The sequence below is a fragment of the Staurois parvus genome, unplaced genomic scaffold (genome assembly GCF_062004578.1).
Source record: "Staurois parvus isolate SC_StPar_1 unplaced genomic scaffold, SC_StPar_1.0 ptg000689l, whole genome shotgun sequence".
Taxonomy (NCBI): domain Eukaryota; kingdom Metazoa; phylum Chordata; class Amphibia; order Anura; family Ranidae; genus Staurois; species Staurois parvus.
Window position 1 is genome coordinate 2,551,656 of NW_028318485.1, and position 72,089 is coordinate 2,623,744.

The window sequence follows — 72,089 nt, forward strand, 5'->3', positions numbered from 1 at the left end:
AACGTGGCTGGGTCTTCCAACATGACAATGATCCCAAACATACCGCCCGGGCAACGAAGGAGTGGCTTCGTAAGAAGCATTTCAAGGTCCTGGAGTGGCCTAGCCAATCTCCAGATCTCAACCCCATAGAAAACCTTTGGAGGGAGTTGAAAGTCCGTGTTGCCCAGCGACAGCCCCAAAACATCACTGCTCTAGAGGAGATCTGAATGGAGGAATGGGCCAACATACCAGCAACAGTGTGTGCCAACCTTGTGAAGACTTACAGGAAACGTTTGACCTCTGTCATTGCCAACAAAGGATATATAACAAAGTATTGAGATGAACTTTTCATATTGACCAAATACTTATTTACCACCATAATTTGCAAATAAATTCTTTCCAAATCAGCCAATGTGATTGTCTGGATTTTTTTTCTCATTTTGTCTCTCATAGTTGAGGTCTACCTATGATGCCAATTACAGGCCTCTCTCATCTTTTTAAGTGGGAGAACTTGCACAATTGGTGGCTGACTAAATACTTTTTTGCCCCACTGTATGTGTAAATGCTTTCCAAAAATGTAGATTTGTATTTTTAAAGACATGAAGTATATTTGAAACGTATTTTCAAAAATATTTTTCAGATATTTTGTAATAAAAACGCATTTGAACACGCAGTGTATATATCTATATCTATATCTATATATATTTATTGAAATATATTTTTAAATATTTTGAATATGGCCAAATATATGGCAATATATTTGGGAAGAATATTTTTAAAATATATTTCAAATATATTTTTCTTCCATATGGGTATATACTGTATGTAAATGCATTTTTATTACAAAATATATGAAAATTTTTGAAAATACATTTCAAATACACTGTATGTCTTTAAAAATACATTTAATCTACATTTTTGTAATGCATTTAGTAATATATGTAAAAATATATGTTGAAATGACTTTGTGTGTTATTTGTGTAGAATGTTTGTGTAACATTTGTGTAGAATGTTAAAAAAAAATCTGAAGAATATATTTAAAAAATATATATTTGTAAAAATATTTTTTACGTGTGTGTGTGTAAAATCTGGTGCAGCTCTGTATAGAATCGGCTTCCATGTCAAAGTTTACCAGAACAAGTTGAAGTTAGAAGCTGATTGGTTACCATGCAAAGCTGCACCAGTTTTAGTAAACCTACCCCAACACATGACACATGAATAAACTGATTTATTTATTTCAGGTACTTATATAGCGCCATCAATTTATGCAGCACTTTACATATATATTGTACATTCAAATCCGTCCCTAACCCTCAAGGGGCGTACAGTCTAAGGTCCCTAACTCACATTCATACATACACATACTAGGGCCAATTTAGACAGGATCTAATTAACCTACCAGCATGTCTTTGGAGTGTGGGAGGAAACCAGAGTACCCGGAGGAAACCCACGCAGGCACAGGGAGAACATGCAGACTCCAGGCAGGTGGTGCTGTGGTTGGGATTTGAACCAATGACCCTAATACTGCCAGGTGGATGTGCTAACCATGGTCTATCACATAGAATCCCAATAAAATACATTGACGTTTTTGGTTGTAACATGACAAAGTGTGGAAAACGTCAAGGGGTATGAATACTTTTCCAAGGCACTGTACTCCCTGTATGTGATGTCATTTCTGCACAATCCAGGTGTTGCGTTACAGGCTGGTTGGATCAAGTTACTCGCCAATAAATCCAACGGAGCGTTCCAAAGCAAAACTCCGAATGCTATTTTGCCTACTTACCAGCTCTGCCCAGAGTGTCTCAATACAAACTGGTTTATGTAAAAGAGGTTTCATAACTTTCAGGTGAAACTTTCGAGGACATTAGCAGAACTGAAGATATTTAAAGAGAACCTGTCAGCATCGGGATTCTAAAAAAATATGGAATATTTTGTTTTAATGTGTTATAATGGTGGAGTCTTACTTATGAAAGATTTAGACTGGCCCACTTTTCAATTTTTGTGAGGTAGGCCTCATTCACACCGGTGTCTGGGTGTGAGAGATCCGTCCTCACCAGTACACTGGCGGCCTGTTGAAATCAATGATAGGTGGCCAGCTGCACAGATCTCCAAGCACAGCCCGTTTGGAGGAGGAAAACCTCCATCATCTACATTCCATATGTTCCAGGGGTACTTGCATATGATGCTGTATGCCAGCAGGAGCGCTGACCCTGGGGGAGACCGCAGGCAGGGCCACCGGTTATTGATTTGAACAGCCTGCTTACACACGGCTGCACAGAACACCTATGCACCCCACGCGGGTGAAGACAGCCCCTTGTATGGGTGTGCGGATTTGTACGCCTGTGTGAATGAGGCCTTGAGGCAGCACCCGGTTATTACAGAGTTCCCCTTTAAACTTTAACAATTGTAAGGCTCCATGTACACGGGATGCTTGGAAAACACTTCTGAACGATGGAAACTGACTGCTGGAAAACGTAGGTTAAAAAAGTCTGTTTAGCCGCGTTTGCATGCCGCGTTTAGAAGCTTTTTTTAACGATAACATCAGTAGACCTTCCCAAAATGCCCAGAATGCACTGAAAAACAGTAACAAATTAACTATTCAGACATTTTGAGAGAAATAGAGAGAGCAGAAGCAGAGAGAGCAGTATGTGTTGAGATGACCTGTCTTTTCTGGTTGTATTCACTATGGATCCCATCATGAGCATAATGCGGCACGTTCTACCATTTTTTATCCTTCACGCAAAACCTGGAACTGACTGCGCTGGTGTACCGGGAAACATGGAAAAAGATTTGCATGCATTTCTGATGATGAAAAAAGGCTCTGGACAGCATCTGGACATGGAACAGTTAAAAAACGCTTCTAAACGCAAATGCTTCTAAACGCGGTTAGCCGCATTTTCAAGCGTTTGGCGTTTGAAACGCTGATAAAATCTACTCCTGAACGCAAGTTTCGTGCATTCAAAAAAACGGCTGTAAACTCAACTGCCTGTAAACGACCCTGTGTACACGGACACATAGGAAACCATAAAGAAGAGTTCAGGGGCTGCTGAAAAAATGCAGAAAAGCTCCTAAACGTGAGTTTATCAGCTGCAGTGTACATTGACCCTAACAGTATCTGCTTGCAAAGCAAGGTTTTCAGCTCACTTTCCCCCTCCCTTATTTTCTGTAAACTAATGTGTACCAGCCTGTAGCTAGCACCCTTATCTGTAGCTGGAATTCAAAGCTATATTCTGCAGAGTTTAGAAAGTCTTTTGAATGTACAGAAAGTGAAAGAGACAAAATATGCATTGTGACGTAATCACAATGCATATTTTGGATACAACTTCCTCGGCTTTGCAGGCATGAGCCCAGCTGGGTCAAACAGAGCTGTTTTTAATAAATCACTTGTTTTCCTCAAGGTCCGTGTCCGGAGCGGTCACCAGAAGTCTGACATTCTCTGCTCTTTTAAAACAGAACTACACAACACCTAAGCACCATAAACCAAAAACACTATTTATTTATTTTTTAATATTCAAAGCAAACTCACCCATCCATCCATGCCTCTATGCTTTATTTTGCTGGGAAATCACTTTGAAAAACACTCCACTAGCACTTCTGGTTGTAACCATCTTGAGTGGGGGCAGATGATTCATGTAGAATTTACTTCCTGGAGTCCATCTGCCCTTAGCTTGGGCATGCAGACAGGAGGGTGAACACAGCTGAGAAAACCCCTCCTCCCCTCCAGAATACCACTGTTATGTATGACATCATTTTTCCTGGGCAAGAAATCAGGAAATAACTGAAGACATGTAAAAAAAAACAACTTTAAAACAAGGAAATATAATATTTCATCCGGTGTATTTACTAATTCTAGCAGCATAAGTATTACAAATTGTCAATGCTGATTGAGAAAGTGAAGTTCCACTTTAACTGACCTGACATAGTTGTCTTGCAGCCTCTCAGTGTGCACAATCATATAGATATAAAACAAAAAGCAGCGCTAGGATCAATAAGTGATATATAATAAGAAATTAACCACTTGGTGACCGGGCTAAAGCTGAATGACGGCTACAGTGCGGTCCAGTTCTGGGAGGGAGTCATATGACGTCCTCCAGAACTGCTCCTCCCACGTGCCCCCTGGGGCGTGCACCCAGCGAGCTCTGTGATCGCCTTGTCCAATGACACAACTGATCACAATGTAAATACAGTTGCCGGTTATCGGATGCACTTTCCTCGCTCTGTCACAGCATGAGGAAAGAGAAGAGCCGGCAATCGGCAAGTGTATTTACACATCTGGACCAGGGGTGGACTGACCATTTGGAAACTCGGGCACTGCCCGAGGGCCCGGGGTCAGTAGGGGGCGCCATGAGATGCCTCTGGTACCTTTTTCATAGGCTTTTTTGAGTTTGGGCAAGGACACAGGGGCCCCATGATCCCCTATTGCCTGGGGGCTCCATGAGTTGTCAGTCCGCCCCTGATCTGGACATCAGTGCAGTCCCAACAATGTCCATCAGTGCAGTCCCAGAAGTGTCCATCAGTGCAGTGCCAGCAGTGTCCATCAGTGCTGCCAGTCAGGGTTAATCAATGCTGCCAGTCAGGGTCCATCAGTGCCGCCAGTCAGTGCCCATTAGTGCTGCCAGTCAGTGCCATCTATCAGTGACCTTCAGTGCCACCTATCAGTGTCTCTTTATCAGTGCCCATTAGTGCAACCCATCAGTGCTGTCTATCAGTGCAGTCTCATCAGCGCCGTCTCATCAGTACCCATCAGTGCAGCCTACCAGTGCCCATCAATGCTGCCTATCAATGCCCATCAGTGCAGTCTCATCAGCGCCGTCTCATCAGTACCCATCAGTGCAGCCTACCAGTGCCCATCAATGCTGCCTATCAATACCGATCAGTGCCGCCTATCAATGCCCATCAGTGCAGCCTCATCAGCGCACTTCATTGAAGGAGAAAAATTACCTGTTTGCAAAATTTTATAACAGAAACTAAGGTAAAAAATGTTTTTTTTTCAAAATGTTTGGTATTTTTTTTGTTTGTTTAGCAAAAAATGAAAAAAACCAGTGATGATTACATACCACCAAAAGAAAGCTCAATATGTCTAAAAAAAAGATTAAAATGTCATTTGGGTACAATGTTGCATGACTGCGCAATAGTCATTCAAAGTGTGACAGCACTGAAAGCTGAAATTTGGCCTGGGCAGGAAGGGGGTATATACTCTGGGCAGAGCTGGTGTAGCAAGTGGTTAAAATGTGAAAAATATATATATATATACAATGAACAGAATTAAATTATGAAACATAAATATGTGATATCCCCAAAGTGTCCATACAGAAATTATAAAAAAAATACAAAATGTTTCTCAATTGAAACTTCGCCTTCCAATAAAGAGTCAATCCACTGGTGTAAAGTGACAAGCAGAACTTCTACCACTACCGCTACCAGTGCAATGCAATGTGCTGATGGCGGAGAAGGATCCACCACCTTCACCGCAATACAAAGGGGCCTCTTACCAGACCAGATGGACCATGAGATTATAAATGGTCATGTTCTCTGCATGCCTTAAAATGGGGTGTGGCTTGTGTGTGACGTCATCACGTAGTAACTTCGGTCTGTGTGGTTGCTGGCTGAATTTGGCATTCTATACGCCGGAGCCATCAGCTTGCCACATTGTTTTTATGTAAGCACTTTTTATTCTACTTGCAGATATATGTGGATGTGGTCCAACCGGTCTGGTATATCCATTTTTGAGGATATCACATATTTATGTTTCATGATTTAACCACTTGCCCTCCAGAGAATTTACCCCCCTTCCTGACCATATTTTGCGATACGGCGCTGCGTTACTGTAACTGAAAATTGCACGGTCATGCCACTCTCTTGGCCTCCGAGACTGCTCTCTCCTGGTTCTCCTCCTACCTATTGCAGCATTTCAGCATTACCTATAACTCTGTCTTCTCCTCTCCACTCCCTCTTTCTGTAGGGGTCCCTCAAGGATCTGTCCTTGGACCCCTTCTCTTCTCCATCTACACCTCCTCCCTTGGTCACTTGATAAACTCCCATGGCTTTAAGTACCATCTCTATGCTGATGACACACAAATCTATCCTTCTACCCTTCACATCACTCCTTCAGTCTCCTTTCGCATTACTAACCTATGAAGTGACATAACGGCATGGATGTCACTCCACTTCCTCAAACTCAATCTTTCCAAAACTGAGCTCTTAGTATTCCCCCCAGCCCGTGCCCCCTCCACTGACTTCTCCATCAAGATCAATAACACAATCATCAGTCCCTCCCCTCACGCCAGTGTACTAGGTGTAATCCTAGACTCCCATCTGTCCTTCCAGCCCCAAATCCAATCACTGTCCAAATCTTGTAGACTTCACCTCCGCAACATCTCCAAGATACGCCCGTTCCTAACCTCGGAAACCACTAAGCAACTTATTCCCTCCCTGGTTATATCTCGCCTTGACTATTGTAACTCCCTCCTCATTGGTCTACCTCATCGCAGGCTATCCCCTCTTCAGTCTATCATGAATGCTGCTGCCAGACTCATCCACCTTACTAACCGTTCTGTATCTGCCACCCCTCTCTGCCAATCCCTCCACTGGCCTCCACTCAGTGTCCTCCACCCCTCTCTGCCAATCCCTCCACTGGCCTCCACTCAGTGTCCTCCACCCCTCTCTGCCAATCCCTCCACTGGCCTCCACTCAGTGTCCTCAATCCAACTCTGCCAATCCCTCCACTGGCCTCCACTCAGTGTCCTCCATCCCTCTCTAACAATCCCTCCACTGGCCTCCACTCAGTGTCCTCCATCCCTCTCTGCCAATCCTTCCACTGGCCTCCACTCAGTGTCCTCCATCCCTCTCTGCCAATCCCTCCACTGGCCTCCACTCAATGTCCTCCATCCCTCTCTGCCAATCCCTCCACTGGCCTCCACTCAGTGTCCTCCACCCCTCTCTGCCAATCCCTCCACTGGCCTCCATCCCTCTCTGCCAATCCCTCCCCTGGCTTCCCATTGCCCAACGAATAAAATTCAAAACATTAACAATAACATATAAAGCCATTTATAACTCTGCCCCAAATTACATCACATTACATCACATGCAGAGCCATACAAAGCAGTGTGCTGGAGCTGACAGGGGAGAGAACTTTATTGTTTACATACAGTTCTCTCCCCCGTCTGTAAAACTCGGCGATCACCGGGTGCCGGCGAGTAATCACTGGCCAGGACCCAGTGATTGACAGCCGAGGCCGCGAATGGCAGCACAGGTAGGGCACGCGTGTGGCTCGCTCACATCCCCTACCCGGAACTGCAAAATCTCGTATATATACACGACTTTGCGCACCCGTGCCACCCTGTAGCAGTATTTCTGCTATAGGGCGGACGGGAAGCGGTTAATTCTGTTCATTGTATATATATTTTCACATGTTAATTGCTTTGTATTTATCCCTTATTGATCCTAGCGCTACTTTTTGTTTTCTATTTTTATTAATTGGTATCACAGTTCACAGCAGCTGCTTATTCACAGGTATTGGGGTTCTAGCGCGGCTCTGATTTTGGTTATTATAACCGTATAGATGTCTAATAATGGTAGTAATGGTCCTGACACCACATCCTACCTAGACTAACTCCTCGAATTGAACATATAAGGGACTTTTTAGATGTCTTCCTCTTTGAAATGTCCTCCGTGAGATCCTGGACCTCTCTTTTTCTCTTACTTTCATTTATTTGGAATGAGCATTGCGTGTAAGTTGGGGTCATGTGTAGTGAACTGCTCTATGCACACTGCAGATCCCATAGTCCATAGTCCTGGTCCATCTTGGGAGGGAGTAAGAGAGAGTTGCTACATTCCTAAATACAGTGGGACCACGGTTAATGAACCTAGCCACCCACTAACAGGAATTTACATTGCAGCAACCAAAAAATACAAAAAGGAATTTTGAGATTTGAAGGCGATTGAGAGCCATAGAAGGGACTTTTATGAGTTTTTTAACCACTTGCCTACAGGGCACTTTTACCCCCTTCCTGCCCAGGCCAATTTTCAGCTTTCAGTGCTCTTGCACTTTGAATGACAATTGCGCAGTCATGCAACATTGTACCCATATGAAATTTTTTTCATTTTTTCACACAAGTAGAGCTTTCTTTTGGTGGAATTTAATCATCACTGGGTGTTTTATTTTTTGCTAAACAAATGCAAAAAGACAAAATTGTGGGGAAAAAAACGTTTTTCATAGTTTCTATTATAAAATTTTGCAAAGAGTTGATTTCTCTCCTTCACTGATGTGCGTTGATGAGGCTGCACTGATAGGCACTGATAGGCTGCCCTGATGGGCACTGATAAGCTGCACTGAAGGGCACTAATAGGCTGCACTGGTGGGCACTGATAAGACAGCACTGATGGGCACTGATAGGCTGCACTGATGGGCAATGATAGGCTGTACTGGTGGATACTAATGAGGCAGCACTGATAGGCAGCACTGATGAGGCAGCACTGATGAGCACTGATGAGGCAGCACTGATGGGCACTGACGAGGCTGCACTGTTGAGGCGGCACTAATAGGCATTGATGAGGAGGCACTGCTGAGGCTGCACTGATATGCAGCACTAATGGGCTCTGATAGGCGGCAATGATGGGCACTGATAAGCGGCAATGATGGGCACTAATTATCTCTGATTATCAGTGTTGATGTCTCCTTTCACACTTGCTGGTTAGCAGAAGTACTGCAGATAACCGGCAAGTGTGTTTACATCGTGATCAACTCTGATTGGACACAGCTTATCACGTGGTACAGGGCCTCTGTGATTGGCCCTTTACCATGACATGTTCAGCTGATCAGCAGAAGGACAAAGCGATTACAGAGAGCATCCGGTGCAAGTCGCAGCGGGGAAGCGGGGGGTGCGCTTCTGGGAGGATATCATATGATATCCTCCCAGAACTAGAAAGTGGTTAAACCAGGCGCAGGTAACATCTTTATATACATTTTAAGTGATAATAAACCCAGGCTCTTTAATTTACATTATCCCTTCTCTTTCTGTATATGGATGATGGCACCTAATCGATATCCAGCTGTCACATGACCCAGCTCTTTCCCAGCCTGTCTGCAGGGGAACATAAGTAGGAGGAGCTTCTAGTCCTCTGCTAATGCTCACAGGTTCAAAAAAGAAAAAAAAACAGCCTTTGGAATACTGAGTAAAAATAAATAACTAATATCAATAAACTGTTTCAAATCGACATCCAAATATATATTTGAAATCAAATTTTGATTATTGTTTGGTAATAACATGGTGTGGACGGATTTCTGCCAGTCACAGTCTGTGTTTTAGAATAAGAGGGAGGTGAAACCTCCATCAATCAAGATGTAATAGCCCATCCCCATTGTGCTTATCTGGTTAGTGGGCATGGAGGGGGTAGGAAGGGAGTGGGCTGTCATTTACCACTGTGTATACGCCCACATGTGTCATATAGGTTGCTCAGATGTGATAGAAACTCTTAGTGTAGAAACTCATGGAAAACTGAGCATGTGCGGCATTGCCCACACTGCTCTGTTAAATGCCTAGCTGATTTGGGGACACAGACAGGAGGGAGAGATGGACAACAGCAGGAGCATGGACAGAATGGAAGACAGCATTTATTGATATTTTTATGATGTGGGTTTAGTGACACTTATAAGCAAAATATATAAAAGTTAAAATTGGTGACATCAGATCTGGAATCTGCCATCACAGGCACTGAGCTCCACAATACCTGTGTGATGCCATTTGATATAAACACAGATACCTTTGCTGACTTGCAGGCCCAGGGTTGCAAAGTAAATGAAACATCGGCATCTCTTGTTTTCATCATCTGTGGAAATATTTATTTATTTCAGGTACTTATATAGCGCTGTCAGTTTATGCCGCACTTTACATACATATTGTACATCACATCAGTCCCTAACCCTCAAGGGGCCTAACTCACATTCAGTCCCTAACTCACATTCATACATACACATACTAGGGACAATTTAGACAGGAGCCAACCAGTATGTCTTTAGAGTGTGGGAGGAAACCCACACAGGCACAGGGAGAGCATGCAAACTCCAGGCAGGTGGTACTGTGGTTGGGATTTGAACCAACAACCCTAGTACTGCCAAGCGGAAGTGTTGACCATTTAGCCACTGTGCTGCCCAAAATAGATCACTTTATGGTATATTTATACTTGCGAATGGAGCCGTTTGCGATCACCCACAGACTGTCTGCCTCCAGGGCCAATCATCCACAGATAATCGCTCCATAAGCAATTACATACAAATGGCTGCGAATAGCTGCAGGCACTAACAGGTACCCATTGTTTTATTGAACAGCATGGAATATCTCCTAAATATGCACCGTTTAGGATATATTCAGTGTCCCTGCAGCCGATGACGTCAGCGGCGCAAGCACTCTGAATGAACAGCATACCCGTGCCATTCCTTCAGAGCTCTGTGCGCAGCCGAGGCTCCAGCATGCATGCGCAGGAGTGACATCACTGGGGCTCAGCCATTCAAGTGGCCAGAGCCCGCGAACCTGGAAGGAAGACCAGGTAAAGCCCTGTCAGTGGTGGTTCTAAGTGTAGCACTACTCCCTTTGGAGTCGCTAGAGATTTGGGTTCCCTATAGTCCTGCACAGCCAGGTGACATGCATTTCCTTCACTCAGACTTGCACCAGTAACCAGTCCCTGATGGGATTTAGAACATGGATGGGGTAAGGGGTATATGGGATGCCCAAGGGGAATGGCAACCGAGGACAAAACATCTTAGCAACTATGTACAAGTCTTTACAGCAAAGTCACTCTTCTGGAGAGCTAGCCAGCATCTCCTAATGTACCTCTCCAACCCCAGATGCTCCTCAATCCGGCTGTATGGAGGAATCCCTGGACAGGGGATCCAGTAGTAACAACTAGAAGGGCAATAATCCCAGCTGTAGAGTGTTAGGTTTCCCACCCAACTGCTCTCTCCCCTTTGTGGACCAGGGGGTGTAGGTGTACTCACTGAGTCCTTCTACCATGCTGCTGTGGGGTCGGTGGCTGCTACCAGGCCTTTAAGCTGGGCCGCTCCTTCCTTGCTTCCAGGTGGTGTTCTCTGAGGGGGCCAGTGAAGTCCACAGCTTTGCTACTTTTAGACATCGCTCCTGGAGGTGAACCCCTTCCAGCCTGGGCTCCCTCCCAGGCTCCTGCACCTCAACCTCTCTTCTCTGTGTATTGCTAGAAAGGTTTTTTTTTTCCTTGGGAGAGTGCATGTGATCAGCACAGGGCCAATCAGCACTGTTCAGACAGAGGTCAGGGGTTCTGCATCCTCCTAGAGCAGAAAGAAAACTCCTCTTACAGGCTTTAACCACTGCTCAGCTGAAGTCACAAGACTGCTCTAACTGCTGAGGAGAAAAGGTATTTAACAGTTTAGATTTACTACAACAATTGCATTTCCATGTTCTGTGTACTATGAGAGACCAGATATAGTGAATGCAGGGTCCAGGGAGACCAGATATAGTGAATGCAGGGTCCGGGGAGACCAGATATAGTGAATGCAGGGTCCGGGGAGACCAGATATAGTGAATGCAGGGTCCTGGGGAGACCAGATATAGTGAATGCAGGGTCCTGGGGAGACCAGATATAGTGAATGCAGGGTCCGGGGAGACCAGATATAGAGAATGCAGGGTCCGGGGGAGACCAGATATAGTGAATGCAGGGTCCGGGGAGACCAGATATAGAGAATGCAGGGTCCGGGGGAGACCAGATATAGTGAATGCAGGGTCCTGGGGAGACCAGATATAGTGAATGCAGGGTCCGGGGAGACCAGATATAGTGAATGCAGGGTCCGAGGAGACCAGATATAGTGAATGCAGGGTCCTGGGGAGACCAGATATAGTGAATGCAGGGTCCTGGGGAGACCAGATATAGTGAATGCAGGGTCCGGGGAGACCAGATATAGTGAATGCAGGGTCCTGGGGAGACCAGATATAGTGAATGCAGGGTCTGGGGAGACCAGATATAGTGAATGCAGGGTCCTAGGGAGACCAGATATAGTGAATGCAGGGTCCGGGGGAGACCAGATATAGTGAATTCAGGGTCCCGGGGAGACCAGATATAGTGAATGCAGGGTCCGGGGGAGACCAGATATAGTGAATTCAGGGTCCCGGGGAGACCAGATATAGTGAATGCAGGGTCCGGGGAGACCAGATATAGTGAATGCAGGGTCCTGGGGAGACCAGATATAGTGAATGCAGGGTCTGGGGAGACCAGATATAGTGAATGCAGGGTCCTAGGGAGACCAGATATAGTGAATGCAGGGTTCGGGGACACCAGATATAGTGAATGCAGGGTCCGGGGAGAGCGGATATAGTGAATACAGGGTCCTGGGGAGACCAGATATAGTGAATGCAGGGTCTGGGGAGACCAGATATAGTGAATGCAGGGTCCAGGGAGACCGGATATAGTGAATGCAGGGTCCGGGGAGACCAGATATAGTGAAAGCAGGGTCCGTGGAGACCAGATATAGTGAATGCAGGGTCAAGGGAGACCAGATATAGTGAATGCAGGGTCCGGGGAGACCAGATATAATGAATGCAGGGTCCAGGGAGACCAGATATAGTGAATGCAGGGTCCGGGGAGACCAGATATAGTGAATGCAGGGTCCGGGGAGACCAGATATAGTGAATGCAGGGTCCGGGGAGACCAGATATAGTGAATGCAGGGTCCTGGGAGACCAGATATAGTGAATGCAGGGTCCTGGGGAGACCAGATATAGTGAATGCAGGGTCCTGGGGAGACCGGATATAGTGAATGCAGGGTCCGGGGAGACCGGATATGGTGAATGCAGGGTCCTGGGAGACTGGATATGGTGAATGCAGGGCCCTAGGAGACAGGATATAGTGAATGAAGGGTCCGGGGAGACCAGATATAGTGAATGCAGGGTCCTGGGGAGACCAGATATAGTGAATGCAGGGTCCGGGGAGACCAGATATAGTGAATGCAGGGTCCGGGGAGACCAGATATAGTGAATGCAGGGTCCGGGGAGACCAGATATAGTGAATGCAGGGTCCTGGGGAGACCAGATATAGTGAATGCAGGGTCCGGAGAGACCAGATATAGTGAATGCAGGGTCCGGGGAGAGCAGATATAGTGAATGCAGGGTCTGGGGAAACCAGATATAGTGAATGCAGGGTCCGGGGAGACCAGATATAGTGAATGCAGGGTCCGGGGAGACCAGATATGGTGAATGCAGGGTCCGGGGAGACCAGATATAGTGAATGCAGGGTCCGGGGAGACCAGATATGGTGAATGCAGGGTCCGGGGTTTAGTAACACTTTAAGCTGTTTGTGAATGGTGCCCAGTAAGCAGGTGACCATACTGTCCAGACAGACCGGGTCTAAGGAGCAATGTCCCTGAATAAAGCGGCATTTGCAACAGAACACCAATGACAAATAACACATTAAAATATGCTTCTATAAAACAGTGGCCATGATTCAGGTAAAACAGTCAGGTTATAGCGAGGTAGAACAAATGAAATGAGGAATTTCTCCCCTAGCTTTGCACCATAGAAGCAGGTGTCCCTGATGAAGCCTATTAAGCCTGAAACAGGACAAAAAGTGTTCTTCAAGCCTCGCACCATAAAAATCTTTTTAGAAAGATTAGGCTGTGTTTTTTTATGTTTTCTGCTCGAGTTTGTTAGAAAAAAAGAGTGTTAATGAATGACGTAAAGGTAAGTGATGGTCAAGGTAAGTACTATTGGTACATAATTACATGACTGTGTTTGGGTGGCATGCATTCCTGTGTCGCCCTTCTGTGTCCTCGGTACCAGGCAGTCACAACCAGTCACCTAATGACACAATCAGCTCATTGTGCCTCTGAGTGACACAGGACAAGTCAAGGTGAAAGAAGCAGAGAGTGAGAAGGAGAGAAGACAGGTAAGAGCACTGAGTTCTCTGGGTGTTGGTGGGCGAAGGGCTTCATATGGAGGGGCAGGGTGCTGAATACGGGGCAGATGGTGGGTCTTGTCATTAGAGAGACCGTTGTATAAGCGTCATCAGCTATGGCAAGTGTGGGGAAACACTGAGTGGTGAGAGAGTGGGGAGCAGTGATGGAGTGCTGAGAGAGTGGGGAGCAGTGATGGAGTGCTGAGAGAGTGGGGAGCAGTGATAGAGTAATGAGAGAGTGGGGAGCAGTGATGGAGTGCTGAGAGAGTGGGGAGCAGTGATAGAGTAATGAGAGAGTGGGGAGCAATGATAGAGTAATGAGAGAGTGGGGAGCAATGATAGAGTAATGAGAGAGTGGGGAGCAATGATAGAATACTGAGAGAGTGAAGAGCAGTGATCGAGTACTGGGGGTGTGGGGAGCAGTGATAGAGTAATGAGAGAGTGGGGAGCAGTGATAGAGTGCTGAGAAGGTGGGGAGCAGTGATAGAGTGCTGAGAGAGTGGGGAGCAGTGATAGAGTGCTGAGAAAGTGCGGAGCAGTGATAGAGTGCTGAGAGAGTGGGGAGCAGTGATAGAGTGCTGAGAGAGTGGGGAGAAGTGATAGAGTGCTGAGACAGTGGGGAGCAGTGATAGAGTACTGGGGGTGTGGGGAGCAGTGGTAGAGTACTGGGGGTGTGGGGAGCAATGATAGAGTAATGGGGGTGTGGGGAGCAGTGATAGAGTACTGGGGGTGTGGGAAGCAGTGATAGAGTACTGGGGAGGTAGGGAGCAGTGATAGAGTACTGGGGGTGTGGGGAGCAGTGGTAGAGTACTGGGGTTGTGGGGAGCAGTGGTAGAGTACTGGGGGTGTGGGGAGCAATGATAGAGTACTGGGGGTGTGGGGATCAGTGGTAGAGCACTGGGGGTGTGGGGATCAGTGGTAGAGTACTGGGTGTGTGGGGAGCAATGATAGAGTACTGGGGGTGTGGGAAGCAGTGATAAAGTACTGGGGAGGTGGGGAGTAGTGATAGAGTACTGGGGGTCTGGGGATCAGTGGTAGAGTACTGGGGGTGTGGGGATCAGTGATAGAGTACTGGGGATGTGGGGATCAGTGATAGAGTACTGGGGGTGTGGGAAGCAGTGATAGAGTACTGGGGAGGTGGGGAGCAGTGATAGAGTACAGGGGTGTGGGGAGCAGTGATAGAGTACTGGGGGTGTGGGGAGCAGGAGCAGTGATAGAGTACTGGGGGTGTGGGGAGCAGTGATAGAGTACTGGGGAGGTGGGAAGCAGTGATAGAGTACAGGGGTGTGGGGAGCAGTGATAGAGTACTGGGGGTGTGGGAAGCAGTGATAGAGTACTGGGGAGGTGGTGAGCAGTGATAGAGTACTGGGGAGGTGGTGAGCAGTGATAGAGTACTGGGGAGGTGGGGAGCAGTGATAGAGTACAGGGGTGTGGGGAGCAGTGATAGAGTACTGGGGGTGTGGGGAGCAGTGATAGAGTACAGGGGTGTGGGGAGCAGTGATAGAGTACTGGGGGTGTGGGAAGCAGTGATAGAGTACTGGGGAGGTGGTGAGCAGTGATAGAGTACTGGGGAGGTGGTGAGCAGTGATAGAGTACAGGGGTGTGGGGAGCAGTGATAGAGTACTGGGGGTGTGGGGAGCAGTGATAGAGTACTGGGGAGGTGGGGAGCAGTGATAGAGTACTGGGGGTGTGGGAAGCAGTGATAGAGTACTGGGGGTGTGGGGAGCAGTGATAGAGTACAGGGGTGTGGGGAGCAGTGATAGAGTACTGGGGATGTGGGGAGCAGTGATAGAGTACTGGGGAGGTGGGGAGCAGTGATAGAGTACTGGGGAGGTGGGGAGCAGTGATAGAGTACTGGGGAGGTGGGGAGCAGTGATAGAGTACTGGGGATGTGGGGAGCAGTGATGCAGTGCTGAGAGCATGGGGTGCAGTAATAGCAATCCCATTGTTAAGAGCTGAGATAGTGACAACAGTGTGATAACGTTTTGCGGGTGTAATGAGCCGTGACGGTAATAATAGGGTGAAGGAGCTAGACAGCGCAGAGCATGGAGAGCACTGACTGTAGTAATAGTATGGGGAGTAATAGTAGAGTAATAAGATAGTGGGGAGCATTGATGGGGTACTGAGACTATGATGTGTGATTGTGGGGGAGGGAATATTTGGTGCATTTAGCAGCACGGAAGATGAACACGTCAGTCAAGCTCAGAATGTGATGTTATGTAATGGCAGTTCAGTGATGTGATGTCCACTATATAGAGCTGAAAGACTTTATTGTATAGAAGAGTAGATACGTGGTTTAAGCCATTGCTATGGGTGCTGTTGGTAGGTACGTAAGGACACAACCAGGGGCGGACTGACCATTTGGAAACTCAGGCACTGCCCGAGGGCCCGGGGTCAGTAGGGGGCCCCTTGAGATGCCCCTGGTACCTTTTTCATAGGCTTTTTTGAGTTTAGGCAAGGACACAGGGGCCCCATGATCCCCTATTGCCCGGGGGCCCCATGAGTTGTCAGTCTATGGTTCATTCTTGGAGCAAGGTGATAGAATGTTACATGTCAGGGCTGCCAAGTTTTTGGTTAGACTCCAAGAATGGTATTTATTTAATATAAATATGTTTTCTCTTTATGTCCTGACTATGATGTGTGCTTATTACCATGTACTATAGAGAGGTCAGTATCGCTTGATGGGTGGCTTTGACAGCCCATTCCTTTACAATCTGCCATAGAGTCCCTAACAGAACCACTGGCTGTCGAGTGATTCTTGAACAGGCCAAAGGCTAGGCACGGGCAGGATTGCATAGTCCTTGGTAGAAGAAATAGCACAGCCCAAAACAGTCTATGTCCTCATTTCAAGATGGCTTCCTACACAATCCTACTCAAAGTCAATAACTGAAAAATGGCAGTTCCTGCCTCATCTTTCCAATACATACCACTCAATACAGTAGCTGTAGGGTCTCTGCACCCACGCCAATGTCACCAATCAACTTCAGTCTAGACTGTTACACAACACTAAACCCATCACAAGCTTTACATGCGTTCTTCACTCTTGGGAGCATCTTCCAACACTCAAGCATATGATGCAGCCAGCAGGATCATTAGGGGAGCCCCAGAAAACATGGATGTTCATCACTCATAGGTCCACCTAACTTCTTTAGGTTAAACTGTTTGCCAACAGTCAGTACTCTTGCAGGTTAGATAGAGCACCAAACCCTTCCTATACAACCCTCTCTAATAGAGCCAGCACACCCAACACATCCAGCAACATCACAGGGCTGAGGGCAGCAGGGGGAAATGTATGGTGTACAGGGAGGGTGAGGGGTGCACCGGGGTGGGGCAATTACTGGAACCGTTTCCCTGTATGACTTTCTTTGCAGCAGCTGAAAGCCAGCGGGAGGGAGAGGGAAAAAGCCAGCTTCCAGCTGCCGCAGAGAGAGCCACACAGGGGATCGGTTTCAGTAATTGCTCCCCACCATGACAATCACCCTCCCTGCCCAAATCTGATTCACCCAGCTGCCTGGGCCCCCCTGCTGGCCTGGGCCCCATACAGGAAGACTGGTGGTACCCCATTATCCATGGCCCTGGCTGGAAGTCTATTGTTGCTGAGGTGGTATTTTGCTGCGAGGGTCCATTGTTTCTGGGGGCATCTATTGTTGCTGGAGGGGGATCTATTGCTGCTGTCTGCATGGGATACAGTATATATTACTGCTTTTATTGTTATCATTAACAAATTCAATACAAATTAATTAGCACCACAAAATGATACTCGGTTCTGTATTCTCTAAAAGGAGCAGTACAGGGAGGTGGGTAGGGGTTTGAACCAAGGGCTGGATGGGGGGGCGGGGGAGGGGACATAGAAAGAAGTGACTCAAAAGGGGGGGGTTCCTGTGCCTATTTTTTTTTTTTAGAACAAAGCCCTGGTCATTCCTCTTGCTAACAGTTATTGTGCATATTGGCTGTTGTATGTCCATTACTGCACTCTCCTGACATCGCTCTAGCAACCCCTAGATAGCAGCTGTGAAAACTCTGAAACTCTGTCTAAAAGTTATCTTTTTCTTCAAAAGTCTGATTTGCAGTCTGTGTTTGCGTTCAATGTGCCTGAACACTGTCTGATACAATGGTTCCACTAAATACATGTACAGCAAAAGTGAACTAGCCACATAAATATTTAACATGCATTTTCATGCTGTAAACTCCATGTTTTACTGCATGAACATGGATGCGTCACTACGTTGGGCCCACACCTTAATCATATACTACATGAATCTGTTTCATTTGCCATAGTGGTGTCATATTTTACGGTTATACCTTATAGAGTCACCTTTGTAAAAGTACGCTTTCAATAAAGCTCTTTTGGTAACAGAAAATGGATGCGTGTGAATGGGTACACAGTAGAATCTATAGTGGTGGGCAGGGGCGGATTGACAACTCATGGGGCCCCCGGGCAATAGGGGATCATGGGGCCCCTGTGTCCTTGCCCAAACTGAAAAAAGTATAGTTTGAATTTATCAAGTTTGTGGCAGGTTTACTTAAACTGTAATCATGGTAAAACGTGTGTGTGTGTATATATATATATATATCGGGGCGGACTGACAACTCATGGAGCCCCCGGGTAATAGGACAATAGGAGCCCCCAGGCAATAAGGGATCATGGGGCCCCTGTGTCCTTGCCCAAACTGAAAAAAGTGTAGTTTCAATTTATCAAGTTTGTGGCAGGTTTACTGACTGACAACTCATGGGGCCCCCGGGCAACAGGCCTCTGTGTCCTTGCCCAAACTCAAAAAAGCCTATGAAAAAGCTACCAGGGGCATCTCATGGGGCCCCCTACTGACCCCGGGCCCTCGGGCAGTGCCCGAGTTTCCAAATGGTCAGTCCACCCCTGGTGGTGGGCTGTCCATGTTCATTGTGCTTTGTCATTGATCACGTGAAGACCTTGTACAGGCAGAGCAAAAACAGACAATAAAAAATGATGTCACCATGTACAGTATGTACGTGATAAAAAGAGTTTTCTACATTATTTATGCATGTTTTGTTTTGAAAATAAGTTCTAATTTTAGGGGTCCCAAATTTTGTTATCTTGAGTGTCTCCAAATCTAATCCCAAACCTTGTTTCTCACAGGGCAGTAGCAAATCTGTGTTGTTCTAGCTATTAGAACTGGCTTTTTTTTTGTAGAACCACTATTCCCAGCATACTTTGGCTGGGATCCCAGTCAACAAACAGTTCCACAATGGTTGGCAAGTCACTGATCATCAGGTCATTAGGCACCAGTGAAAGTTTGTTTGAGGGTTAGTTGGTTAATGAGTACTTCCATTCACTCTGTAACTTGGTCATTGTACCGAACTGTGTATTTAGTGTCTGCCTAGCTCATCTCTATGTGCATTGATCTCTTTCTTCTGCCAAGCTTTTCTTGATGATTGTTGGTTTTATCCTGTTTGACAGGCACCTGAAATCTAGAGAGGAATTGTAAGAGAAGAGGTAAGACATCCCTATATCTTATTGGTCACAATTATTTTGCTAGGACCATATAATACTCCACACAACCCACCGCATTCCACAAGGTAGCAATGACATTCTTCTACAATATGTTAAACGTTAACAGCACACCTAGGCTCCCACTTCTGTTTGCAGAAGGTTCCTTCTAAAAGAGGACAGGACCCCAATCCCATTCCACCCCACTACCTTGTGTACAGACTTCCTCCCAGTACACCCAGACCTCCATTTCTGTGTGCAGAAGCTTCCTGCCCAAGGCTAAAGGACTCCAATCCCTCTGCACCCCACCACTCTGTGTACAGACCTCCTCCCGGTAAACCCAGATGCCCATTCCTGGTGCAGAAAGGGTCCCCCCAAGAGTGAAGGACTCCAGTCCCTCTACATCCCACCATCCCGCATACAGACGTCCTCCCAGAATACCTAGACCTCCACTTCTGTGTGCAGAAGCTTCCTGCCCAAGGCTGAAGGACTCCAATCCCTCTGAACCCCACCACTCTGTGTACAGACCTCCTCCCGGTAAACCCAGATGCCCATTCCTGGTGCAGAAAGGGTCCCCCCTAGAGTGAAGGACTCCAGTCCCTCTACATCCCACCATCCCGCATACAGACGTCCTCCCAGAACACCTAGACCTCCACTTCTGTGTGCAGAAGCTTCCTGCCCAAGGCTGAAGGACCCCAATCCCTCTGAACCCCACCACTCTGTGTACAGACCTCCTCCCACCATATCCAGATGCTCATTTCTAGTGCAGAAAGGTTCCCCCCAAGAGTGAAGGACTCATACAGATGTCCTCCGAGAACACATAGACCTCCACTTCTGTGCGCAGAAGGTTTCTCCCCAAAGAGTGAAGGACTCCAATCTATCTGCACCCCATCACCCTGCATACTTACCTCATCCCAATATACCCAGTACTTCAGTGTGCAGAAAGGTTCTTCTCCAGGAGTAAAGGGCTTGAATCCCTTTGCACCCCACCACCCTGCATAAAGACCTTCTCTCAGTACAACCAGAGTTCCATTTTCGTGTGCAGGAGGTTCCTTCCCAGGACTACACATGTGCATTTTGTTTGGACAAAAATTTCATTTTCAAAATTCAGATGTATATGAATAATAATGAATGTCAATGTGGCCCACATTAACCAATCTAAAAAAATGTTCATCGGGCAATACGTAGTGTTGACGTCTTCCGTACAAGTGGAAGTGATGCGGTGTGCGTGTGACCTTGTAGCCACACCCTTCCGCCCAGAACGATCGATATACACAACAATTCCCAGCAATGAGTATAATATCGTTTATTCCATGACCTGTATACATAAATAGTGATACATAAAATATAATCTGCAGAATTCTGGTTTCATCATCTCATTAGGCCAATCTACTTTTAACATTTGGATTTTTCATTAGTGTTTACGAAGATTCCTTGGACATAAACATCCGGGTCATCTTCTGTTTCCGCTCATGTGTGATAGCGCTTGATAGATTTTTTTGTACGACCATCATACCACCGCATAGAAAATCGATCGTTCGTATGTAAAACGACAAACTTTTTCACTGTTGTTCAACCGGATTTTTTCGTTCACAATATCGTTATTGGTTAAAACCTCCTGCTCATCAACGAAGAGAAAATCGTTCCATCAGCGGTTCTGCAAAGTTTTTCTTACGATTTTCTTACCGTGTGTACGGGGCATAAGGGCTGTTTTCCAGCATTGCACTTTAATATAACTGCTTGCAGTTTCAGTGCGTTTTGCATCGGATTTGCATGTTCTACTATTAAAAACAATGAGTTGACCTTGCTGCTTCCGTACTATTTGGGTTTTCAACAAATGCAGACAAAAAGCAGAAGCGGAAGTGTGACCTTAAAGATAAATTGTTCCGAAGAAAGACTGTGGCAATGGTCATGTTTATGCTATTGGCAGGCAGTCCCTAAGCCCTGGTTCACACTGATGCGGTGCGGAATTTGCAGCATTTTCTGTGCAAATACCACATCAGAATCGCACCCGGTTCATGCGAACCGCTGCGGGTGTGTATGTTAAGTTACCAACACCCTGAAATCGGTCCGCAAAACGCAGTGCGATGTGCAGAATTGGATTGCATACAGTTGCAAGAAAAAGTATGTGAACCCCTTGGGATTACGTGGAGTTTTGCATGAATTGGGTATAAAATGTGCTCTAAACATCATCTACGTCAAAACAATAGAAGAACACAGTCTGCTGAACATAATACTACACAAACATTAGATGTTGCCATGGTTTAATTGCACATAACATGTAAACATTCACAGTGCAGGGAGGAAAAAGTATGTGAGGCCCTAGCTTAATGACTTCTCCCAGAGCTAATTGGAGCCAGGAGTGAGCCAACCTTGACTCCAATCAGTGTGATGATATTGGATGTGTTGCTGACAGCTGTCCTGCCCTTAAAAAACACACACCTGTTTTGGGTTTACTGGTTTCAAGAAGCACTGTCTGATGTGAACCATGCCTCGCAGAAAAGAGCTCTCAGAAGACCTACGATAAAGAATTGTTGACTTGCATGAAGCTGGAAAGGGTTACAAAAGTATCTCCAAAAGCCTTGATGTTCATGTGTCCACGGTAAGACAGACTGTCTACAAATGGAGAAAGTTTAGCACTGTTGCTACTCTCCCTAGGCGTGGTCGTCCTGTAAAAATGACTGCAAGAGCACAGCGCAGAATGCTGCATGAGGTAAAGAAGAATCCCAGAGTGTCAGCTAAAGACCTACAGAAATCTCTGGCACATGCTAACATTTTTGTTGACACATCTACAATAAGGAAAACATTAAACAAGAATGGAGTACATGGGAGGACACCACGGAGGAAGCCATTGCTGTCCAAAAAGAAGATTGCAGCACGTTTGAAGTTTGCAAAAGAGCACCTGGATGTTCCACAGTACTACTGGCAAAATATACTGTGGACAGATGAAACCAAGATTGAGTTGTCTGGGAAGAACACACAACACTATGTGTGGAGAAAAAAAGGCACAGCACACCAACATCAAAACCTCATCCCCACTGTAAAACATGGCGGAGGGAGCATCATGGTTTGGGGCTGCTTTGCTGCCTCAGGGCCTGGACGGATTGTTGTCATTGATGGGAAAATGAATTCCAGAGTTTATCAAGACATTTTGCAGGAAAACGTACGACCATCTGTCCGCCAACTGAAGCTCCGCAGAGGATGGGTGATGCAACAGGACAATGACCCAAAGCATACAAGTAATTCAACAAAACAATGGCTGCAACAGCACAGAATACGCCTTCTGGAGTGGCCCAGTCAGAGTCCTGACCTCAACCCGATTGAAATGCTGTGGCGTGACCTTAAGAGAGCGATTCACACCAGACATCCCAAGAATATTGCTACACTGAAACAGTTTTGTGAAGAGGAGTGGTCCAAAATGACTCCAGATCGTTGTGCAGGTCTGATCTGCAACTACAGGAAACGTTTGGTTGAGGGTATTGCTGCCAAAGGAGGGTCAACCAGTTATTAAGTCCAAAGGTTCACATACTTTTTCCTCCCTGCACTGTGAATGTTTACATGAATGTTATGTGCAATTAAACCATGGCAACATCTAATGTTTGTGTAGTATTATGTTCAGCAGACTGTGTTCTTCTATTGTTGTGACTTAGATGACGTTCAGAGCACATTTTATGCCCAATTCATGCAAAACTCCACGTAATCCCAAGGGGTTCACATACTTTTTCTTGCAACTGTAGGTGTGAATACACATGCGATCCTATTTTAGTGCGGATCCAAAAAAGGGTTCTGCACCTTTTTGGTGAGGATGCGGTGTGATTTGAGCCATACATAATGTATGGCTTCGATCGCACCACACACAAATCACATGTGATTTGCAAAGGAATGCGGTGTGGTCCCTGTGTGAATCACATGCGATGTACTGTACTTCATGAGTGTGAACCTAGCCTCAGTCTGCATATCTGAAGTGAACAATAGATGTGCCCCAGCAAATCTAACAACACTGATCGATTCTCTCTCTGAAATGTGTCAAACAGGGAGTATCTGGCAGTACGGGCAGCACAGTGGCTAAATGGTCAGCACTTCTGCCTGGCAGTACTAGGGTCGTTGGTTCAAATCCCAGCCACGGCACCACCTGCCTGAAGTTTGCATGTTGTCCCTGTGCCTGTGTGGGTTTCCTCCAGGTACTCTGGTTTTCTTCCACACTCCAAAGACATGTTGGTAGGTTAATTGGATCCTGTCTAAATTGGCCCTAATATATGTATGAATGTGAGTTAGGGACCTTAGATTGTACACCCCTTGAGGGTTAGGGACTGATGTGAATGTACAATATATATGTAAAGTGCTGCATAAATTGATGGCGCTATATAAGTACCTGAAATAAATAAATCTGCAGAGGTTGCAGACAACTTATCTATGTATGAACATTTTGGAATCCAACTCTAATCAACCAACTAGGCGAATGGTCTGGGCCTCTGTGTACCTTTGCTGTCACAACTCAATAAAGGTTTGTAGGGGCCCCTGATGACATGTGGATTTTGTAGAAGATCACTGACTTAAATGTCACTGACACCTACTGACAGCAATAGAAGGAGACAACAGGGGGAGCCCAAGTGCAGAAAATAGATATGTTACCTAAACAGAATCTCCAGCATACTCATAATCCCGAGCAGGGGCGGACCGACCATTGGAAACTTGGGCACTGCCCGAGGGCCCGGGGTCAGTAGGGGGCCCCATGAGATGCCCCTGGTACCTTTTTCATAGGCTTTTTTGAGTTTGGGCAAGGACACAGGGGCCCCATGATCCCCTATTGCCCGGGGGCCCCATGAGTTGTCAGTCCACCCCTGGACCCGAGTACTGCCAGGCGGAAGGTGCTAGCAACTTAACCACTAACAAACAATCAGGCAGTATGCTTCGGCATGGATACTACTGTTTGCAGTGTCAGCTATACAGAGGATTACCTGTGGGACGGCTGATTATGAAAATATGGAACAGCAAGCGAGTCAAATGTACAAATCAAAGCAAAAATAACTTTTACATTCAAATGCTCAAAACTATAACCCAGTGCAAATATTCTGTTGGTTCCTTTTGCAGAGAATCAATGAATCAAATTTACTACATACTAAAAAGAAACATTTAATAAAGGTTCTATTCTCTTTCTTACAGATATTTTTCCGAGACCTCTGATGGCTTCTGAGTGGAATCCCACAAGTGGTAGTGTAATACATGAGAATGAACACAAGGGGGAACTAGAGGCACATGCAGCCATATCAGAGGCTGCTGCAGAGGGTCAGGGACCAGAAAGGGGGGCAGTTGGGGCAGTTGTAGGGCAAACCAGGCAAGAAACAACTGGGAAAGGGCAGGAGAAGAGCGGAGAAGAAGAAGAGAATGAAAGGACTGACAGAGAGTTCTCAGAGACTATTGAGAAGCTGGATTCTGTGTTACTGGAGGCTGGAGGAAAAGAGGTGCAAATAGAGGGAGACGGGACTGGTATAGACAGAACAGAAGAGGTGAGCGCAGCAATAGAAAAGTGCACAGAGTCAGGAGGGGGGACCATTGAGCAGGCGCCAGCAGAAGAGACCCTGGTGCAGGTGTCAGGAGGAGAGACCCCCGTGCAGGTGTCAGGAGGCGAGACCCCTGTGCAGGTGCCAGGAGGAGAGACCCTTGTGCAGGTGTCAGGAGGAGAGACCCTTGTGCAGGTGTCAGGAGGAGAGACCCCTGTGCAGGTGCCAGGAGGAGAGACCCCTGTGCAGGTGTCAGGAGTAGAGACCCTTGTGCAGGTGTCAGGAGGAGAGACCCCTGTGCAGGTGTCAGGAGTAGAGACCCTTGTGCATGTGCCAGCAAAAACAACTACTGTGCAGGTGTCAGCAGAAGAGACCACTTTGCTGGTGTTGGCAGAAGAAACCATTGTGCAGGTGCCAGCAGAAGGTCCTGCTGTGCAGGTGTCAGGAGAGAAGGCCACTGTGCAGGTGCCAGCAGAAGAATCTACTGTGCAGGTGTCAGTAGAAGTGACCACTGTGCAGGTGCCAGCAGGGCACACTGCTGTGCAGGTGTCAGGAGGGGAGACCATTGTGCAGGTGTCAGGAGAGGAGACCACTGTGCTGGTGTCAGGAGAGGAGACCACTGTGCTGGTGTCAGGAGGGGAGACCACTGCGCAGGTGTCAGGAGGGGAGACCACTGCGCAGGTGTCAGAAGGGGAACCTGCTGTGCAGATGCCAGTGGCAGAGGGCACTGCACAGGTACCAGAAGAAAAGGCTGTACATGTATCAGTGGGGGAGACTACTTTCCAAGTATCAGAAGAAATAAGCCCTCCAGTAGCAAGTGAGGTGAGCAGCAAGTCAGGCAGCCAACAGGCAGGTCCACAGGTGACAACGGGAGAGGGTGTCAGCTCCCATCCTGCAGAGGGGACAGGTACTGGCATGCATGAGAGTGTAACCACACAGATGACTAAAGCAGGCGAGGCATGGATAGACGCCTTGGTAAAAGACATAGTGACAGAGGTGACAGCTGAAGGCACCGGTGCAGGTGAAGCCCCGACTGACCGTCAGGATTCCAGGACTGAGCAGACAGAGGAGGGGGGACATTCCTGTGCAGGCAGGACAACAATCCCCGACCATGAACAGGTGACATTAGAGGAGACAGGTGTAGCTGTGCCGGGGACAGGTGTACAGACTCAGGTGTCCAATGACATACCTGTGCAGGTGTGTGAGGAGGGGGAGGTGACAGGTTCTCCAGGACAGACAGGTAGACAACAGGTAGGACTAGAAGGGGCAACAGCCAGCCTCACAGAGCAAGAAACCGCTGCTGAAGTGCAAGCAGGTAGACAGGTAAAGGCCTCAGGCCAAGAAGCACATGGAGAAGTGACACCTGATCCGGTGACTGTCCCCAGCAGGGAGGGGACAGAAGATCCAGGACACCCAGTAGCATGCCGGGAGAAGGAGTGGCCACCTCTTATTTGCACTGGCAGTGAGGTAAGGGCAGACACAGCTGAGCAGGGAGACACACAGCAAGGGACAGTGCCTGAGAAGGAACCGTGTCCAGGAGCACCAGACATGAAGGACAGGGAGATGGTAGAAGATGGGGTCACCCTGACCCCTGAAACCCCCATAGAGAGAGAGATCCGCCTGGCCATGGAAAGAGAGATGACCCTGCGCCAGGAAAGGGGCATCAGCGTGCCCGTTGGGGAGCCAGAGCTGGTGGAGGTCCGCAGGAAGACGATGATGGTGGAGCCGGTGGCACTGATGGGTAAAGAACGCCAGTTGGCAGGGGCCCAGATGCAAAGAGAGATCCAGCTGGAGACCCAAAGGGAGCAAGACCTGGTGGAGCAAGGCAAAGTGATGGGCATGTACGACCGTGGACCCCAACAGGAGCTGCAGGAGAAGAAATTGATCTTTGAAAGCATGAAAACAGGTAGGTACTTTTATATATAGGTGGCCCCTATCCTGTCCACCTACTTGTGTCTGCTACATTCCATAGTGTAAGAGTAAAAAAAACCCTCTAATTTCCATTTCGGAAAATTGCACCCAGATCTAAATTACATCTGTAGATTTATGCAGGACATAGACGGTTCGTTTATCGGCCGATTTTTCATCCGAAAAAATAATCGTTAGTGGGGCAATGGCATTGGCCGATTTTCATGGTTCCTCCTCATTTCTTTTGTCTGTCGTGCTGGAAAATTTGCGAAAAACGTCCGATTTTCACAATTATTGGTGGCAACAGAACGACCGATCTTTCGTTTTTCGGCTGAAAAATCGTCCGATAAACTAACCCTCTATGGCCTGCATTAGCAATCCTGAATCCTTCACATCAGTCCCAACCTAAAGAGCTAGCGATCTAATGGTCTTTCCTCGATCATACCGACACCAAAACAGTTTATGGAGAAGCTACTGGTGTGTTTTTTGTCTGTCAGAAAAAAAAAACACCAATACTCCATACAGCTGGCATTCCTGTTGGGAATTAAACCCATGATCCCAGCTCTGCAAGACAAGAATTTTAACCACTGAGCCACTCTGGTACCTATCAGTTTGGAAGAACATTTACTGCCACTACAATGAAGATAGGGGGCACTTTATTGTGGCTGATGGCAGATCATCACCTAATTGTGACTAGTTTATACTCATAAACCTCACAGTAGCTGAGCCGGTGATCCCTTGTCTCAGTGGAGTCACATGGACAAATGACACGACTTCTTTGAATGCAGTCTTTTCCATTCCTTACCTGTAATTCATTGTATCCACCCACCATTCTTTGTACCTGACCGGCATGTCCTGTACTGAGCTCAGCTGAACACCCATTTTTCTCTCCTGACCAGTTTGATATCCGTCATTAATTACTATGTGATAGAGTCTGAGGTGTGTCCGCTGGCACCCACACCTTCCCCCACCTACCTGAGGATACCTGCGTATACCTGTGCTGGTCGTCTGCTTTAGTGTAGCTGAGGGCACCTACCTGACATGCTTTATATCTGTTGGCTCCCTTGACTATTTATTCCACAGTATCTGGAAACACCAACCTCTCCTGTGCTTTATAACTGTCACCTACCTTCTCTGATTATTTGGAAACACCAACCTCTCCTGTGCTTTATAACTGTCACCTACCTTCTCTGATTACCTGGGGACACCAACCTCACCTGTGCTTTATAACTGTCACCTACCTCCTATGTTCACCTGTGGACACCAACTTTACCATTGGTTTATAACTGTCATCTATCTTCTCTGTCTACTTAAGGACACCAACCTCACCCATGCTTTTTGTCCCCTAACTTGCTTGTTTACCTGGGGACACCAACCTTACCTGTGCTTTATATATGTCACTTACCTTGACTGTCTACCTGATGACACCAACCTCACCTGTGTTTCTAGGGGACACCAACCTTACATATGCTTTATAACTGTCCCCTTCCTTGCCTGTCTACTAGGGGTCATTTCACCAGTGTTTTATGTTTGTCACTTACCTCCCCTGTCTACATAGGGGACACAAGCCTCACCTGTGCTTTAGAACTGTCACCTAGATCCTCAGTGTACCTGGGGACACCAACTTCACCTGTGCTTTATATCTGTCACCTACCTTGCCTGTCTACCTGGGAATGCAAACCTCACCTGTGCTTTATAACTGTCACCTACCTTGCCTGTCTACCTGGGGACACCAACCTCACCTATGCTTTATATCTGTCACCTACCTTGCCTGTCTACCTGGGAACGCAAACTTCACCTGTGCTTTATATCTGTCACCTACCTTGCCTGTCTACCTGGGAATGCAAACCTCACCTGCGCTTTATAACTGTCACCTACCTTGCCTGTCTACCTGGGAATGCAAACCTCACCTGCGCTTTATAACTGTTACCTACATCATCTATCTACCTGGGGACACCAACCTCACCTATGCTTTATATCTGTCACCTACCTTGCCTGTCTACCTGGGAACGCAAACCTTGCCTATGCTTTATAACTGCCACCCATGTTCTTTGTCTACTTGGGGACACCAACCTCACCTGTGCTTTATAACTGTCACCTATGTTCTTTGTCTACCTGGGGACACCAACCTCACCTGTGCTTTATAAATGTCACCTATGTTCTCTGTCTACCTGGGGACACCAACCTCACCTGTGCTTTATAACTGTCACCTATGTTCTTTGTCTACTTGGGGACACCAACCTCACCTGTGCTTTATAACTGTCACCTATGTTCTCTGTCTACCTGGGGACACCAACCTCACCTGTGTGCTTTATAACTGTCACCTATGTTCTCTGTCTGCCTGGGGACACCAACCTCACCTGTGTGCTTTATAACTGTCACCTATGTTCTCTGTCTACCTGGGGACACCAACCTCACCTGTGCTTTATAACTGTCACCTATGTTCTCTGTCTAACTGGGGACACCAACCTCATCTGTGCTTTATAACTGTCACCTATGTTCTCTGTCTGCCTGGGGACACCAACCTCACCTGTGTGCTTTATAACTGTCACCCATGTTCTCTGTTTACCCAAGGACACCAACCTCACCTGTGCTTTATAACTGTCACCCATGTTCTCTGTCTACCTGGGGACACCAACCTCACCTGTGCTTTATTACTGTCACCTATGTTCTCTGTCTACCTGGGGACACCAACCTCACCTGTGTGCTTTATAACTGTCACCTATGTTCCTGTCTACCTGGGGACACCAACCTCACCTGTGCTTTATAACTGTCACCTATGTTCTCTGTCTATCCGAGGACACCAACCTCACCTGTGCTTTATAACTGTCACCCATGTTCTCTGTCTACCTGGGGACACCAACCTCACCTATGCTTTATAACTGTCACCTATGTTCTCTGTCTACCTGGGGACACCAACCTCACCTGTGTGCTTTATAACTGTCACCTATGTTCTTTGTCTACCTGGGGACACCAACCTCACCTGTGTGCTTTATAACTGTCACCTATGTTCCTGTCTACCTGGGGACACCAACCTCACCTGTGCTTTATAAATGTCAACTATGTTCTGTCTACCTGGGGACACCAACCTCACCTATGTTTTATAACTGTCACCTATGTTCTCTGTCTACCCGGGGACACCAACATCACCTGTGCTTTATTACTGTCACCTATGTTCTCTGTCTACCTGGGGACACCAACCTCACCTGTGCTTTATAAATGTCACCTATGTTCTCTGTCTACCTGGGGACACCAACCTAACCTGGGCTTTATAACTGTCACCTATGTTCTCTGTCTACCTGGGGACACCAACCTAACCTGGGCTTTATAACTGTCACCTATGTTCTCTGTCTACCTGGGGACACCAACCTCACCTATGTTTTATAAATGTCACCTATGTTCTCTACCTGGGGACACCAACCTCACCTGTGCTTTATAACTGTCACCTATGTTCTCTGTCTACCTGGGGACACCAACCTCACCTGTGCTTTATAAATGTCAACTATGTTCTGTCTACCTAGGGACACCAACCTCACCTATGTTTTATAAATGTCACCTATGTTCTCTACCTGGGGACACCAACCTCACCTGTGCTTTATAACTGTCACCTATGTTCTCTGTCTACCTGGGGACACCAACCTTACCTATGCTTTATAACTGTCACCCATGTTCTCTGTCTACCTGGGAGCACCAACCTCACCTGTGCTTTATAAATGTCAACTATGTTCTGTCTATCCGAGGACACCAACCTCACCTATGTTTTATAAATGTCACCTATGTTCTCTACCTGGGGACACCAACCTCACCTGTGCTTTATAACTGTCACCTATGTTCTCTGTCTACCTGGGGACACCAACCTCACCTGTGCTTTATAACTGTCACCCATGTTCTCTGTCTACCTGGGGACACCAACCTCACCTGTGCTTTATAACTGTCAGCCATGTTCTGTCTACCTGGGCACACCAACCTCCCCTGTGCTTTATAACTGTCACCTATGTTCTCTGTCTACCTGGGAGCACCAACCTCACCTGTGCTTTATAAATGTCACCTATGTTCTCTGTCTACCTGGGGACACCAACCTCCCTTGTGCTTTATAAATGTTACCTACCTCCCCTGTCTACCTAGGGGACACCAAAATCACCTGTGTTTTATATCTGCCTTTCTGCCTGGGAATACCTACCTACCTTATCTGTTTTAAACACCTGTCACCTACCTCATAGCTCCCAAATATTCCTGATTTCGAGGGGCTGTCCCTGATTGGAACAAAGTCCCCCTCTCTGTCTTTACTCCTTATTTGTCCCTCATTTTGGTCTGATCTATGTGGTTGTATATAAAATGCACAATTTATCTATCAATCCTTTCATCCAATTTCTAATTTGCTGCAATTGTAAGTTTCAAAATCCAATACAAAGAAATAGTAGTGGTAACAAAAGCACTTGTGGGTTTAACTAATCATTTTTTGTATAATTCTCCTTTAAGGGGGGCGTGGCAGGGGGTGTGTCCTATGCCTATGCGTGTTTGCTATTAGGTGCCCCTCGCTCCCATCTCAGAACATTGGGAGGTATGCAACCTATCTTTACTAGGGGCTTGTTCACACTTGACTTCTAACTCTTATCAAACGCTCCTAATGAGCTTTAGTATGGGCGTTAGACTGGCATTTTACAAGCATTAAAAATGCTCCCCAAGTGCCCTATGTGCAGTTTTGAAGCTTTTTATAAGTGTTTGACAAGCATTAAAACCACACCACAAATAAATAAACTGTATTGTTATTAACGCCCCGCAAATGCCCGCAAACGCTTGCCAGTGCATTTTAGGAGCATCACCATAGAATCAAATGGAAGGCGTTGAAAGGCTTCAAACACTTTCTGACTCGATATGAGGCTTCAGTTTTGAAACAATGCGACGATAATGTGAACAGCACTGTGTGCAGCCCATAGTATCATTTGCAAAGGTGTCCATCCCCGGCGTGTTCTCCTACGTGTCCATCCCCGGCGTGTTATCCTATGTGTCCATCCCCGGCATGTTATCCTATGTGTCCATCCCCGGCGTGTTATCCTATGTGTCCAACCCCGGCATGTTATCCTATGTGTCCATCCCCGGCATGTTATCCTATGTGTCCAACCCCGGCATGTTATCCTATGTGTCCATCCCCGGCATGTTATCCTGTGTGTCCATCCCCGGCATGTTATCCTACGTGTCCATCCCCGGCGTGTTATCCTACGTGTCCATCCCCGGCGTGTTATCCTACGTGTCCATCCCCGGCATGTTATCCTACGTGTCCATCCCCGGCGTGTTATCCTACGTGTCCATCCCCGGCGTGTTATCCTATGTGTCCATCCCCGGCGTGTTCTCCTACGTGTCCATCCCCGGCGTGTTATCCTACGTGTCCATCCCCAGCGTGTTATCCTACGTGTCCATCCCTGGCGTGTTATCCTACGTGTCCATCCCCGGCATGTTATCCTATGTGTCCATCCCCGACATGTTATCCTATGTGTCCATCCCCGGTGTGTTATCCTATGTGTCCATCCCCGGGATGTTATCCTACGTGTCCATCCCCGGCATGTTATCCTACGTGTCCATCCCCGGCGTGTTATCCTACGTGTCCATCCCCGGCGTGTTATCCTACGTGTCCATCCCTGGCATGTTATCCTACGTGTCCATCCCCGGCGTGTTATCCTATGTGTCCATCCCCGGCGTGTTATCCTATGTGTCCATCCCCGGCGTGTTATCCTACGTGTCCATCCCCGGCGTGTTATCCTACGTGTCCATCCCCGGCGTGTTATCCTACGTGTCCATCCCCGGCGTGTTATCCTACGTGTCCATCCCCGGCATGTTATCCTACGTGTCCATCCCCGGTATGTTATCCTACGTGTCCATCCCCGGCATGTTATCCTATGTGTCCATCCCCGGCGTGTTATCCTATGTGTCCATCCCCGGCATGTTATCCTATGTGTCCATCCCCGGCGTGTTATCCTACGTGTCCATCCCCGGCATGTTATCCTACGTGTCCATCCCCGGCATGTTATCCTATGTGTCCATCCCCAGCATGTTATCCTATGTGTCCATCCCCGACATGTTATCCTATGTGTCCATCCCCGGGATGTTATCCTACGTGTCCATCCCCGGCGTGTTATCCTACGTGTCCATCCCTGGCATGTTATCCTACGTGTCCATCCCCGGCATGTTATCCTATGTGTCCATCCCCGACATGTTATCCTACGTGTCCATCCCTGGCATGTTATCCTACGTGTCCATCCCCGGCATGTTATCCTACGTGTCCATCCCCGGCATGTTATCCTATGTGTCCATCCCCAGCATGTTATCCTATGTGTCCATCCCCGGCGTGTTATCCTATGTGTCCATCCCTGGGATGTTATCCTACGTGTCCATCCCTGGCATGTTATCCTACGTGTCCATCCCCGGCGTGTTATCCTACGTGTCCATCCCCGGCGTGTTATCCTACGTGTCCATCCCTGGCATGTTATCCTACGTGTCCATCCCCGGCGTGTTATCCTATGTGTCCATACACACATAGACTGGAATCAACTTTTTTAGCAGGGACAGTTTTTGGCTGGAAGAAAACCCCAAGACTAGTGGGTTTCTAGAGGAGTTTTTTAGCTGTAAAAACGCTGTAAAACACCAAAAACCAGCGTTTTTGGACATTTTTTGACCGAAAACAAAATTTTTGTTTTTATTAAAAAAAACTCTAAAAAACACAAATGTGGAAAACGCCTCTAAACGCAGCAAATAGCCGCTAAACGCTAATGCAAAAACGCTAAAAAAAAGCTGAAAAACCCACATTTTTAACGTGACTTTACGCAGCTAACGTCACCAGCGTTATCAAAACTCCCCGTATGCCATACATGATACAATTTTCTTCAGATTATAGGTTTAGATTTACCAAAAACCATATAATAGGAGGTCAAACCTAACAACACTTTCAGTTGTATCCAATTAGGCCGGCCCTCGCACTACATAGTTGAAGGTAAATCTAAAGGAAATTGGGCAGAAATTTGACAGAAAATTGTATAGTGTATGGCCAGCCTAAAAATGCCCCTCAAACGCTTGCCTTCATTGCCAGTGAGAACTAGGCCTAACTGTCTTGTTGAAGCTGTTACCTACCTTCTCTACCTATCCAAGTACACCAACATCACCCCTTTTCATAACGGTCATCTACATTCCCTGTCTTCCCGAGAGCACCTATCTCATCTGTTTTTTTATAACTTAGCTGACCTCCCTCCTCATGCACACATGGGTTGTATATTTATTTATTTATTTCTAATAATAATAGCGCCGTCAATTTACATAGATATTGTACATTCACATCAGTCCCTAACCCTCAAGGGGTGTACAATCTAAGGTCCCTAACTTACATTCATACATACACATACTAGGGACAATTTAGACAGGAGCTAATTAACCTACCAGCATGTCTTTTTGGAGTGTGGGAGGAAACCAGAGTACCTGGAGGAAACCCACACAGGCACTGGCAGAACATGCAAACTCCAGGCAGGTATATATATTGTACAAATCTGATATCTGAACTCTTGTAAACTCTCTGAAAATATGCCTGATGCAGGCCATAGAGGGGTCGAAAATCGTCCGTTTTTTTTTAAAAAACTAACGAAAAATCGGTCGTTCAATTGGCCGATGTTACCACCAACGGTAAAAAAAATCAACCGATTTTCGTCCCATCTATGGCCGGCATTTAACCCCATAATTACTTCTGTCCCTTGCAGAGAGCTCCACTATTATGTTTTACATGAAAAAGTCTTGCGGTTGCAACAATGTATCCATTTGTATCCAGATGTTTTTATTTGGATACAAATGGATACATTGTTGCAACCGCAAGACTTTTTCTTATAAAATATAATAACGGACTGGACTTCTTCGTCTTTTTCTTCTTCTTTTTCTTCTTCTTCTTCATCTTTTTCTTCTTCTTCTTCTTATTTTCTTCTTCTTTTTCTTTTCTTCTTCTTCTTTTTCTTCTTCATCTTTTTCTTCATCTTTTTCTTCTTCTTCTTCATCTTTTTCTTCTTCTTGTTTTCTTATTATTATTATTATTTTTCTTCTTCTTTTTCTTCTTCTTTCTCTTCTTTTTCTTCTTCTTCTTCTTGCAGGTCACGGCTCATGCGCAGATTTTTTATCGGTAAAACAATCGGCCGATTTGCCCATCATTGCTGGGAAAATCGGCCACAATTTTTCCAACATTTCCGATAAAAAAAGTGCAAAAAGCCAGAAAAACTTTTTTGGCAGAAAAATCAACTGATTTTCGACCCGTCTATGACCGGCATTACCTTTTTTAAGTGTGATTGCACAGGTTCTAACGTGACCGCCCTTGGGTTGGGAAGTTGTAAGGTTGCCTTGCGTTGAAACGCATTGGAAAAAATGCCCACAAAAGGCCCTGTTTGCCTCCAGTGGAGACAACCCCCACCTACCCACATTAGATGCCTGAGGATAATCACGGCAAGGCAATGCAAATGAAGTGAGCAAATCTGTCTGCCTTCTAATACATACTGTATATAATTCTATCCTGTACATAGACACACACTGATAATATCTGCAGTCAGGTGATCCCTTTTACATATATATATATATATAAAGCATTAAAAAGGACTATAGCTTCCCTTGAAGATAAGGTAATGTTATATTACAACTTAAAAACGTAGCGAGTCCGCATTGATGCATTCCTGACACGTCCTAATTTACACGGGCGGTATAAATTTTTCAAAAAGTGCCACCTTTTATCATTACAAAGCAATCCCTGTGCTCCAGTCCAGTGACTTTGCCTTGTCTGAGATGGTGTCAGACAGATGGAAGCATTTTCACAATATCCAATCCTCTAGTGATCACACTGCAACATTGTAACTTTGTAGAAAGTCAACAAAGGTGAGAGGAAGCAGCAGGGGCTAATCTGTGTTAGACATTTGTGAACACATCTTAAACCCTAACACCATACTTTCCTTGATGACTTCAGGATATATTTATACTGGCGCATATATACTGCGCATCTGGTGAGTGCGCAATTCTCTTCATATCACTGCACAAGCACAGACGTACCAGAATAACAAGCACCTTTAAGAGCACTGAAAGTCAGTTTATGAACTTTAATATTATTCTGTTTTATGAACTTTTATCACAGCATTTTTATACTAAGTATTGTGCTATTTTTATCAATTTTATGACCCTTATATTGTTTTAGCACTGCACTACCATTATATTATTACAGCTTAGACCTGTTGCGGCTCCAGGGCAGGGGCAGACTGACCATTTGGAAACTCGGGCACTGCCCGAGGGCCCGGGGTCAGTAAGGGGCCCCATGAGATGCCCCTGGTACCTTTTTCATAGGCTTTTTTGAGTTTGGGCACGGACACAGTGGCCCCATGATCCCCTATTGCCCGGGGGCCCCATGAGTTGTCAGTCCACCCCTGCTCCAGGGTTTATATTCTTAGGTCATCCTTGAGCTGGTATCTCAGTCTAGGAAGTAGATACTACCCCCTCGTTAAAAACCACAGGGCCCCATACAGCCAACCTGACAAAAAAACCTTAAAAAAAAAAATACAGTTTACTATGCTTCAGTTCTGAATGAACACAATGAGTGACCAATACTGATCGCCCATTGTGTTAATTCAAGAAAGGAACTGGCTGGTTAATGTGACTTATTTTTTGGACCCTTCCCCCACTCTGCATCTTGAAGGATCCTTTTGTGTGCTTGCCACAGCCGGTGGGAAGAAGAGGAGGGAATTCGGCACTGTGGGGGCCCAGCTGGGTGATTCAGGTGTACACAGGGAGGGTGGTTGGCATGGTGGTGGGGGGGAGCAGGGGCGGTCTGACCATTTAAGCACTTGGGCACTGTCCGAGGGCCCGGGTCAGTAGGGGGCCCCATGAGATGCCCGTGGTGCCTTTCATTGGCTTTTTCATAGGCTTTTTTGAGTGTGGGCCAGGACACAGGGGCCCCATGATCCGCAATTGCCCGGGGCCCCATGAGTTGTCAGTCCGCCCCTGGGGGGGAGTAATTACTGGAACAGATCCCCTGTATGGCTCTTTCCGCAGATTGGCTCCAGTAATTGCCCAACTCCCCCCCCCAACACACATACACACCATTCCAATGACCCTCTCTGCCCACATCCGATTCACCCTGCTGGCCTGGGCCCCGTACAGAAGGACTGGTGGTACCCCCTTATCCACGGCCCTGCCCATGAATGTAACCGAAAAAGATGTCTGTGCTCTTCTGGAGAGAAAAGTAGATGGAGACATTGTCAGGGGCAGGTAGTAAATACCTGTTCCATTTATACATTACCTAGCATGCATGTCCATAACATGAATACATATATCTAATGATAGGCCCACTTTTAAGGTAACCTGTGAGGATAGAAATTTCGAAGCTGCCATCGCAGGTCATTTTGATCCTGCCTTTACTAGCTAGAGACTCACTGACCTAGTTTTCTAGTTCTCTATTACAATTCTGTTCTGGAGCACCACTGCTGACTGTAGACTCACATATCTGTTACCATCGTTGGTACAGTAGGCCTTTACAGAAACCTGTCATTAGAGGGATTCTGGGACATTGCTGAATGGCTTCTGAAAAAATACTAGTTGCCTGGCTGTCTCTGGCTTCATTGATCTGTGCTATGCAGATTAAGATATTGCTCCTTGCATCATTTTCAGGTGTTGGGGAACCCCTGCTAGAATCAAATCATTAAGGGTAAATGGGGAAAACGTCCCTTACATTGGTGGTCAGTAGGAAGAAAGACCCCCAACAGTGATGGCCAGATTGCCATCCTAAAAGATAGCTAAAAAGATCACTGGTGTCATGCTGCTGACTGTACCAAGTGGACCTGGAACTACGCAGGCACCATAAAAATGGGAGGTCAATCAGCCAGAGCTCAAGGAACCCCATAGTAACCTCTGAAGGAACCATAGGGGTTCCATGAAATCCTGGTTGAGAATAACTGCTCTAGGCCTATGTAGTCCTATTCGACTGCGTTGTTCTGTGTGTTGCTTGATGCGTTTTTCTTGTACCTGTGGCCATTTGTTTTGCCAAAGCTTGTCTACATGCCAGAAAACACACCTGATGCTTCCTGCTTTCTGATGCATGCTTTGAGGGTAAGGTACACTGCATACTTCATGGATACACAGTATGAGTAAGAGTGCCTCCAAAATGCTTGAACAACATGTGCTTCCAACATACACTGATGACCCTTACACCTGTGGTAACCCATACATTGATGTAAATCCAGCCTAAAAATTGGAAGTGGCAAGTACAGCATCTGCATCCCCTACGAAACCCCCCTTTATGGTTTATAGGGCACCACATTTTGGTCAGACATATATCTTCACCAGGGGCGGACTGACCATTTGGAAACGCGGGCACTGCCTGAGGGCCCGGGGTCAGTAGGGGGCCCCATGAGATGCCCCTGGTACCTTTTTCATAGGCTTTTTTGATTTTGGGCAAGGACACAGGGGCCCCATGATCCCCTATTGTCCGGGGGGCCCCATGGGTTGTCAGTCCACCCCTGATCTTCACCTTGGTATGGCCTCGCCAATCGGCACCTTTGGAGAACCTCTGGATCAGCCTTTCTCAACCTTTTTACCCCAGATGAACCTGAAATAAATTTTACATCTAGGGCAGCTATTTTCAACCAGGGTTTCCTTGAGCTGTGGCTGAATGACCCCACATTTGATGGTGTCTGCAACATTCTGGGGCCAATGCCACTTGGCAGAACCAGCTGCATGGCACCAATGATCTTTTTAGCTGTCTGTAAAGGCATTCAGACCAGCACTAGAAGTGGGACATCCTTTCCACTGGTCAGCAATGTAAAGAGGAATTATTCCCACTGACCCCCAATGAATTGGTTTTATGGAGGTTTCTCCAAGACCTGAAGATTATTTCAAAGGTTCCTCCTGAGTAAAAATGTTGAAAAAGGCTGGTTTAAGGGAACCTCTGCTGAAAAATTAACCCGTGGGAAAAATGCGTCTTACATTGGTGGTCAGTGGAAAGAATGTCCCCATTTCACTGGTGGTCAGTTTGGCACTCCTACAGACAGCTTAAAAGATCATTGGTGTCATGCTGCTGGTTGGTCCAAGGAGTATTGACCCCAGAACTAAACAGGCACCCTAAAATGGAAGACCAACCAGCACTAGCTCAAGGAATCTCCAGCCACCTTTGGAGCAACCCTAGACTTCCATGGAACCCTGGCTGAGAATGGCTTCTCTAGATCATCCTGGGGATGAAAATCGAATTTTACTTAAAGTGACATGGTAAGGTCTGTAAAGAAAAGGCTGATAGCAAGTCCGTGAAATAGAGGTACCCTCTCTTATTTGATAGCCCCAGTCTATGAAGCCTACATCACTCCTGTGTCCTGTAGTTACATAGGAGTTGGATGATGGACCATTGTTGGTGGGAGTGGACGTAGGAATCCAACACTATAAGGCCTCTTTCACACGGGCGTTCCATATGTATTTCTATGGACTAGAGGATATAAACAGATGATCATCCGTTTATATCCGCTAATGTCTGTATATGTTAACATCCATTTTTTTGAACAGAAGAATATCATATTTTTCTAACGTAAAAAGACCCAGAACGGCCGAGAAACGGATGTAAATGGATGAAAAACAAATGAAAACGGATTAAAACGGATGAAAAACTGATGAAAACAGACGAAGGCAGATTAAAACGCATGAAAAACTGATGTAAACGGATGTAAACGAATGAAAAACGGATGTAAACGAATGGAAAACGGATTAAAAAAACATGTAAACTGACAAAAAACTGATCTAAACGGATGTAAACTAATGAAAAACAGATGTACACGGATGTAAAGTGGATAAAAACAAATTAAAACGGATGGAAAAAAACTGCTGTAAACTGATGAAAAACTGATGTAAACTGATGAAAAACCGATGGAAACTGATGAAGAACTGATGTGAGCTGATCTGTTTTTTTTTTTGGAAAAAACGTGTCCGAACTGCTAAAAAAACGGAGCGCCCATGTCAAAGGGCCCTTAGAAGTTTCAAATGTTGAACACTTTGTCAAACACTGAGATGGAAGGAAGGAAAAAGACACATGGTACCAGAGGGGTGCGGAGATATGCGCTCTTCTATTGCAGAGACCTGCCATTAGGTTTTTCTTTTTACAGATGTGACAGGGTCACTTTAACACCCCCATGAATGGGTATTGGATGGAAAAGAACGAGCAATGTGGGATAACTTGTACACAGCACAATAAAAACGACCGTTTGGTGCTGATTATTATTGCCAGTGGCGTCCCGTAGCAGGTGTGGGGGGTGTGCACCACTCCGGGTGACTCCTACCGCACGGAGTGACACCAGACCCGTTCCACGAAAAGTTGTAAAGTAAGCCAAAGGTCCCCGCAGGATGGATCTGATCCATCCTGCGGGGATCGTCGCTTTCTTTACATCTTACCTTTTCGTGGAACGGGTCCAGTGTCACCCTGTATAGGTTGCATGCAGACGATCCCCGCAGGATGGATCGGATCTACGGATTGGGGAGCATATCCGATCCATTATGCTCAATCCGCAGATCGGATCCATCCTGCGGGGATCGTCGACATGCAACCTATACAGGGTGACACTGGACCCGTTCCACGAAAAGGTAAGTTGATGGATCGGATCTGCAGATTGGGGAGCATAATGGATCAGACTCCGATCCTTTATGCTCAATCCACAGATCGGATCCATTCTGCGGGGATCGTCAGAGGGTGTGTCACCAAGTGTTATCGCACCGGGTGACACCAACCAGGGGCGGACTGACCATTCGGTCACTCGGGCACTGCCCGAGGGCCCGGGGTCAGTAGGGGGCCCCATGAAATGCCCCTGGTACCTTTTTTGGGTGTGCTTTGAGTGTGGGCAAGTACACAGGGGCCCCATGATCCCCTATTGCCCGGGGGCCCCATGAGCTGTCAGTCCGCCCCTGTCACCAATCCTAGGGACGCCCCTGATTATTGCATATGTGCTATTTAATTAAATAAAGTAACCAATCAGAATCCACCTCTGTAGTGAAATCAGTTTAATTGCAGGCCTTTTCCTTGCTTTGCTCTTCCAATACCTTGTTGGATGTAGTGTCTCTGGGAACAGTCATACAATGCTGGCACGCAGAGAGGCCCAGTAGTACTGTCCCTCCCCGGCTCTCCTTGGACAGTCACTCCCATGTTTGCATTGGTTTCCTTAGTAAATTTAGCGGCAAATCCATGTAAATGAGTATTGACTTAACCCTGGTAAAGGAAAGTGAAAGCCAGCTGGCTGTCAAGCCTTACACGCTGACTTTTTAATGTCCGTCCCTGGAAATATTTGCCTCTAGGGCTGCCTCTGGCTTCCACGTGTAGATCAGAAGAACCTCTGTAATACAAAGATGTCTATTTTAATATCACTGCAGGCTTTATACATAGTATAAGTCCAGATTAATATTGACATACCGATTTGGACTCCATTTTGATCAGATTCAATCAAATTGAGACGATCAGCCAGGGCATAATGTTATGTCCATCAGTCGGCAGCCCTCAGAAATGTTGTTCATGAATACTATTGGTGTGGGTTTTGGAACACTATAACTGTGGGTATCGGATTATAACTTTTTTTTTTTAATGGTTGAACTGGATGGACTTTTGTCTTTTTTCAGCCAGACTAACTATGTAACTATTGTAATTCGATCAACCAGAATATGAGATTACATGATGGAAACAGAGATGCAATTGATTACTTGTATTTGTAAGTTATGATCATATCTTAACTATCAATTGAAGTCCACTTCCCCATGTTGGCATATTGATTGAATGGCTTGTGGACTATACAGTAGATTGATTTTTCCTATAGAAGGAGATTGATCAAAAAAGAAATCGATAATTTAGGATGTATGGCCAGTATTAGTGAATAGGGGAATTTATAAACAGAAATTACCTTATAAATTTTCAGTACTCAGGCTACTCTAATGTATTGAAGTACGGTAAAGCTAAGTCATCCATGGCACAAAGGGACTGTCTTAGACAGCAGAGTGGCCAATCAGATTCTCCCTTTCCTTCTACAAAAGCGCTAAGCTAGCCATAAATGGCTCAAATTGTAGCCAATTTGTATGAATCGGCTGAAGTTTGAGCTGTGGTGACCCTACCTCAGCCTTTGTCAGCCAGGGTGCCCAGGCACCCTGGGGTGCCTTGAGGTTTCTTCAGGGGTGCCTTGGCAAAATTTCAAAAAATTGCCCAAAACTTGTTTACAAGCCAGCGGGTGAAACACACCTGCCTTTTAGTTACACAAAACCTCAGGTTTTCATTGTGAACCATTACGACCTTCTAGCCGCCAGCATCCTGACAACCAATGACATCATCAGTTGATAAGGAGGATGTCAGTTACCTGCACAGCATCCTAGTTTGACCCTCCCCTGCCCATTTCCATCAGTGCTGGGGTCATATTAGCTCAGTGATGGAGAAAAACTGAGGGAGAGGAGAAACATTGGAATACTACTCGGTACCAGTGTGCAAAAGTGTATTTGCTTTGGAAGAATTAATCACCTCTAATGTTGAGTGTCCTACATGTGTGGATGTTGCTGCATTATATAGAACTATTAGAATAGTTTCTCATATTTTAGAATGGGGTCCCCTTTTAAAATTATGGAGTCTTGAGGCACCCCATTTTAGAATGGGGTGCCTCAAGACTGTCCATAAATTTAAAGGATGCCTCGGGACTGTCCATAATTTTAAAGAGTGTCTTGAGTGAAAAAAGGTTGAGAAACACTGCCCTACCTACACCACCTGGCTCCACAAACTTCGACTGGGCTGTGCTTGAGTATTCTGACAGCCAGCACTTAGAATAGCTTGCAGCAGGAGATTCCTCCATCCATGCTGTTTAGCATGGATAGGTGGAATCTATGGATTTATCTCATTTAGCCCAGGGGAATTTTTACGTGTTTGGCCATCTTACCTAGACAGAAGTACAGTTAGCCAACAATTACTTACAGAAGAAAGACAGGTGACCTGTACTCTATTATACATCCTACTGACAATGGTTGGGGCACTTCTGATCTCCATGTGCAAAGTTGAGTTTCTGGAAAAGCAGCAGGGTGGCATTGTTTTACGCTTGCCTCCTACTCTGTTATCACCTGTCTTTCTTCTTTAAGTCATTGTTGTCACCTAGTGCTTCCAAATATGGAGAGCATGTGACAGCACTGATGATTGTTGATTGGTCCAAGCTTGTCACATGGGGGAGGCGACAATCCTCAGCACTGTTTAAACTCCAACTACAGTGACTCAAGAGATTACACAGGCATTCCTTTCCATACTTTCAGTGGCTGAACAGAGTGGCAGGTGGGGCAAAGCGAGGGTGAGTATGTTCTGCTGGGGTGGGTGGAGTGAGCCTGTTGCATGCCGTGCATGAGAAAAAAAACATGTTTCCTTTAAGGCAACTTGCATTTTCTTTAAAGCGTATCTAATCTATCATTTATTTTTAATATTCAAAGCATGCTCACCCATTCATACATGTCTCCAATTATTTATTTATTTCAGGTACTTATATAGCGCCATCAATTTACACAGCACTTTACCTATATATTGTACATTCACATCAGTCCCTAACCCTCAAGGGACGTACAATCTAAGGTCCCTAACTCACATTCATACATACACATACTAGGGACAATTTAGACAGAATCCAATTAACCTACCAGCATGTCTTTGTAGTGTGGGAGGAAACCAGAGTACGCGGAGGAAACACACGCAGGCACAGGGAGAACATGCAAACTCCAGGCAGGTGGTGCCATGGTTGGGATTCAAACCGGCAACCCTAGTACTGCCAGGCAGAAGTGCTAACCATTTAGCCACTGTGCCGCCCACTCCATGCTTTCTTTTGCTGAGAACTCAGTTTGATCACTTTGAAATACCCCTTGCATTTCTGGACGTGGCCATCTTGAATAAGGGCAGATGATTCATGCAGTATTTACTTCCTGGAATCCATCTGTCCTCAGCTCAGGCATGCAGGCAGGAGGATTTACTTAGCTGAGAAAACTACTCTTCCTTTCCTGAAGACTTCTGGGATGTATGAAATCATTTGCCTAGGCAAGAAACCAGGAAGTAACTAAATCATTGTAAAAAAAAAAAAAAAAAAAAAACCAGTTTAAAACACGTAAATATGATATACTTTCCCATCTATTTACTAATGCAAGAAGCATAAGGATTCCAAATAGTCGAGTATAGATTCCAAATAATTGAGAGAGTAAAGTTCCACTTTAAACTTCACCCCAGCAGCACTTACCTTTCCTTCGCTCTCTGATAGCTCCTCTCAGCCACCAGGAGAAAAGATAATACCCAGTACTTCCAAGCATGGAGGAGCATGTGACAGCACTGATGCCTGTTGAATGGTCCAGCGTTGTCACATGAGGGAGACGACAGACCTCACTCCTGTTTAAAACTTCAACTACAGCAACTGGAGAGCTTACACAGGCACTCCTTTCCATTATTTTGGGGGCAGGGAGTAAAGTGAGGGTGAGTATGTGATGTTGGGGAGGGTTGCATTTAAGTGAACTAGTTATTATTATTATTATTATTATACAGTATTTATAAAGAGCCAATGGTTCGCTCAGCGCTGTACATTACAAAGGGGGACAGAACATGTGACAGAACAATACCAATACAATGCAAAACATGAGGGGATCGAGGGCCCTGCTCTTTGGAGCTTACAATCTAGGAGGGAGGGGATGGTGGTACAGGAGGAGATGGCTGTGGGGGATGGAGTGGTAGGAAGAGTGTGGGAGGTCGGCAAGTTAGCAGGGGGTGGGGTAGGCTTCCCTGAAGAGATGGGTTTTCATGGTGCGCCTAAAGGAGAGGAGAGTAGGTGATAGTCTGATGGGTTGGGGCAGGGAGTTCCAGAGGATGGGTGACACCCTAGAGAAGTCCTGGAGGCGGGCATGGGACAAAAGTTGCTTTGGCCTGCATGGACAAAAGCCCACATTTCCTTTAAGGCAAGTTACAAAAAGTTAAATATGTTCATTTTGTTTTTCAGAGTCTTCAGATGTTCCTTTTAAAAGAAGGCAAAGCGAAATGCAGAAGTCTGATTCCACTGAGATTCTAATGGAAATCCCTGCACCATCCAATCACGTGTTTTCAGCTGCTCCTGCTGCAGAGGCGAAGAAAGGCCCATCATATGCTGAGGCTAACGGAAGCAACATCATAATCATAGAGCATGCCTCTATACTCCGGAGGTCTACTCCCGGCAACGTCTATAGTGCCGCCCCTGCAGATCTGCGAAGAACCTCCCCTGCACAGTCTCGACGCTCCACCCCTGCAGATCTTCGTTTTGCTCGTTCAAGCTCAGGGAACTCTCCTGTCCCTAACTCTGAGTCCCCTGTCGCTGCTCCTGGCAGTCCCTTTCAGCTACTCCGTGCACCCAGCCCACGCTCCTTACTGGAGAGAGAAATAGAAGAAGTGCAGGAGAGAGAGCGGGAATTACGGAAACAGAGAACAAGTATCTATGGGAGGGATAATGGCACAGAGGAGAACTCCCAGATGACACTTGATAACAGAAGTGACATCCAAAGTGGAGTTTACCAGCCAGGTGAGAGCACAGCATTAATACTTTCATAGGCTAACTCCAGCCAAAACTTTTTAATTTTTTTTGGGATACAACAGGGAAGGGAAAAAGGCAAAGAGCCTCTGTCTTTATTGTATTTCCCCTACTTGGGAAATTTCCCCTCACTTCCTAGAAAATCTCATTAATCGGATAGCAGATAAAAACAAAAACACCTTAGTAGCTTAGGAAAGGGTTAGAATGTCTAATGTGCTTATTGCTTTTTGTGGCTTTTTTTTTTATGGTGACAACCCCCTCCTTTTTCTTTTATTGGTGGCACCAGGACAGGAAGTGATGGAAAATTCCCCCATTGGGGGAACAAACAACAATAAAAGTCTCGCAAAATTTCTGTACAAAACTAAAAAATATTTTGACTGAAGTTTGGATTTTCAATGCAAAAGATAGAGATAAGAAAGAAGCAGTAGTAGAAAAAGTGAGAAGTCAGGTCCCCCTATTTGCAACACTCAAGTGCTGGCATGGCTTCCCTAGTGGTGCAGAACCTCATCCTTGCCTTTGGTTGGGGAGAGGCTCCAACACAAAAGCTGGGCACCAGAGGGACCTGTCAGATTTTCAACACTGTCTGTGTCCCCACTAAGGAGATTCACCCTCTTTGTTTCTCCTGGGGGTGACCACCGTCATAAAAACTGAAGGGGAGTTCAAATGTAAAATGTTGAGTTGTCACCAGAATTGGAATAGTGTGATACTCTTTCTATGAGGACACTTGTTTGGGTGACAGCTGTTTATAAGAGAATTCCTTCACTTTTGGGAGATTTCCTCCTATTTTTTGTAGTCTCCAAGACTAAAAATTTGCTTTAGATATACTTTATGGCTGGGCCGTAGATGAGTCGAAAACCAAATGTTCTGTCGATCGAAAATGGCTTATATAATTGTGGCGTATTTACTGAAACTGATCCCCTGCAGGCGCTAAAGGCGGATTCTCCTCCTCTCCATCCCACCGCTTTCAGCTGCTGCAGGGGGGTTCTGTAGAGGATCAGTTCCAGTAAATGCTACACCCAGGGGCGGACTGACAACTCATGGGGCCCCCGGGCAATAGGGGATCATGGGGCCCCTGTGTCCTTGCCCAAACTCAAAAAAGCCTATGAAAAAGGTACCAGGGGCATCTCATGGGGCCCTCTACTGACCCCGGGCCCTCAGGCAGTGCCCGAGTTTCCAAATGGTCAGTCCGCCCCTGGCTACACCCACCACCCTTCCTGTTCATGTTCCCCTTCATCTTGCTGCCCGGGTCCTGCTGTGTGTTTCCCTGGTCCCTGTCTGCTGCGGCGGATCGTTTCAGGATGAAGAGTGGGGAAGGGGCTCGTTAATTATGTAGCAGCACCTTTCTTTTCGTTCCCGATCTGTGGCTGTTCTGTTGAATGGGATGTTGGAAAATGATCATTCACCTGATCAATGTGGTATGGAAGCGGAAGAGTCCCTGCTGTCAGAATACAATAGCACAGCGGGAAGGATTCCTCTATTCACCTTGATTGTGTGGATGTGGGAATCAATTTGTTTGTTTTTTTTTCAAGCAGCCCGCTGACTGATCGATCAAGAATGATCCATCTATGGCCAGCTTTACATAAGAAAGCCGGATAAAATCGCGCAGAGTCCCGAATTTGGGCTATAGTTTGAAGACCCCTGCTTTATTGCAACAGGATGCCATTTAACATGATACATTGAGAGTGTTTGACATTTGGACAGACTGTGCAGAGCCTATTGTGTTCAGTCAGACAGACCTTATCAGTGAGATAAGGAGATCAGTTGGAAGTGGAGCCTGCTTATGCAAAGGCAAGCATAGACAGCTTGAATTTCCGCCATTCATTCTGCAAGAGAGAAAAAAAAAATCAGTTGATTCCCCCAATGGAGAAAATTATGAAGGGACCACAATGTGCATACGCATGGGGAAAGGACAATTCACCAGTTCACCTAGATACAGATACTGCTTAGTACAGGCATTCAAGTCTTATCTATTATTATGTGATTTCTATGACTCATACGTTGTTACATGTCGTTATTTCATGGTATCTTTTGTAATAATGAATGGTGATATAATAATATTTATCCAGCGAGGGATCAAAGGAAGCCTGTGCTACTATCCACAGGAATGTTAGTGAGCCTTCCCTACAATGCAAAGAGCAAGGTTTAATGGTAACCCATAATAGGCAATCAGATACTGGTGTTATAACTTCTGTGAGCTACTGAAAGATGGTTTCTAACTGTCATCATGAAGATTATATATAGTTCTAAAAAAACAGAGAAATTTAATCGATTGGTCGACCATCTTCGTGGTGCTGAAACCCAACTGGTTCCTTGTCCAAGGCTAACAAAGTCACGCTTTGGGTTTTTCACTCTTCTTCGTAGAAGGTGATGTAGGTAAAAGGCAATACCAAGATATGTGTAGGTATACAAGAAGGTGGCCTGGTCTGATGAATTAAAATGAAAAACAAATCCGATCCATGGAGGCCCCACCTCACAACTTACAGGACTTAAATGATCTGACACTCGATAATATTTATCGAACGAGGGATCAAAGGAGGCCTGTGCTACTATCCACAGGAATGTTAGTGAGCCTTCCCTACAATGCAAAAAGCAAGGATTGATAGTAACCCATAGTAGGCAATCAGATACTGGTGTTCTAACTTCTGTGAGCTACTGAAAGATGGTTTCTAACTGTCATCATGAAGATTATATATAGTTCTAAAAAAACAGAGAAATGTAATCGATTGGTCAACCATCTTCTTGGCACTGAAACCCAACTGGTTCCTTGTCCAAGGCTAACAATGTCACTCTCTGGGTTTTTCACTCTTTTTCGTAGAAGGTCATGTAGGATCAAGCCAATACCAAGATATGTGTAGGTATACAAGAAGGTGGCCTGGTCTGCTGAATTAAAATGAAAAACCAATCCGATCCATGGAGGCCCCACCTCACAACTTACAGGACTTAAATGATCTGATACCGATGGCTTAGTGTTAGATACCACAGCATACCTTCAGAGGTCTAGTGGAGTCCATGCCTCGAAGGGTTATGGTGGATGACCATAATGTTATGACTGATCAGTGTATATGTCAGTTGCATATAAGAACATATTCAATGATGTTCAACAATGTTTGCATATTTTCAAAGTTCCTTTTTGAGTGCCAATTCCACCTGCACAGGAAGCATATGGTGCTCACCAGCAAGTGTGTTGTTTGTCATTCCTCAAAATAATTCCCATGCACCGCCTTGCTATAGAGTGGGCCTTGACTTTTTTCTGACTCTGAAGTAAACCACGCCCACCTGTAAGCAAAGCCTAAACCACCATTCTACAACCAATTGTGGAAACCTCTCTTGGCCAATGAGTCTCTGGCTCATGGATTCAGGTACATCAGTTTGTGATGTCAAATTGTGTTCACCTTGTGGCCCCTGCATCAAAAAAAATTGATTTGCTTGTCTAGGGGAGCCCATCCTGAAAAACACTGGGAGTCCATGTTGATAAGCCCTACCCATCCTAAGCTAAGCCCATCTGTGGACATTTAGGTTCACACAAGTAGATGTCATCTAAACTCTGCCCAACAATTGAATGAAATGCTACTCACTGTTCAAGTCCCACCCAATAGAACCTTAAAATCTGGAACGTCCCTCAAAATATGGATAGGTATGCTTGTAGTATGAAAGGGGTGTGTCAGAGATTTTTTATTTCTGTTTGCCTCTCCCAATCCCCACATCCATAATGTAATATACAATATGATGATTGCTGTTTGATGTTAAATAGTAATGAGCTCAGGGCAAGCTGTGCATATCAAAACAGTCCCCCCCTGTTATTTTTTCAATAAATAAGGGAGTGATCTGTAGACATGACAGCTGCCCAAAGACACAGCTCACCTCCTTTAGTGTTCCATACCTGTTGTACATTCTTTGGTTTATCAGCTAGTTATAGCCTCCCAGTTTTCTTCAATTGGCCCGGTGCTTTCTAGCCCGACACCCCTCAATTTCCCTTAGATTTTCTTGGCACGTTGGCATGGACCACTGTATGGCCACTGGAAATACCCAAACCTGATTTTAAATGACAGTTATGTATCATGCAGCGCATTGCAGCCTCAGGGAAGAGCCCTTTTTTTTTCGTTGTTAAATCCCTACCATAATTTTTGAATTAGATCAAACTGTAGATGCAGACTCATGAATGACTCTAAAGATGCCCATAGATGCCTCAATTATAAGCATTGTTTGCAGTGATTGCTATGCCTTGGTTAAGTGCCTTGCCATAATGAATGTCTAGGCCTGCCATTCTCAACCAGAGTTCCATGGCACCCAATGGTTGCTCCAGAGTTTGCTAGAGGTACCTTGAACTGTGGCTAATTGACCTCCTATCTGATGGTGCCTTCACAGTTCTAGGTCCATCACCACTTGGCAGAGCCACTACCACGACACCAATGATCTTTTCAGCTGACTGTTGGGGTGGCGTTATGACCATCACTGTAAAGGTGACATCCTTCTCACTGACCATTTCTGTAAAGGGGCATTCTTCCCAACCACCACTAATGAAAGGGGCATTTTCTTAATGACTCCTGTTGGACTAATCCTAGCAGGGGTTCCCTAACACCTGAAATTTATTTCAGGGGTTCCACTGAGGTAAAAAGTTTGAGAAAGATTGGTCTAGGCAATCAGAGATGGCCATTCATGCACAGAGAGGTTTTTCAAATTCTGTAGAGAATAGTGAACATGAATTCTCATCTTCTAAAGTTTTTTCCCATGATTTCTTGCTTTACATCAGATAAAATATGGGAGTGTAGGGAACCCGATATCACATGCTATCTGCAAGTCCCAGTATATCTACTATACAAATATTTACTGTAATGTCTAACAAAATGTTATAAACACTACCTTTGCTCTGTGCCCATGGCCTTTACTTTAAATATTGTGTGTATGTCTATCCTCTAACATTGGTAGTACAGCAGGAACTTACAGCTGAACTCCATACACAAAAACTTTTATTGAATATATTCCTCAATAGCTACAAACGATACAAATAAAACTATGTGAGCACCAGATAGCTTTGTAAACTTAGATATTACTTTGTAAAAGCAGCCGTGACATCATCACTGCTGTACAAAGCCTGTGCAGAGAGCAGAGCTGCGGGAGGGACTCAGCAGCTCCACCATCTACAGGCTGCCTGCAGAAATTTATGGAAGGGGGCAGAGACAAGACCTGTCACCCTGGACAAAAGAGAGAGATCAGCAGTGACAGGTCTTTATTACAGGAAGTTCATGTGCAGAGGAAAGGTTTCACACTGGATTACTGCACAGATCTGCAGGAATTACACAAAACATACCAAAATTCCAAGAGAATACACGTGATGACTGTTTATAGACAACATATGCTTATCCTGGAGTTCAGATTTAATGCATTCCAGTGTAAAGTGCAGCCAACCCATAGGTCATTGGTCATGTGATCATACCATTGCTACAAGGTGACACACTTTAAACTCCCACAGCCCTGGATGACACCAGTACCAAAGAAGAGGCAGCTATTTTTTTTGGGTTAATACCAATAAAATGGTAATCAGGGAAAGGTGTGGGGACAAGTAGAAATATGGGACATAAAGTGAGCTAGGAGACCATGTGACCTCCATCCTCCTTGTAACACTAACCCTCCCTGTAACTAAAACGCTAACCCTTAAACTGGCCATAGAGAGATTAAAATTGGTTAAAAAAATGTTTTGATTTCAAAACATTTTACATTTTTTAATAGTTTTTTGGGGTCAAAGCAACACTTGTTCAATAGTAACTGCAAATAGTGAGTGAAAAAAATCAAAGGAGCAGGATGGAAACATTTGCTCAAATGCACAAAATTGTAACAAAGAATATAGTTTTTGTTTGGGAAATTCCATTCATTCTACAACTAAAAGTTAAAAGCAGACACAATTTTGAACTTCTTTCGAAGAACATTTGTCAAGTCTCTTATGGCATTATACAATGTTCTGACGGGATTTTCGGTATGAACGTTAGTATGAAATTCTACCAGTGTATGGCCAGCATTACTGTAACCCTAACACCAACCCTCCATAAAACTGTAACACTAACCCTTACTGTAACCCTAAAACCAACCCTCCAAAACCCTAAAACCAACCCTTCATAAAACCCTAACACCAACCCTTCATAAAACCCTAACACCAACCCTCCATAAATCCATAACTCCAACCCTCCATAAAACTCCAACACCAACCCTCCATAAAACTGTAACACTAACCCTTACTGTAACCCTAAAACCAATCCTCCAAAAACCCTAAAACCAACCCTTCATAACACCATAACACCAACCCTCCATAAAACTCCAACACCAACCCTCCATAAAACTGTAACACTGACCCTTACTGTAACCCCAAAACCAACCATCCATAAAACCAACCCTCCACAAACCCTAAAACCAACCCTTCATAAAACCCTAACACCAACCCTCCATAAAACCCTAACACCAACCCTCCATAAATCCATAACTCCAACCCTCCATAAAACTCCAACACCAACCCTCCATAAAACTGTAACACTAACCCTTACTGTAACCCTAAAATCAACCCTCCAAAAACCCTAAAACCAACCCTTCATAACACCATAACACCAACCCTCCATAAAACTCCAACACCAACCCTCCATAAAACTGTAACACTGACCCTTACTGTAACCCCAAAACCAACCATCCATAAAACCAACCCTCCACAAACCCTAAAACCAACCCTTCATAACACCCTAACACCAACCCTCCATAAAACTGTAACACTGACCCTTACTGTAACCCCAAAACCAACCATCCATAAAACCAACCCTCCACAAACCCTAAAACCAACCCTTCATAAAACCATAATACCAACCCTTCATAAAACCCTTAAAGCAGTAGTAACGTCCACTTTGCAACTTTTACTTACAGTTAAGCTTGTAATAAAGCTTACCTGTAGGTAACATCATTATCTTCTAAATATGCACCGTTTAGGAGATATTCTAGTGAGCAGCAGCTGGTGATGTAGCTGGGTCACGCGCTCTGAAGGGACGGCATATTCATGCTATCCCTTCAAAGCTTTTTGCCACGGCTGTGACTCCAGCGTGCATGCATGTGAGTGACGTCACTGGTGCTTGACCAGAGAGCCTGCAAACCCGGAAGGAAAACCAGGTGAAAATGGAATCCCTGTCAGCAATGACCAGGTGCCGCTGGAGAAACCCTTTCTATAGGTAAGTCTGACATAATGTGCTAGTATGTGGTGCATACGATCGCATTTTAGCTTGAACCTGCAGGAGGACCCTTTTTTTGTTAGCTTTACTACCACTTTAAACCAACTCTCCATTATACCTTAAAACCAACCCTTCATAACATCCTAACTAACCTTCCTTGTATCCTCACTCTATGCCACCATGTGAATAAAACAAGAAACACATACTGTGACCCTAAAACCAACCATCCATAAAACCCTAACACTAAACCTCCATAAAACCCTAACGCCAACCCTTTATAAGATCCTATTATTATTATACAGGATTTATATGGCGCCAACAGTTTGCTCAGTGCTTTACAATATAAAGGGAGACAATACAGCAACAATACAGTTCAATACAAGAGGGTTAGGAGGGCCCTGATCCTAGGAGCTTACAATCTAAGAGGTCCTAGCACCAACCCTTCATAAAACTGTAACACCAGCCCTCCCTAAAACTGTAACACCAACCCTCCATAAAACCCTAACACCAACCCTCCATAAAACACTAACACCAACCCTTCATAACTAGATCATTCCTAGATTGTAAGCTCGAAAGAGCAGGGCCCTCGATTCCCTCATGTTTTGCATTGTATTGGTATTGTTCTGTCACATGTTCTGTTCCCCTCTGTAATGTACAGCGCTGAGCGAACTATTGGCGCTTTATAAATACTGTATAATAATAATAATAATAATAAAGCCCTACCACCAACCCTCCATAAAACCCTGACACCAACCCTCCATAAAACCCTGACACCAACCCTCCATAACACTCTAATACCAACCCTCCACAAAACACTAATACCAACTCTCCATAAAACACTAATACCAACCCTTCATAAAGCCCTACCACCAACCCTCCATAAAACCCTGACACCAACCCTCCATAAAACCCTGACACCAACCCTCCATAACACTCTAATACCAACCCTCCACAAAACCCTAATACCAACTCTCCATAAAACACTAACACCAACCCTTCATAAAGCCCTACCACCAACCCTCCATAAAACCCTGACACCAACCCTCCATAAAACCCTGACACCAACCCTCCATAAAACCCTGACACCAACCCTCCATAAAACTCCAACACTAACCCTCCATAAAACTCTAACACCAACCCTTCATAAAGCCCTACCACCAACCTTCCATAAAACCCTGACACCAACCCTCCATAAAACCCTGACACCAACCCTCCATAAAACCCAGACACCAACCCTCCATAAAACTCTAACACCAGCCCTTCATAAAACCCTTAAAGCAGTAGTAAAATCCACTTTGCAACTTTTACTTACAGTTAAGCTTGTAATAAAGCTTACCTGTAGGTAAAATTATTATCTCCTAAATGTGCACCATTTAGGAGATATTCTAGTGAATAACAGCTGGTGACGTCACTGGGGCATGCGTTCTGGAGGGACGGCATACTCATGCTATCCCTTCAAAGCTTTGTGCCATGGCTGTGACTCCAGCGTGCATACATGTGAGTGACGTCACCGGTGCTTGACCAGACGATCAAAGCCTGCAAACCGGGAAGGAAAACCAGGTGAAAATGGAATCCCTGTCAGCAATGACAAGGTGCCACTGGAGAGACCCTAACACCAACCCGCTATAAAACCCTAACACAAACCCTCCCTGTAAACATACCCATTATTTGCATGCTCACCTCTACTGTATTGGGATCCTCTGCAGCAGAGACCAACCCTTTCAAAACTAAAGAATACCAGTACCAGGATACCAGCACCAAAATCTGCTGTCTCTTGATTCAACGTTTTACCCAGAAAAGTCAAGGGGGATGCACAATGAAAGATGTCTACCTAGTTGAAACGCACCCTCCAAAACAACCAACCAGACCTCAGGCTGTTTTTCAGTGTATATAAAAAGAAACAAAAAGAATAAAGAAGAATCTGACTGGCTGACATAACCAACCTAGACAGTTCTTCTATCAGACAATTGGAGAGTCAGCACTCTGCAGAATTATGAAACAGGCTGCTTTAAAATTATTTGATATTTAACACCAGGAACAATAAAATAATGACTGTTGTGTTTCTTTTTTTTTTTTTATGTTTAGAGCGTCCAAACTGGGGAAAGCTGGATGTGAACTGGCCCCCGAACAAAAGCATGACCGTCAATGGCCAGCCAGATCAGGTAATGCAGAAAGGCTTGCGAGGTCGCTACAGCAAAATTCACTAACCCGTAGCATCCAGAGTTCACATGTAACCGATCTTACAGCAGTAAACTGAAAGTGGTTTCATTGGCGTGGTTTATTGCAGGTGAAACCTGTCTAGGAACTCATAAAAACCATTCAATCATTCAGTTTCCGCACTTTTAAAATGTGAAACAACAAAACCAGATAACTTCAATACAAAAATGTTTCAATCAAATACTTTATAAAGATTACACAAATAAACAATGAACTCTTGTACACAGTACATACGGTATATATACAGTGTGTATATATATATATATATATATATATATATATATACATATATACAGTGTGTGTGTATATATATATATATATATATATATATATATATACTGTCTAAAGGGAACTGTAAAGTGAAGTGGCCAAGCTATGTACTTTACATATTAACTCATGGCTCTGTAATAAAAGTAGCCTAGTTCATTCAAGCACAAAATCAGTGGTGTGTTACATAGCATACTTTACGTACATTTCCAGTCGTATACTGCCACGATCTAAGACGTAGACTATTAAAATGGCAGTTAATGTATCACAGAGGGCATTTATTTTAATGGGATAACATAATAAATATTTTTGACCAAGACTGTCTTCCACACCTCTGTAACAATTACATTTATATGCTTGACAGCACAGACATGTATAGTGGTTACAGTGCAAGCAAGACATGGCCTGAGGGAATTACAGAGGCCAGGGTTGATAGGTGGGGAGACCCTGGCACTACTTAAATATGTTATAAAGAATATATCTCCCACATCAGGGCCAGATCTATCATGTCTGATGTCGGGGTGCAGTAAAAACTGTCAGGGGGTCACAGGATCGGAGGTTAGCAGGGCAGAGGACAGGGGTCATTGCTGACAAGGCAGAGGACAGGGGTCACTGCTGGTGAGGCAAAGGACAGGGGTCACTGCTGGCGAGGCAGAGGACAGGGGTCACTGCTGGCGAGGCAAAGGACAGGGGTCGCTGCTGACAGGGTAGAGGACAGGGGCCGCTGCTGGCGAGGCAAAGGACAGAGGTCACTTCTGTCAGGGAAGAGGACAGGGGTCACTGCTGACGAGGCAGAGGACAGGGGTCGCTGCTGGTAGGGAAGAGGACAGGGGTCACTGCTGGTAGGGAAGAGGACAGGGGTCACTGCTGGCGAGGCAGAGGACAGGGGTCGCTGCTGGTAGGGAAGAGGACAGGGGTCACTGCTGGCGAGGCAGAGGACAGAGGTCGCTGCTGGCAGGGAAGAGGACAGGGCTCACTGCTGGCGAGGCAGAGGACAGGGGTCGCTGCTGGCGAGGCAGAGGACAGGGGTCGCTGCTGGCGAGGCAGATGACAGGGGTCGCTGCTGGCGAGGCAGAGGACAGGGGTCACTGCTGGCGAGTCAGAGGACAGGGGTCGCTGCTGGCGAGGCAGAGGACAGGGGTCGCTGCTGGCAGGGAAGAGGACAGGGGTCACTGCTGGCAAGGCAGAGGACAGGGGTCGCTGCTGGCAAGACAGAGGACAGGGGTCACTGCTGGCGAGGCAGAGGACAGGGGTCACTGCTGGCAAGGCAGAGGACAGGGGTTGCTGCTGGTAGGGCAGAGGACAGGGGTCACCGCTGACAAGGCAGAGGACAGGGGTCACTGCTGGCAAGGCAGTGGACAGAGGCACAGCTTCTCTCATTCCTGCAATGCATATAGCCCAGACATAGGCAGCAGAGCTTCTCCTCTCCACACAATGCATACCTGATATCAGTATATTGTCAGTCAAGGACAATAGAGTGTCAGGCTAGAGCAGGATAATGTGAAACTAGGGCGGTAAAGTATCTGATTAGGGTGGTATTGTGTCAATTTAGGGCAGCATATTGACATGTAAAGGTAGTATAGTGGCAGGTTAGGGCAGTATAGTGGCAGGTTAGGGTAGTATTGTGTCAATTTAGGGCAGCATATTGACATGTAAAGGTAGTATAGTGGCAGGTTAGGGCAGTATAGTGGCAGGTTAGGGTGGTATAGTGGCAGGTTAGGGCGGTATAGTGGCAGGTTAGGGCAGTATAGTGGCAGGTTAGGGCGGTATATTGGCATGTAAGGGTAGTATAGTGGCAGGTTAGGGCAGTATAGTGGCAGATTAGGGCAGTATAGTGGCAGATTAGGGCAGTATAGTGGCAGGTTAGGGTAGTATAGTGGCAGGTTAGGGTAGTATAATGGAAGGTTAGGGTTGGCTTTGGGGGGGCATGACTAAAATCTGGGGGGGCATAGCCAACCCAAGCACCCACCTAGATCCAGCCATGTCCCACGTTTTCTAAAGCTTACAGAAATGGTGAGGAGTATCCACAATGTGTTAGGTGCTTAATGTTATTTCAGGCAGGCCTGTTATGTTAGCTACATAGGATGATTCCATGTTACTCTACAGCCTCCTATCTGGTCCAGGGGTGGACTGACAACTCATGGGGCCCCCGCGTAATAGGGGATCATGGGGCCTCTGTGTCCTTGCCCAAACTAAAAAAAGCCTATGAAAAAGGTACCAGGGGCATCTCATGGGGCCCCCTACTGACCCCGGGCCCTCGGCAGTGCCCGAGTTTCCAAATAGTCAGTCTGCCCCTGGTCTGGTCTTAAGGTTAGTAAAAACATTACCATGCTGGTGACACTTACCCAGGGCTTCTGGGGGCCCACCTAAGAACCTCCTCCATCCTGACTGTTAGGTTACATTGCAGACACTATAGAGTATCACAGAATCATCAGATGTAGCCATACAACAGAATTGCCGCTGCAAAGACAAGTTCTACTTTCGGCTCATGCGTTATTTAAAGGGTGCTTTTCAATATTTGTCTGAAATTGTCTGACATGTTAAAGGGTTGCTTCACCCAAAACATTCCACCATAGAACTTTGGTCAGCTGAATCACCCAACCAAATTTGTATATCAGTCAATGAGTTAGTATATTTAGTGCGGGGTAAGCAACCCTGAAGAGACTGATATCCAGGGTACAGCACACTTTTTTTTTAAGGAGATAACCTAGCAAGGCCCCACTACATTGTAAGGAAGGGTTGAAGAGTTATGGGTTCAGACGTAAGCAACACGAGGTTCAGAGGTCAATAGTATGTAATACAGAGAACAGAGAGCATGCAATGTAGAGTGCTTCGGTCAGAATTAACTAACACACAGTGCAGGAGTCAGGAGCATGTAACACAGAGTTCAGAAGTCAGGAGAGAGAAACACAGAGTTCAGAGGCCAGTAGTATGTAATGCAGAGTTCAGAGGCCTATGGTATGTAACGCACAGTGCAGAATTAATAGTATGTAATGCAGAGGTCAGCAGTATGTAACACTGTGCAGAGGTCAGGAGTATGTAATGCAGCGTTCAGAGGCCTATAGTATGTAACGCACAGTGTAGAATTAATAGTATGTAATGCAGAGGTCAGCAGTATGTAACACTGTGCAGAGGTCAGCAGTATGTAATGCAGCGTTCAGAGGCCTATAGTATGTAACGCACAGTGTAGAATTAATAGTATGTAATGCAGAGGTCAGCAGTATGTAACACTGTGCAGAGGTCAGGAGTATGTAATGCAGCGTTCAGAGGCCTATAGTATGTAACGCACAGTGTAGAATTAATAGTATGTAATGCAGAGGTCAGCAGTATGTAACACTGTGCAGAGGTCAGCAGTATGTAATGCAGCGTTCAGAGGCCTATAGTATGTAACGCACAGTGTAGAATTAATAGTATGTAATGCAGACGTCAGCAGTATGTAACACTGTGCAGAGGTCAGGAGTATGTAATGCAGGGTTCAGAGGTCAGGAGTGAGAAACACAGAGTGTAAAGGCCAACAGTATGTAACGCAGAGTGCAGGGCTCGGAAGTATGTAGAGCAAGAGTGCATTGTAAGTTGTATGTAACTCAGAGTGCAGAAGTCATTAGTATGTAACAGACAGTGCAGAAGTCATTAGTATATAACGGACAGTGCAGAGGTCAGTCGTATGTAACACAGTGCAGAAGACAGGTGTATGTAATACATATTCCAGAGGTTAGGAGTAGGAAATGCAGAGTGTAGAGACCAGGAGTATATAATGCAGAGTGCAGGGCTCAGTAGTATGTAATGGGCAATGCATAGGTCAGTGGTAAAATAGTAAGTAGTATAGTAGTAAAATAAAGGCAGAGAGAGATACCGCTTCATAATAGGCATAGCTAGGACCTCTAGTACAAAGACCTTGCCATAGTGATGTAACATTGGTGGCTGCTTCTAACAACCATTAATTATCAAATGCTGAACATTTATATGAGATGGACCAGCCCTTCAAATGAACTTGCATGTGTGATGTGGAGGTGTCAGCACTGTTCTAATGCACTTTCTATGTTGGATTTGCATTTCCCCCATCAGGCTTGGGACAGTCCACGTACACGGAGACAGCGCAGCGCTCTTATTCAGAGCTGGGAGTCTGGGAACCCAAATCCTGCGGATGAAAACTAGGGGGGAGGTCCAGATGAGGACTGCTGGTACGGAACTTATGATATGTGGACCTTTCCCTCCCTCTCCCCTCACATTCACTACAAGAACTGCCATCCTGCTCATATTTTCCACCCTAAAAATACTCTGACATCAACCTGACATCGCTCGGACACTGGCTCTTAACTCAGACGTCACATGATCAGTATCTAATCTGCCAATCAAGCTTTTGTAACCAATAAATTTTATTTGTAATAAATTATGAAAAAATTATTGTATATTATACTATTATTCACTGTGATGCAAAGAAAAGTTTACAAACATACAATTTCTATTACAATAGATACAGAACAGATATAGGACGAGGAGTTCTGTACAAAAAAAAAATCAGTGATATATACATGTAAGTTATAGGATTAGAAGTAATGTAATATTGGATCAGTGATATGTGCAGGGAAGTTATGGGATGGGGGGGTCATTTAATAATAATAATGTGCTAGAACCAGACAGGTCATAGGATGAGGGGATGTGTAATAATAGATCGGTTATAGTTACATGACAATTATATGATGGGTGAGGGACATGTATTAAAAGATCAGTAAGATATACAAGACAATTACAGGATGAAGTGTATGTTATATTAGATCAGTAGATAGAGGATAGTTTCAGGAATAACAGTCATGTAATAACAGATTAGTAATTTACACAAGTTATAGGGTGAGGGGTTCATGTGATATTACATAATTTATACATACCTAACAGTTATTGTAAGGGGTCATGTCATAATAGACCAGTGATATATACAGGACAGTTATACGATGAGGGAATATGTAATAACAGATTAGTTATAGGATGAGGGGTCATGTAAAAATAGATCGGTGATATATACAGGACAGCTATAGAATGAGGGGTCATGTCATAATAGATCAGTGATATATACAGAACAGTTATATGATGAGGGGTCATGTAATAACAGATTAGTTATAGGATGAGTGGTCATGTAATAATAGATCAGTGAAATATACAGGACAGTTATAGGATGAGAGGTCATGTAATAACAGATTAGTTATAGGATGAGTGGTCATGTAATAATAGATCAGTGAAATATACAGTACAGTTATACGATGAGGGGTCATGTAATAATAGATCAGTGAAATATACAGTACAGTTATACGATGAGGGGTCATGTAATAATAGATCAGTGAAATATACAGGACAGTTATAGGATGAGGGGTCATGTAACAATAGATCAGTGATATATACAGGACAGTTATAGGATGAGGGGTCATGTAATAATAGATCAGTGATATATACAGTACAGTTATACCATGAGGGGTCATGTAACAATAGATCAGTGATATATACAGAACAGTTATAGAATGAGGGGTCTTGTCATAATAGATCAGTGATATATACAGAACAGCTATAGAATGAGGGGTCATGTCATAATAGATCAGTGATATATACAGAACAGTTATATGATGAGGGGTCATGCAATAATAGACCAGTGATATATACAGGACAGTTATACAATGAGGGAATATGTAATAACAGATTAGTTATAGGATGAGGGGTCATGTAAAAATAGATCAGTGATATATACAGGACAGTTATAGGATGAGGGGTCATGTAATAATAGATCAGTGATATATACAGGACAGTTATAGGATGAGGGGTCATGTAATAATAGATCAGTGATATATACAGGACAGTTATAGGATGAGGGGTCATGTAATAATAGATCAGAGATATACTGTACATAAGACAGTTATCGGATGACGAGGCCTATGATATTAGATCAATGATATCTATAGGACAGTTATAGCATGAGGAGGCATATTATAATAGATCAATAATACATACAAGCAGATACTGTATAAGATGTGTGGTCATGTGATAATAGATCAATAATACATACAAGCAGATATAAGATGAGTGGTCATGTGATAACAGATTAGTGATATATAAATGACAGTTATAGGATAAGGGGTCATGTGACAATAGATCAGTTATACAATGTAGATACATGAGTTATAGTATGGTGACCAGGTGATAATAGATCAGTGATATATATTACAGTACATGACAGTTATGGGGTGAAGGATAATGTAAGAAGAGATCAGTAAAATACAGTATATAGGATAGTTATAGGATGGAGGTTGTCATGGAGTAACAGAGGAGTAATATATACAGGACACTTATAGAATGGGAAGGAGTTGTTTAATAATAGATGGGTACAGGGGCAGACTGACAACTCATGGGGTCCCTAGGCAATAGGGGATCATGTGTCCTTGCCCAAACTCAAAAAAGCCTATGAAAAAGGTACCATGGGGCATCTTATGGGGCCCCCTACTGACCCCGGGCCCTCGGGCTGTGCCCGAGGCATCTCATGGGGCCCCCTACTGACCCTGGGCCCTCGGGCAGTGCCCGAGTTTCCAAATGGTCAGTCCGCCCCTGGATGGGTATAGATATGTGACAGTTAGGTCTCATGCACACAGGACTTTTATTTAACTCTCCTAGAAGCCAGCAATGCTTCTGCAGAAAAATGTCTGACGCTTGTAAATGTGTACAGCTTTTAGGAGCTTTTACAGGCGTCAAGCTCTTGGGCATTATTTCATTTCATTGGCAAGAATGAATAATTTATTCTGGTCATAGAAATGAATTTATTCTCAAGTGCTAAACTAACCTACCGTTTATGCACATTTAGGAGCGTTTAGCAGCTTTTAACAGCTTTTTATTAGCATCAAGCGTTTTTTCTTCTGCTCAAATTCTGCTGCTCCTGGAATCACTGGCAGTTGGGTTTTTTTCCTGCCTCTAAAAGCCCCTGTCACTAAAAGCTTCTAAAAGTCTATGGGGTTGACTTACTAGAGGCAAATAGGCTGTGCACTGCATGTGCGATGAAAGTGCAGTTGCTTTATGGGCTCGTTCACACTTCACTTTATTTCTAACTCTGGCCAAATGCCCCTATAGCGTTTGACAGGCATTAGACAGGCGTTTGGGAAGCGTTTTTAATGCTCCTCAAATGCTCCCCAAATGCCCTATGCGTGGTTTTGAGGAGGTTGATAGGCGTTTGCCAAGCATTAAAACCGTACCACAAACGACTATAATGAAGTTAAATGGTATTAACACTCCGCCAGGCATTTGAGGAGTGCAACCATAGGCTTGAATGGGAGGCTTCAACTCCTCCTGACTCAACATGAGGCATCAGTTTTGTTGCGACTCTAACGCTTCAGTGTGAATAGCACTGTGTGCTGCCATGTGCAAAATTTTCATAGGCGTTTGAGAAGCGCTTCCCAAATGCCTGTCTGACGTTTGCTGACAGAGCTAGTGTGAACGTAGCCTATATCCCAGGGGAAGCTCTGAAATGAGGCGAAGCTCTGCTGATTTCTTTCATCCAATCATGTGCAAGAAAAAAAAGCTGTTTTTTTTATTTTCCTTGCATGTTCCCCTCAGATTTAGAGCAACTGCACTTTCAGTGCACTCAAAAGTCTCAAAAAGTCTCAATAAATTGCCATATAAACTGGTGATATCTTCATACTTTCCAACAATTTCCAATTTTTACTCCCAGAAGATTCCTCCTCTTCCTCTCTTTAGGCCCCATGTACACGGGATGTTTCTGAACGATGGTAACTGACTGCTGGAAAACGTAGGTTAAAAAAAGTGTTTAGCCGTGTTTGCAAGATAAGCACATGAGAACCTCCCAAATGCCCACAATGCTCTGAAAAGTGGTAAATTATTAACTATTTCAGACTGTTTCAGAGAAATACAGAGAGTAGAAGCAGAGACAGCAGTACGTGTTGAGATAATTAGGTGTGAGTTGCTCATTAACATTTCTTTCTTTTGTTTCCAAGGGTGGGAAAGGTGTCTGGTGGGGGGAGTCATTAAGGCCACCTGGCAGGGGATCTTCATGAGGAATTTGAGGTGTGAATGGTCATTAACATTTCTTTTGTTTCCAAGGGTGGGAAAGGTGTCTGGTGGGGGGAGTCATTAAGGTCACCTGGCAGGGGGTCTTCATGAGGAATTTGAGGTGTGAATGGCCATTAACATATCTTTTGTTTCCAAGGGTGGGATAGGTCTGAGGTGTGAAATGGTCATTACAATGTGTGATAAGCTTGGTAGGAACATCCTGTGTTCAGTGTTTTGTCCATCTGAGCACCTTGAAAACTCTTTGCATGCATTTTTCATGATGAAAAAAGGCCCTGAACAGCATCGGGAACTAGAAGAGTTAAAAAAAAAATTCAAACACTTATAAACTCGATTTGCCGCATTTTGCGTTTGAAACGCTGATAAAATCGACATCTGAACGCAATTTATTGCACTCAAAAAAACAACTTAATGCTCAGCAAGGAAAGAGGACTGTTTTGAGGATAATGCACTATGTGTAGTTTAATTTTTTTGAGGTATAAAGACAGGAAGAGGAGGAATCTTCTGGGAGAAAAAAAATGGAAATTGTTGAAAAGTATGAAGATATCACCAGTTTATATGGAAATTTATTGATACTTTTTTGGGACCTTTTTGTTGGACATTCTTGAACGCATTTTTGATTTTGGACTTTTCTGTTGGTCGCTATTGAATACATCTTGATTTTCGGCATCCTGGGTAGAAGTATTACTGTGGTGGCCAAGGGGATATTGTGGTCACTGAATATTTGTTATAAGAGGGTGTGGTTTATTCACATACTTTCAGTGCACTGCCTATTTGTGTTTAGTAAATGCATGGACACATAGAATAACATGGAGGGGCTTTTGGAAGCAGTGAAAAAAAAAAACGCATAAGGTGTGCATAAGGCCTTATAGCATGGGGGTCCTGTGATAGTAGATCAGTGATATCCACAGAAAAGATATAGGATGAAGGGATATTTACACTAAATATAGGAAGTATATGTAATAACAGATCAGTAAGGTCATCAAAGGTTAGAGGAACTGAATTTATTCTCTCTTGAGAAGAGGAGATTAAGGGGGGGTATGATCAACATGTACAATACATAAGGGGGATATGATCACCATGTATAATACATAAGGGGGGATATGATCTCCATGTATAATACATAAGGGGGGATATGATCTCCATGTATAATACATAAGGGGGGATATGATCTCCATGTATAATACATAAGGGGGGATATGATCACCATGTATAATACATAAGGGGGATATGATCTCCATGTATAATACATAAGGTGGATATGATCACCATGTATAATACATAAGGGGGGATATGATCTCCATGTATAATACATAAGGGGGGATATGATCTCCATGTAAAATACATAAGGGGGGATATGATCTCCATGTATAATACATAAGGGGGGATATGATCTCCATGTATAATACATAAGGGGGGATATGATCTCCATGTATAATACATAAGGGGGATATGATCTCCATGTATAATACATAAGGGGGGCATGATCTCCATGTATAATACATAAGGGGGGATATGATCTCCATGTATAATACATAAGGGGGGATATGATCTCCATGTATAATACATAAGGGGGATATGATCTCCATGTAAAATACATAAGGGGGGGATATGATCTCCATGTATAATACATAAGGGGGGATATGATCTCCATGTATAATACATAAGGGGGGATATGATCTCCATGTAAAATACATAAGGGGGGGATATGATCTCCATGTATAATACATAAGGGGGGATATGATCTCCATGTATAATACATAAGGGGGATATGATCTCCATGTATAATACATAAGGGGGATATGATCTCCATGTATAATACATAAGGGGGATATGATCTCTATGTATAATACATAAGGGGGGATATGATCTCCATGTATAATACATAAGGGGGGGATATGATCTCCATGTATAATACATAAGGGGGATATGATCTCCATGTATAATACATAAGGGGGATATGATCTCTATGTATAATACATAAGGGGGATATGATCTCTATGTATAATACATAAGGGGGGATATGATCTCCATGTATAATACATAAGGGGGATATGATCTCTATGTATAATACATAAGGGGGGATATGATCTCCATGTATAATACATAAGGGGGGGATATGATCTCCATGTATAATACATAAGGGTGATATGATCTCCATGTATAATACATAAGGGGGGATATTATCTCCATGTAAAATACATAAGGGGGATATGATCTCCATGTATAATACATAAGGGGGGATATGATCTCCATGTATAATACATAAGGGGGGATATGATCACCATGTATAATACATAAGGGGGGGATATGATCTCCATGTATAATACATAAGGGGGGGATATGATCTCCATGTATAAATACATCAGTGTTCAGATAGTGAACTCGGTGTAGAGTTATTCACCCTGAGGTCATCACAGAGGACAAGGGGGCACTCTTTAGTCTGGAGGAAAAGAAATGTAATCTCCAAACACAGAAAGGTTTCTTCACAGTAAGAGCTGTGAGAATGTGGAATAGACTCCCTCAAGAGTTAGTTCTGGCCAGCTCAGTGGATTGCTTTAAAAAAGTCCTGGATTCTTTCCTAGATACACAGAATATAACTGGATATAACATTTATAGGTAAAGTTGATCCAGGGAATATCCGATTGCCTCTTGGAGGATCAGGAAGGATTTTTTTCCCTGCAGGAGCAAATTGGATCATGCTTTGCTGGGTGTTTTTCCTTCCTCTGGATCAACTGTGGGTATAGGAGTATAACTTCTTTTTTTTTAATAGTTTAACTGGATGGACTTTTGTCTTTTTTCATCCAGACTAACTATGTAACTATGTAACTATGTAATATATACAAGACATGTATAGGCTGTGGGGTCATGTAATATTGGATCAGTGATAGATAAAGGATAGTTACAGGAATAACAGTCATGTAATAATAGATCAATGATATAAACAAGACAGTTATAGGATGAGGAGGCATAGTATAATACATCAGTGATATATACAGGACAGTTTAGGATGAGGGGGTCATGTGATAATAGATCAGTGACAGTGATATTAGTTATATTAGGGGTTAGATGATGTCAATCAGTTATATACATTCAGGACAGGTATAGGATAAGTCATATCAGTGGTCATGTAATAACAGATCAGTAATATACAGTATAGGGGACAGTTATGGCATATAGGGTCCATGGGGATGGGAAGCATGTAATAACAGATCAGTAATATATACAAGACATGTATAGGCTGTGGGGTCATGTTATATTGGATCAGTGATAGATAAAGGATAGTTACAGGAATAACAGTCATGTAATAATAGATCAATGATATAAACAAGACAGTTATAGGATGAAGGGATATACCCACTAAATATAGGATGGGGAAGCATGTAATAACAGATCAGTAATATATACAAGACATGTATAGGCTGTGGGGTCATGTAATATTGGATCAGTGATAGATAAAGGATAGTTACAGGAATAACAGTCATGTAATAATTGTTCAGTTATATAAACAAGACAGTTATAGGATGAGGAGGCATATTATAATACATCAGTGATATATACAGGACAGTTTAGGATGAGGGGGTCATGTGATAGATCAGTGACAGTGATATTAGTTATGTTAGGAGTCAGATGATGTCAATCAGTTATATACATTCAGGACAGGTATAGGATAAGTCATATCAGTGGTCATGTGATAACAGATCAGTGATATACAGAATAGGGGACAGTTATGGCATATAGGGTCCATGGGGATGGGAAGCATGTAATAACAGATTAGTAATATACAGTATACAAGACATGTATAGGCTATATACAGGACAGTTTAGGATGAGGGGGCCGTGTAATAATAGATCAGTGATATTAGTTATATTAGGGGTCAGATGATGTCAATCATTTATATACATTCAGGACAGGTATAGGATAAGTCATATCAGTGGTCATGTAATAACAGATCAGTAATATACAGTATAGGGGACAGTTATGGCATATAGGGTCCATGGGGATGGGAAAACATGTAATAACAGATCAGTAATATACAGTATACAAGACATGTATAGGCTATATACAGAACAGTTTAGGATGAGGGGGTCATGTGATAATAGATCAGTGACAGTGAGATTAGTTATATTAGGGATCAGATGATGTCAATCAGTTATATACATTCAGGACAGGTATAGGATAAGTCATATCAGTGGTCATGTAATAACAGATCAGTAATATACAGTATAGGGGACAGTTATGGCATATAGGGTCATGTAATAATAGATTAGTTACAGATCCAAGGCTATTATGGGTTTAGCAGTCATGGACGTCAATAGAAGGGTCACATGAATTAGTTTCTGTCTCCTATCTTGGTGTCAGCTTGTCATAAATGCTGGATAATCAGTCCCTAATCTCGTATCAAACATGACAGCTCTCCTCCCAGGGACTCAGGGAGAAGGTGGATTATACAAGAATCTCCCAGCACTGACACCTCCACTATGTATCTCCTGGTCCATGCCAGGATGGATCGTTGTAGTTTCTGTAGAGATCAGGCCCGGTCAGGTCAGCCAGTGTGTGCACAGGGAGGAAACAGCGAGTGTTTGCATAGGATATAGTAAGACGGCAGGGGTGTATATACACACTGCAGGTATATATAGAGCAGGTGGAGGTGTTGTGTATATTGCACACATTGGATGAAGCCTCCACCCTGTGTGATAGCTCAGGAGCTGATACTGACTGGCAAAGCAAAGAATGACACAAGCGGTGCTGCCCTGAGCCCCATCCATTGTATGTAGGGCTACTCCCCGTTGCTACTGTCATTGCCGGACATCTTTGTGCCACCTTTCCTGGGAAATACAGGAGGACCTACCTGTGAGCTCACCAGTACCACCTCATTCAATTTCATGCGTTATGGCCATCTCCCAGGACTGAGCACCCAGACCACAAAAGGTGTTTTCTGAATGACTGACAGGTCGTTAATGTATAAGCGGGCATGCCAGGAATACAATATGCTCATGTATCTAAGGGGTTCCACACTACATAGGGTGACACCACTATTCCAGGCCTGTAGCTCCCAGTTTTCTGTTTCCCCCGTCCCGCTTCCAATCTACTTATTGAACTATGCATGAACATCAGTCCAGGGCAGGGGTAATTTGTCCCAATTTTTATTTGGTTTCATAGGGATAATGCTTATAAAATATTCTCTGGTTCAGTGCAGCCCTACCTCACCATGCTAGTTCTGACCCTTTTTATGTGAAAAGTTGGGAAAAAGAATTGGGTTGGCAGTTGCAGAAAACTGATTTTCAATAGTCGTTTACTTTCGCACACAAGGCCTGTAGTGCAACCTCAGGAAAAGAAAGAAGCCTCAAAGTCCTGACACGGTGGTAGAGGTGCCCCAGTGGCCATACCTGGGAACTTTCTGAAGTACCCAAGCTGGAGATATCAAGGGGGGTGGGATTGCAGCATTGGATATTACATAAGTACGTCTGGGGTTCCTGCACACTCCTTCAGTCTGGGGACAGCTGACAGTTACTGGGGGGGGGATTCCGAAACTGCATGCATGTAAAGCTGCGTTACTTTATGTATAGGCTCACAGCTGATCTATCATTGGTTCACACAAACCTCCCATGCCACCTTTTGTATTGTACAGTGCTGGTATATGCAGGGGCGGACTGACCATTTGGAAACTCGGGCACTGCCCGAGGGCCCGGGGTCAGTAGGGGGCCCCATGAGATGCCCCTGGTACCTTTTTCATAGGCTTTTTTGAGTTTGGGCAAGGACACAGGGGCCCCATGATCCCCTATTGCCCGGGGGACCCATGAGTTGTCAGTCCGCCCCTGGGTATATGTAATATCTGCCACAGGTTGGAGATAAGCTGGTAAACCATATGACAATCCATATGACTATGACATTCAGAATATCTTCCCATTAGCATCAGACCATTGTTGCCACTGTGAGTGGGAAACTAGGACCATGTTTCATATATGGTGCGCTTGCCCATTAGTTCAACCTTTTTGATCTTGCAACTTCACCAAATATAAAGTGGTGATGGGCTCAGATATTTAATTGTCCATCAATATTGCCCTCCTCTCTATCTTACCCAGTTTTGAGATCTTCACTTTTTCTTGCTAGCTGCCAGAGCAGTAATTGCAAAGAATTGGAAAACCATGTATAATACTCCATCAGTGAAAGAATGGGTCTCTGAAATAATCCATCTCCAACATATGGAGGAGTTGACTGCTCAATTACATGACCCTGCATACATAGCTATGTGGAGTACCTAGAGTGTTTATAAGGGATCATCATAGTTAATGACTGTGATGTGCAGGAAGTAATCCTCACTAAGTCTTACAAGTCTCCCGTTCTTCTCCCTCTGGGCACCTGGCTCTCTACACCAAGACCTTATTTGACCTTCCCTCTTCATCTTCCTTTCCTACTCTTTCCTTCGCCATTCATTCACCTCTTTTTCTTCTTCTACATTTTTTCTACACCCATAGCGCTTCCCCCAGATGGACATTTGCCTAACCCAATAATGATTTGTTACTGGTTGTGTCTCCTTTGGATATGATGGCCATACTGGTTATTTGTATAATAACTCAATAAAAAATAGATTATTTAAAATAAATAAATAAATAGACACATTAGCCAGTGACTTTTATACAGTCATTGATTGGTTGAACATTTGCTGCTGTAAAGGTAAATTTTTCCCTAGCTGGTAAATTCAATGGCTGTCATAGGTCTGATTTTGTTTTTATACTCTTAGTGCCCTAAAGAAGGGGTGCAGGAATAAGGGGTTGTTATGCGCCACCTTCATTCTGCCCTTAATGGGGTGCAGGTTGGGTGGCTGTCCTTCACCAATTTTAATCCAGTGTTAAAAAGTGTCCAAAACCATAGATAAGTGTAAAAAAGATTTGCTATTCTTGGTTTTAATATTATTTCACTCCAAGAATCCAACATTGTTGTAATCTGTCCCCTAAGGGTCTCCTTTGCTGTCAGGAGCCCATTTCTTGGCCTTCAAATAAGAAGTCTGGGAATAGCAACAATGTAATAGTTTTAGGGGTGTAGGGAACCCTAGGAGATGTCTCCCTATAGTACCTTCACATCACTGGCTATAAGTACATATTTGGTGTTTGTTCAAATACAATCTATGAAATACTTACCTAATGTTACTAAACATAACATGATTTACAAGCAAGAGGTCATGAAAACCCTTACATTAGATGTTTACTTGGCATTTAAATCAGTTTTTCTTTAGCCAACATTTTAGCAAAATTGGGAATATTTCAGGAAATTTCACCATTCGAAAACATGTATTGAAGTTATTAGTGAAACCAAAATTACTTTAAATAGTTCCTGCACATTCCTGCACATTATGCACATTGGTGTGCTGCATTCTGAATGGCACCCAAGACACCTTTCCCAATGCAAACAGAGGGCGCACCGACCTAGTGCATTACCTTAAAAAACATTTATTAAAGCGATAAAAGTAGGTATTGCCGAGAAGCAACAAGGGACCCGCACCACCTAGGCCGAGGCCTACCTCAGCACCAAAGCACCTGGCCTGGCAGGGCCTACTGCGGCCTACCACGACACCCCCCCCCCAGACACCCCAAAGGGAGCCTGCTTCTGGCCTAAAGGAGCTCCACCCGCACACCCCCATCCACACCCGTAAGAGTGACCTGAAGCGAGCGCTTTCCACACCACTGAGCCCAGCAGATGATCCCGACCTGGTGAGGCCCACCATCGCCACCCACGATGCAACCCTGCCCAGTCCGCTGAGCTCAACAGATGACCTTGACCTGGTGAAGCCTACCATCGCCCACCACAGCGCAACCCTGCACGGACCTGAAACCCACCTGATGACCCCCCGGGAATACAGTGCGGGAGAAGACCTGCCTACAGGTTCTGCAATCCCCCAGCCCTACTACGCCCATCACTCACATCTGATGCCCACCTCTCACAACCTTCTCTACACCCCATCTCCACACCTCCGCTGCTGACGACCACCCTTCATCTCCGCAAACCAAACCTCATCCCTCAAACCGAGACTTTCACAAACTGGTACTTGCAGCCTGACTACCCTTGGCTACAACCTATCTACCTGAACTCTACCCATCCTGTTCCTAGGCACGAGAACTCTAGCTACCGGAAGACTCAGCGACGAGATACGCCACTGCACGCTAGACTATCTGCAACCAAGCTTCCCACCACACCTGACCGCCACTCCGTTTACCTCCCTAAAATGCCTCCTCCACTCCTCCTCCTCATACTCCTCTCCTCCGTTCCCAAAATCTCTTCTCTATATCCCTCTGCTCTTCCAAAACATTGCGCCCTCACTGCTTCCTTCTCCCCTCTACGGCACTCACCGCCTCCTCCTAATACTCCACTCTCCCGCTGACCCGAACACCTACACTGGTAGACTTACACGCTCTTGCACATCCCGCTCCCATGTCACCATTCTCACCCTTCTTCTTCTTCTCCTAACTGTAGGGGACATCTCCCCGAACCCTGGCCCCCCCGAACCCTGGCCATCTCCCACTCACCCACAAGGCACCCTCCCACTTCAACGTCCTGCCGCAACCCCTTCAACCTAGTACCGGTCCCTCTGCTCCCCAAAACCCCCCCCCCCCCGTTTTCGTGTGCACTCCTGAACGCCCGATCGGTTTGCAACAAGCTCACCGCCATCCACGACCTCTTTGTCTCCCGCTCCCTCAACCTGCTAGCGATCACGGAAATCTGGATCCAAGCCACTGACTCTACCTTCCCTGCAGCACTCTCCAATGGAGGTCTCATCTGGACCCACTCACCCAGACCCAACGGTCGAAAAGGTGGTGGGGTTGGTTTGCTCCTGTCACCGCTGAGCACCTTCCGAGTTCCCATAAACCCCCCCTCTCTATCCTTCTCCTCCTTTGAGGCCCACTGCATCCGACTTTTATCTCCAACCCCCCCTGAGGATTGTTGTAATCTACCGGCCTCCTGGACCCGTATCCAGCTTCTTTGATGACTTCTCCGCCTGGCTACCCTTCTTTCTCTCTTCC

At 45.0% G+C, this 72,089-nt stretch overlaps 1 protein-coding gene across 1 annotated transcript; it reads left to right on the forward strand.

The window, feature by feature from the left end:
- Positions 1–19,244: 19,244 nt before the first annotated feature.
- Positions 19,245–59,423, forward strand: MISP3 (MISP family member 3). Its single transcript, XM_089652651.1, has 5 exons — positions 19,245–19,362; positions 24,520–26,763; positions 44,771–45,322; positions 54,616–54,692; positions 59,080–59,423. The coding sequence occupies exons 2-5, from the start codon at positions 24,540–24,542 to the stop codon at positions 59,167–59,169; spliced, it is 2,943 nt and encodes a 980-aa protein (XP_089508777.1). The 5' UTR covers positions 19,245–19,362; positions 24,520–24,539; the 3' UTR covers positions 59,170–59,423.
- The last annotated feature ends 12,666 nt before the right edge of the window (positions 59,424–72,089 follow it).

Excerpts from the sequence above, each read along its gene's own strand:
- MISP3 (XM_089652651.1), top strand. The coding sequence starts at position 24,540 with ATGGCTTCTGAGTGGAATCCCACAAGTGGTAGTGTAATACATGAGAAT. Across the intron at positions 26,764-44,770 it reads CTTTGAAAGCATGAAAACAG|AGTCTTCAGATGTTCCTTTT; the intron begins GTAGGTACTTTT and ends TTTGTTTTTCAG. Across the intron at positions 45,323-54,615 it reads AAGTGGAGTTTACCAGCCAG|AGCGTCCAAACTGGGGAAAG; the intron begins GTGAGAGCACAG and ends TTTTATGTTTAG.